The sequence below is a fragment of the Lissotriton helveticus genome, chromosome 1_2 (assembly GCF_964261635.1).
Source record: "Lissotriton helveticus chromosome 1_2, aLisHel1.1, whole genome shotgun sequence".
Lineage (NCBI taxonomy): Eukaryota > Metazoa > Chordata > Amphibia > Caudata > Salamandridae > Lissotriton > Lissotriton helveticus.
In genome coordinates, this window is record NC_136058.1 from 19,347,443 (window position 1) to 19,419,531 (window position 72,089).

Genomic DNA, 72,089 nt, shown 5'->3' on the forward strand with positions numbered 1-72,089 from the left:
TATTCATCCCACACGTTCAGCATATTCTCATATATGTTTCTGTCAGTACCTGTCATGAAAACCTTCTCCATATTGTGATACATTTTCCTTCCACCCTTACCTAAACTGTGGAGTATAATTTCCGCTTTTGCTTCCGGTGACAGAGATGCTACCTCTTCCTCCAGGACTGATAAATAGTTTTCAAAATACACTTTCCACTCCCTCCACTCTGCAATGTTTTTATTAACCTCCTCCATGAACGGCTCAGGCGGAGGGAGATTGTACATTCGGCCCCACTCCATGGTGTGCTGCAATACCGGAAGATGCCACCCCTCCACTAATACAGCACCACAGCTCTGCTAATCTATTTGCTACGTCTTGCCCTAGGGCCCTTATGGATATAAAGCACTTGCGTTAGAACAATATGAATGTCACGCCAAGACTCTGACTGGAACTACTGAAATGAGATGTCAGGTAAAAGGGCCACTAAAGACAGAAGGGTGATGATAGATGGTAATTACTGAGCTGTTGTGACTGAGTGCGTAATGAAAGAGGCTCGTGAAATGTAAGGTGACGTGCCTGAGATGCCCACTTCCTCGTGCTGGGATACGGGGTGTAGGGTACTTCTCACACTTACACGCTACAGACCCCAAGTTCCTTGGATGAGTCCCTTAGATTAACGGTGCACTTGACTTTCCGTAATCCCTAAAACTGCTTTGCTCACGTCGTAATTGGGTTTGGGACCCTTGAAAATCTTCATTCACTTTCACAAAGAGATACTTGTTCCTCTCACATCGAGCTGCTTCACAACTGTACTGATTCTGCCCCAAGATTTCCTTGCACAATCAGCCCCTCAAGGTTTCCCAAGCTGCCACACTTCTCTTCCACTCTTGAGGTTTTCTACTCGGAACCACGTGGGTTGCCACGCCCCATGTATTCCTCTGAAATCTCCTCAAACCGTTACCATGCGCTGTCAAAGTTCTGAAATTTTACTCACGCTGCTTCAACACGGGGCTGTGGTTAAGTTTACTTCCTAGAGCCCTGAGGTTTTGTTACACTCCTGAAGTCTCCACACACCCGTTAGAGATACTGCCTTGGTTTTTTAACTCTTCAACACTGCTGCAGTTATTTTACTTCACCGGGCCCTGATGTTTGCATCGTTCCCTCAGTTCCTTCAAAATCTCCTCACGCCACTAGCCAACGCTGCCTCATTTCTGAGATATCCTTGTGCCGCTTCTACATGCCGTTTAGAATAAGTTCACCACACAGAACCCTGTAGATTTGCCTCACTCCCTCTGTTCCTTTGAAATGACCTCACTCCAACTTCTACGCTCTGCCACTGATCCTTACTCAGGTGGCTGCAAAGGGGGGTGGGGTTGGGGGGAGGGGGAAAGAAAACTCCCCTCTCAGATCGTCTTCAGTAGTTTAGGTCGCTCACTATGCTGCGGCAGCTAAACTACCATTCACAGGAAACGTGGCTCGCTACACACACTGTTTCACTGGTTTTATTATTTTATTTTCCACTTTTTTTTTTTTCTTCACACTGCTGCCATGCACTGCCTCTATACAGTGTCATGAGGATTCGGCACCAAAGGTTACGCTCCACGCGTCTCTCAGTATTTCAGAGGCTCAACACAATAATGCAGTCCAGCCTGGGTCCCCCACGGTTAATCTCCTTCACCCAAATGAATGTGTGAATCCTACTGGATTCCCCGAGACTTTCCTTTACACACCTCCCTTATTTCTGGGAGTCAGGGGCAAGCATCTTCCCAACGCTGTCATTAACTCATGCCTCGAATAATTTTTTGCTCACCTCAAATCAATTCCTTTCGCGATGCTTCAAATGTGACTTTAATACACGCTCCGCTCCTTTCAATTGTCGCTCACCACAAAACAGTTCCTTTTGCGTTACTTCAAAATGCGACTTTTAATACACGCACCGCTCACTTCACTTCACGCAGCTTCAAGGTCTCACAACATAGACCTGCGCAGTTCTACGGCCAATGGAGAACTATGCCTTACTTCATTATCTCCTGCTACTTCGCACCACTGGCTCCGGTATCGCTGTGCGCAGAGCGCCGCCCGTCACTTTCTCTGAGGAGTGTCTGCCGAAGGTAGGTTCTACTCACTGACGCCGTCCTTGCCTTCACACTCCGCCTTTGCCCTCCTGTGCCCGGCGTGACACTCGGTTTGCACACTATCGAGGTGGGAGAGATAGTGCTTCTGAGTCCTACTTCTCACCCCCGATGGCAGAACCGGAACTTCCTGTCAACGACTCGACGGTTCCTCGGAGCAAGACTCTCCGTCTTGTCACACACTGAATTCCCTTCTACACAGACAGCATGGCAGCCTACCGCTCCACAGAGGGGACTTATTACGGTGCCAGGAGACGCCCCTTCAAAGCCAGAAACGGAACGCTTTCGCTACAAGTCGTCCGCTTTTTACAACATCGTCTGCTTCGTGCTCATTCTCCCTTTCATTACCAGCAAACTGCTGTGCCGACTCTTCAATCCCCTCCGGGTAAGTCTTCCTTTTCACGGGTTTTCTCCGCCCAAGCATAAATCTGTCCAGGGGAGAGACACCAGCTGACCCTGGCTCAGCTCCACGTCCTCGTCGCCAAAGAATGTAGTAATAATACACTACTCGACGTGGATTCCAAAGTAAGTTTATTGTAGTAAGATAATACAGGTGCTCCCGGCTTGGCAGTTTCATCAATCACCAACATTCTATCTCGCACTCCAGGGTGGAGCGCGGGTCATACCAATACAGCAGAGAGAGAGAGGGGGGAAGAGGGGTTGGGAAGAAAGGGAAGTTACAACAATACACTCATAACTAGCAAATTTACAATGGCACGATCAGCTAGGCATTTATTGCTGTTTATAAAGAAATCTGGGACTTGCAGGGTAATAAAGTATTCACAGTAGGCTAAATATCCAACATGGTATGACTTGCGTAGTCACATATTCCACAAAGAAAAATAGGTGTTACACAGAGCATGGATGTGGTTCTTTAATGTATTGCCTGTCACCACATTAGTGTCGTTTGTAGGAGGCAGCCCATGTACCAGGTGAGGGTGCGTTGCGGACATGACGTCCTTCTTTAGAGGTATGAGATGGAGAAGGGATCCAGTTGGTCCTCTAGGAAGAGCTCTAGTACCCTCTGCCGCAGTTACCTTCATTTTCACCATCGTCTCTCATTCTGCCACTTTTTCTGGTCTGGACTGCCTCTCCCAATGCATTAATCCCATCAGACAGCTGCTGTCATAAGGCTGCCTTCTGCGCCATAATGAGGTAGTATGGAGGAAGCAAACGTAACTTATTGTAGTTATGCACAATTAAGGAGACAATCAGTTCTGTCCCCTCTTCTGAAAAAGCAGGCTTCCTTCTCAGCACAGGCAGCATGGTTTTCAACGGGATCCCAAGGCAGCAGCTAGATCCTTGGAAAAGAAGAAGAGTGAAGAAACAGAGTTGTGGCCAGTTTTTATTTTGAGAAATTAATGAATGTCAGGTGAAAGTAATCTTTTGAAGGTACATCTAATATCTATTTACTTTGCCATGTGTAGGTCTCTGCTTTACTACTATGCGCCGTCCTTCACCTGATAGAAGAGTCTTTGCCCTAATGGCGCAGTCTCTGCCCCGATAGCAGACACTTTGAAGTGAGTCTCCGCAGTCGTAAAATTTCTAGTAGTTAAATTACACTCCTAGTTTATGAATATAAAAAAATAGTACATTTATTTTACAGTGTATGTTTACCTTTGTCAATCAGGGCCTGTGAGGTGAGAAATTGATTCAGACCCATTTGCCCCTCACGGATGTTTTGCTTTTTGAAAGAAAACTGTTTTTAGCCATAAGCTGTGGGTGAGTCTCACTCACTTCTAACTCTGGTAAAATGTATTGGGAGTTCTAATCGTCAGTGTCCACCTTTTTAGATAAGGTCAACAGCTGTGCAGCTGGGGTGAGAGGTTCTGGGCGTTTTACACATACACACAGCGCAGATTGAATAAGTGAAACAACCATCTAATTTGTACAGGTAGCTTGTCACAGAAGGGAGCCTTCACGGATTGGTGCTGATGTGTGCAGATCTTAAAAATATGAGTGAGTATTCATAATGTGAGTACGTGAATCTGAAGAAGTGTACTGGAAAGTGTGTGTATTTCTCTGTAGGTTTCCCTATGGGCAAGAGCTGTCCAAAGTACAGTGTTGCATTAGTTGGATCTAGAGAGGCACTTGTATATGAAAGTTCACATAGGCAAAGATCCAGATTGCAGATATGATATTAGTTTAAACATATCTTGACTCCTTCTGGCATTTCAAGTTTCATCATCTTTCTCTTGTTCAGCTCCTATTTAGAGACTGTGCCAGGTTAAGTACTGTTCTCGCACCTTATTATGTATAAGGCAGACTTTCCCTGTTTGTACCATGGCCCACCTTAAAACTGGTGCGCCAGGCACAAACAGGGAAAGAGCACCCTATTACATAGAATGCTCTGCCCTCAGGACAGCAGTGAACGTGCGCTGACCTTGGGGAAGCGCAGTCAGATGAAAAATGGAGCGACTTTGAAGCAGACACTCCATGCTTCATAGAGCAACAGGCAACCAACCAGCACTCTAAAAGGGGATTAGAGATCCTCTTACAGGTGGGTGAAGTGAGTGACTGCACCCACCTGCAATGGGACTTCTGGGGGTCCATAGGTCCGCCTCATCCTATTCCAGAGAGATGCTAACTGGGGCAGTGACAGTTTGCCATCTTTTAGGTGGCGCACTGTAAGTCTGCCTCCTGACAGCTTCATTGCCTATGCACCCACTACTATAATACGCCACTTTGGGCAGTATGGCCACTGGTCAGCAGGAGGATCACAGGCATCCCACACTATGTGGGCATGTGACAGTGATTAAGCGTGTCTCTGATAGAGGTGAAAGTAGAAACAGAATCTGCATGTGCTAACTACTTTTCACTCTGCACTTTGCCTGGGAAGGCTCATCCGCATAGAAACTAAGGAGGGTCGCAAAACATTTGGAGTCAGTCCGAGTCAGTCCTTATGGGACCTGATTTGGAAACCTAAGAGGCAGGCTACCAAATGTAAACCTCAGCACCCCAACCAATATGGTGTTGAAACTTTGGGATAAGTCTAACAACATGCTTCACTTAACTACATATCCATCTTCGTACACCCAAATACAACACGGTCCTTCAGTCACACTGGCCCTGCTTCCTGCCCCATTTGAAGCTTGACGTGGAAGTATTTGCCTCAAAGTGTATTCTAAGGCTGGTAACAACATTCCTTGATTGTGAAAAATACTTCTATTTAGATGAAAATGAGCAGCTCCCTAAGCTCAATTGAGATGCTGACAACCAACATCTAAAGATGCTGCGACAAGAGACCCCAATAGAGCTACTTTTTCAAATATCTCTCCAGCTCCAAAGGACTTATCCCCTTATTGTACCAGTTGCTTCTTGCAGAATTCCCCCCAACTACACATCCATATAAAGCCAAATGGCATGCAATTATGAGGAAACCTCTTGCAGAGCAGCAATGGACACAAGTATGCAACATTCAATAAAAATTCACATAGTGTTTTTGTTATATTCTCCCCTGTCCTCAGCATGCATCTCGTGCTGCGCTCGAGCTGCCCGTTTCCTTGACGTGGCCAGTGTTCCATGCTAACGGCCGTTATTGCCCGTTTGATCCCGGTCCAGTTGGTCGGGTCTTTCAGCGCTCTACCTGAATAAACTCCTTTACTAAATCGACACCCCGTGTGACTTCATCTTTACTATTTACAACATTTTTGGCGACGAGGGTGGGATCTGTCCCGTAGTACCCTTGCTGGCACGAACCTGTAGCCTCTTTTCCGACTCTTTACATGACTGACATTGCTCCACCCAACCCTTCACCTGTGCATCAACTCCTGGCCACCAGAAGTCAGCCTTAACACGTTTGCCCGTAAGGGTCTGTCCTAGGTGGCCCTCATGCGCCAAAGCAATGATACGGGGTCTAAGGGAAACAGGTGGTATGTATTTCTCACCCTGCACAAGGATGAACTCAGTCAGTAAAGAAATTTCATCCTGTAACTGCACGTAAGGTCTGAGGGCGGGTGAGACCGTACTTTGCCTAGATACACCCTCCTTGCACATCCTGATCTAACTCTCCATCACAAGATCCTTTTTCATTTCCTGCATCCATTCCGCCTTGGATATGGAAGAAGGTAAGTCACTCTCTAGATCATCTAAAAACGCGACCACACTCTCAGTCACCAACTCTCTAGGTAAAACTTTAGTGTCAGGCAACCTCGATAAGCAATCAGCAACACTGTTGCACCAACCAGGTAGATATTCCACATTGCACGTAAACTCTTGGACACTGACGGCTAACCTCTCTAATCGCCCTGAGCAATTCCTAATACCCCCAGGGGCCAAAACTTTCAAGAGTGGCTTGTGGTCCGTTCTGAGTGTGAATGTGATCCCCCACAGATACACACGGAAGTACCGAGTGGCCCACGCAGCCGCCAATGCTTCACGCTCTATGACCGAGTAGTTCCTTTCGGTCTCGGTCAAGGAACGCGAAGCAAACGCAACAGTGTTCTGCCTACCATCACCTTTTTGTGTAAGAACAGCCCCAATCCCAACCGAGCTGGCGTCTACAGTGAGAATGGTGTGAAATGACTGTACAAAACTTGAGAGAATGTTAGCATCCACAATATTTTGTTTGATCATTAAAAAAGCGTTCCTTTGGTCAGCTTCCCATGTAAAACCTTTTCCTTTTCTCATGATGGCACGCAAGGGTTCTACCTTTTCTGCAAATTTTTTAACAAACTTAGCATAGTACTCTACCATGCCCATGAAGGATCTTAGCTTGTCTTTGTCATCAGGTTCAGCCACATTGCATATTGCGCTTACTAGATCCTTCTTTGGTTGAATCCCCAGGCTAGACACATGATACCCCAAATAGTCTACCTCCCCAACAGCAAAAACACATTTCTCCTTGCGCAAGGTCATACCAGCCCTTGAAAGAGCAGTGAGAACTTTGTCAAGAATTGCATTATGGTCATCAACATCTAAACCATGAATCAGGATATCGTCCTGAAAAAATACCACTCTTTTAATGTTTTTCAGGACATCAGTGATGATTCTTTGAAATGCGCTAGCCGCAGAGCAAAGGCCGAAGGGAAGTCTTTTGAATTGGTATGTTCCTTCCGGGGTGATGAATGATGTGAACTGCTTTGAGTCCGGGTGAAGTTTCACCTGGTGGTATGCACTGCGAAGATCCAACTTCGAAAAAACTTTGCCTCCACCCAAACTTAGAACAATTTCATTTATATTGGGGAGTGGAAAATTGTCCATTATCACAGCCTTGTTAAGACTTCGCATGTCCACACAAAAACGCAAAGAATTGTCCGGTTTCTGTGTGATAACTACAGGACTTAACCATTGTGTGGCCTCCACAGGTTCTATTATGTTATCATCCAATAACTGTTTGATAATTTTTCTGACCTCGTCTCTGGCGGACAAAGGTATTTTCCTCGCAGTGTGTTTTACAGGTGCAACACACCTCTTTATTTTGATAATATGCTGATAGCCAACAGCTTCCCCCAATTTCTCACTGAAGATGTTCTCATGCCTTTTAAGAATAGCTTCTAAGTCCCCATGAACACTATTACACTTGTTGTCACTATCTATACACATCATGGGTGGGTCTGCTCTCGGGTTCACCCTTATGTTTAACTCGTACTGATGTAACCATCCCAATATAGCTGGGCCGTGTGGTGATACATAAACCTTCCCTTGAGTAATTCTTCCTTTAAACTTGATGGTGGCCTCAAAGAATCCAAGGACACCGATGCTCACCCCTTGATAACCTCTCAAGGTGATGTCGGATTTGACAAGAGTCGATTCTCTACAAGAGGAGTTAAACAAGCTCTTTGGAATAATTGTGTATAATGACCCAGTATCCACCATCAAATTTATTACACACCCATTTAATTCAAAGTCTGCTTTTGGGCGAGACAAAATAACACCTTCCATCAATTCCTGGCTCCCAGCAGAAATCATCATTACCTCCGCCTCATCATCAGTGGTTTCACTCTCCACTATGGCAATCTTTTTTGAACTATTTGTTCTACACATGCGTGCATAATGTCCTTTCTTCCCACACTTCAAACAATCTCTGGACAAAGCTGTACAATTCTTTGAGTCAGCCAAGTGAAAAGGGCTACCACACCTGTTGCATGAGCGTGTAACCTGTCTGAATTTGTTTGGCTGCCCACCCTTATTAAACGAGGTTGTAGCCTTCCCTCCTCTATTTGTCTGTCTCCCTTGTAGTAGGTTAATGCTCTCTGAACTATCTGTTAGCAGGACTGCAACGTCTTGCCCGCTGGCTTGCCCATGTTGTATTCTTTTAAGTTCTTTCATACATCTGTCGCTCTCTTCAGCAACCTTAGCAATTGTAATTGCCTCTGTGAGAGTGGGGTTCTTAGCTGCCCATAACTTTTCTTGTGTTTTTTTGCTAAGACACTGCACAATCAACTGATCACGGATCATCTCATCCTGAATATTGCCAAACTGGCACTTCACAGAAAGCTCCCTCAACCTGGACACGAATTCATCAATTGTCTCATTCTCTCTTTGGGGAGCAGTGTAAAAAGGTATGTGGAAAACAATGTGTTATAAGTAATATCTTCATTTTGTGTTCTGCTGTGTTTTTGCTTAATTTAATGTAAGGTGCTTTCCCTTTCCACTGTTTAAGGAAAGGAGATGTGTTATATTCTCCCCTGTCCTCAGCATGCATCTCGTGCTGCGCTCGAGCTGCCCGTTTCCTTGACGTGGCCAGTGTTCCATGCTATCGGCTGTTATTGCCCGTTTGATCCCGGTCCAGTTGGTCGGGTCTTTCAGCGCATTGCTTTTTGATTCGTACATGTACCCCACCAAGTTTTATTAAATGTTTCCTGTGGTTAGCCCACTTTGATGATGAGGCTGTAGAAATTGGTGAAAAATGCTTGGTGGTCATGTCCTAAGAAGACCCTTCTGGCGAAAGATTTTGAAAAATCTCAAAACAATATTGGTCTGTCCAGTGCCAAAAGACCCATCATTCATCATATTCCGGGTGTCACTGTGGAAATCTATGAGGACAACACAGACTGCAAACCATTACGTCCTTTCTTAATTGAAGGTCACCCGCTGAGATCTTACCTACAGAGATTGAGAGCCCTCAACCTCTTTGAAGCACCCCACTACTGGACAGTTCATTTACAGTGGCCACTAACAGTAGCTTCATATATATATTCCTTTGGCCAGCAGCTCTAGAAACTTGAAATACACATGTCGCTTACTGGTTGCAATAGATACCCTGCTTCATAAGCACCTGCATGGTCACATATTTCTGGGGAAGGAGGGGAGGGGTGGGAAGCCCTTTGAATATTTGAATGAATTTGTTCACTCTTTGCCTATTTTTTCCTTTTCAAATTATTACTTTGGGGCCAACAGCCATTCATTGCTATGATGCTTTAGACTCGCAAAATAAAACCCTGCTGTACTGTTGCCATATCTTTTAATTGTTGATTTTGCACTACTACTGCCTTGGAAAATACCGACCTTGGTTAAAAAAAATCATATCTTTCTTTGTGTTGCTATTAGACCTGGTATCCTTGGCGTGGTTTTTCCCTGTATTTTTGCTTCTGTCTCCTCTGTTGTGACTGTGTGCTGGACTCTGTTTCTGCTGGTCTAGTTGCTTTGGGCACTTTGCCACTGCTGATCAGTGCCAAGGTGTAAGTGCTCCCTCTGTAAATTGTGACTATGGATTGGTATTTCCATGATTGGCTTGTTTGACTTACTACTAAGTCCCTGGTACTGTGCATGGTGTGTGTCCAGGGCCTGTAAGTTGAATGCTGCTAGTGGGCCTGCAGCACTGATTGTGCCACCAACACAAGCAGCCTTGCAAAATGTTCTCATACCTGCCAGTGCAATTTTTGTCCACAGTGTGATATTGCCATGTCAACCTGGCAAGTGCTCCCACTTGCCAGGCCCTAACCATCCCTTTTCTGACATGTGAGTCACCCCTAAGGCAGGCCCCAGGTACCCCTGTGGGCAGGGTGTAGTATCTGTGAAAGGTAGGACATATTTCGAGGTGTGTAACATGTCCTGATAGTGAACTACAGGGAATTTCGTTTTTCACTATTGAAAGGCTATCTGTCCCACAGGATAGAATCAGGGTTTATTTATAACATCTTATAAATATATGGTTCTATTGGGACAAGATAGGGAGTTAAAGTTTAATATGCCTGAACCCAGAATATAAAGAGGCATGTTTTAGTAAGGATCATTTTTACATTCTGTGTTTGAAAATACCACTTTTATAAAGTGGCATTTTCATTTTCTTGCCTATCCATCCTGTGTGCCTCTGCTGGTTTGTGAATTGGCTGTATGGCTTTGAGGAGACAGGGTCTGGGGAAGTGCATTCACTGTAGACAGCCACTGGGTCGGTTGAGGTGTGTCTTGCCTTTCCTGGACGAGTCAGGACTGGGCTGAATAGACCTGGGCTACATTTAAAGTAGGGGAGGAGATTTCCTTTCACCTGAATGGGACTGGTCTGCCTTACACAATGCTGTCTCCACCTACTGCCGGGAAGCTGGACCAGAGAGGACAGGAATAGTTTTGACTGAGCACAGAGCCACTCTGCCACCAGAGAACAAAGAGAATTGCTGTATAAATATTGTGGCCCAGACCCTAGAATTTTAGATTACTTATGGAATTCAAGAGGAACCTCTGCCAAGGAGAAGAGTTGGGAAAACTGAAGGAGAAGTACTGCCTCTTTGCCGTGTGCTGTCTGGGGTGGTCTGAAGTGGTTGTTTTCGGCAAGGAGAGGGTAAAGACTTTGCTGTGTGCTATGTCTCCTGCTTGAGGAAGATCTCGAAGAGCTTGACATAGAGCTTGCCTCCTATTTTGAAGTCTCAGGAATATAAGTACTTCAACACCAGTTCCCCTGAACTCTCTTGCTGGGGGATCTGACCTGCCAAGAGGTGCCTGTTGCTGTGCTGTGCCTCTGGAAGTTGTTCCTGCTGTTGGGAGCTGGAAAAGAGACGCAACTTCAAGAAGCGTGACGCATCCGCACATATTTCCGCAGCAGTGCCATAGAAACTGATGCAGCACCTGCCCGCGGCTGGAGAAATCACAGCACGCCGAATCCTGTGCACTAATGTCCAAAGTCCAAGATCACAGCACTGATTCTGATGTAGGCTCTGCTGTGCAGCTGCAAGAACCAGCACATCGTGGGACTGTGGCCCGAGACCAATGCAGCACCGTTGCCACATCGAGAACCAACACATCCCAATCCTCACGCATCACACCGGGACACCAAGTCTATAAGAATGCTGTGGCCATAGTAAGAAACCGATGCATCATGTCCCCTCACAGTAAGAAATTGACGCATCACCTCCCCTCACAGTAAGACACGGACACATCCCCACCCCTGCATGGCAGCAAGGCACCAACGCATCGCCTCCGCTGGAGTAAGGAACTGATGCATCACCTTCCCTGGGCATAGGAAACCAAAACATCACATTCCCTGTGTCAGTTTTTGTTTATGATTGTGACACATCCAAGGTACTTTGTGTTAAAAGTGTTGCATCTGTAGTTTGCTATGGACAGACTGTTTCTAACTTTTAAAAATCATATTTTGATTATTGTATTGTGGATTTGTTTTGTTATAGTCTCGTTTGGTTTAGATAAAGATTACTTATTTTTCTAAACTGGTATGGTGTACATTTGTTGTGTTTTTTTACTGTTTTACTGTATATGTGCGCAAATGCTTTACACACTGCCTCTTAGATAAGCCTCTCTGCTCATGCAAATCTACAAAGGGTGTCAGCAAAGGTTATTTTAGAAGTGTATCCCCTTATCCTGACTTGGAAGAAGGGTCCCTACTTGGACAAATGTGCAAACCATTGCCAAATGGAGATCTCCATTTCAAACAGTTGTACTAAGGCGGGTCATGGGTTTCCCAACATGTTTTGGGGGTTTAACAAGAGGTGCAGCAGCTCCCCAGGAATACATTTTATATATTAACCCTAACTATGTCATGGGATTGAATTCCTAACCCTGGGACATATTGGCCTTTAGTGTAAGCACTCTTTGATCTAGAGCGTTTGCTGGACTGCTTTCATTCATGTGGTGACTCACTGACAAAGCCAGTAGGCCTGTCTTATTTATACTGGCATTCCCTTATATTGTGCTTTTATATTTGGCACAGATGGGAGGTATTGTTCTTATGGGGTCCAGGAACCACTAGGGGTAAAATGGAATATGTGGGTCTCACTAAATATTTTCACATTTACCTGAATGTATATACTTGTAACTTAATGTGTAGTATTTAGTGGCGTGTATAATAAAAGTACTTAAAAAAAAAAGTACTTTCACTTTTTTAAAAGTAAAAGCCCTAACTGGACAAATGATTAATTGAGTGTTGTTCTGCATACTAGCAAGCTTGGGTTACCACCCCTTGTCACCTCCTGAGCAGGCCTTGAACTTCTCTGCTTCACTAGTTTGAGAGAGTCAAGTGCTACAATGGGGTACTTGGTTCCAGTAAAAAGTCTATTGTGCATTTATTACTCATGAAGAAATCACATCCTTCACCACTAAGGGGCATATTAATGATGTGTGTGGGGCAGGGCCGTAAGTCACCTTGCTGTGCTGCCCTGCATGACAGGGAAAGGGTAGGAATGCACCATATTTATCAAATACGGCACATTCCAGTCCTTTTCCCTTGTGCTGGTGCCATTTTGGCAGTCTAGCGCCAACGCAGGAACCATGGTGCAAGGGTACCTGTTTTGTAGGCAGGGAAAGCAATCCTGCACAAAACAATCCTGAGATGTTTTTTCCTCTGTCTATGTGTGCTGCCGGATGCAGTATGCATAGAAAGAGGAAGTAACAAGGAGAAATAAATATAGTTAACTGTATTCCTCTCCTGGGGATGTATATCTTTTTGGTGAATTACCATGTTTGCAAGGTCTTGTAAATCTGCGAATGCATCAAACACTAAGAGAGTTGCGTGGGAACGCCCATGCAATGCCCATGGAATGCCTACCCAGGGCAAAGTAACAAAAAAGCAGCAATTTGCATTGCGTTGTACTCCAGATTTTTGGAGCCACTCACACAGCCACGCAAAATGGCTTGCTCAGCTTAAAAAATCTGACTTAAGGATTGCGTCACTCTCGCATCACATTGTATGGTGCAAGTGTGATGCAAGCAGGGTCATAAATATGTGTTAGACCTGGCATCCTTGGCGTGGTTTCACCTGACTTTTTTGCCACTACCTCCTACATTTTTGACACTGTGATGGATTTTATTTTGCTCTTTTAGATGCTTTGGGCACTTTGCCACTGCTGATCAGTGTCAGAGTGCAAGTGCTCCCTGGTTAAAATATTATAGTGATTAGTTATCCATGATTGGCATATTTTACTATTAGGCCCCTAGTAAATTGCACTGAATGTGCCAGGCTGGTGATTCGAATGCTACTAGTAGGTGTGCAGCACTGATTGTGCCACCCACATGAGGAGCCTAAAATGGTGTCTCAGGCCTGCCACTGCAGTGCCTGTGTGCTGTATGTGAACTGACATGTTGCCCTGGCCAGTGTACATACTGGACAGGCCTGCCCCTTCCCTTTTCTTATACATTGGACACCCCTAAGGTTGGCCCAAGGTATCCCCCTGTTCAGGGTGTAGTGTATGTGAAAGGTAGGACATGTACTAATGTGGGTTACATGTCCTAATAGTGAAATGCTGCCAATTTAGTTTTTCACTATTGAAAGGCTAGCTTGCCCATAGGTTAGATTAGGGAATGATGTGTATCATATTTACCTGCATATCTTCCAATAGCGGCAAGATAGACATATGGAATCTGGTATCCCTGAACTCAGAATTTAATACCACATCTTTTAGTGAAGATGTTTTTTAAATTATTCGGTCTGGAAATAGCACTTTTAGAAAGTGACTATTTTCTTGTTCAGCCTTTCTGTGTGCCTCTGCCTGTCTGTAGATTGACTGTCTGGTTTCTGAGTGAGAGGGGCTGGGGGTGGCTCCAGTAGACTGGGTGAGCCAGCACTAGGCTGAATAGACCCATCTGCATGTAGAGTGATGGGGAGGAGTAGCAGCTGGGTCTGAATAGGGCTGTGCCTGCCTTCCACAATGCTGGCTCCACCTCCTGCAGTACATCTGATGGTCCTGAACCACACTTACAAAGGAAGAAGATGTGCACTGGCAGAGTGCACCCAGAACTGGTTTGGACTGGGTCCAGGACCCCTCACACACAAAGAACAAAGACTTTTGGGATATAAAAGTAGAGCTGAGACCCCAGTAAAATTAGATTAGGAAACACTTTGTGATCAAGAAGGAATCCCTGCCAAAGAAGAACAGCAAGGAAGACTGAGGAAACGTGCTGCCATTGCTGAGTGTCTGGGAGCTGACCTGCAGTTGCTGTAATTGCTGAGGAAGAGGACCAAGGGACTGTCTGCTGTGTGATGTGTCCCCCTTGCTTGAAGAGGAGCTGTGCTGTGTGCTTTATTCCTCTGAAGTATACCTGTCTCCAAGGGCCTGAGGAGAGCTGGCCTCCTATTTGCAACTCAGGGATGTAAAAGTTTGCCATGGACTTCTGTAATCTACCCTACATCGTGTTCGGCTGGGTCCTGGGGCTAATTGCGGGTCCCCAGGACGTTATCAATGCTGCCCGGCCTTTGAACGCGCTTGGCTGCTCTCCACCAGTACAGAGAGTGCCACGTCAGTCACCGCCGCCAACCAACGAGCAGAACAAAACAGTGAAGAATCTTTCCTGATTGCCGTAGATTATTGCCCCCTTTACTTTAGAATCATCGCCGCACCTCGAGCTGTGTGCCCGAGGGTGGATCAGCCGAGGAGAAGAGCCGTGGAAGTCCCTTGCCGGCATTCACCGCCGCTGGCCTAGGGATACATAGCATCATCCTCAAGGCCGCTTTGGGATTGGTTCCCGTGGTGCAAGTCTCCAAGTGACTAAGAGGCTCGGTCTTGCGGCGCCGCGATGTGGACGAAGAAAGAGCGAGGCGTCTCTAAGCAACCGGGGCAAAGCTGTGTCCAAGTCTGGGCGCTTTGCAGGAAGAATCACCTGCTGGAGAATTGCCGCACAGACTGCCCAGTCCTGTCCTGCCTCAAGGTAACTCCGTTCTGATCAACAACCAGAGCCTGCACCCAAAGCCATACTGTTGAACTCGTTACCGACAGACCGGGTCCCGGACCCTAACCACGAAACTTGACTGCCGCGCACTCGCGCATTTAAAAGAGGGCGATCTCCTGATTAAAATGGGACCAACCAGGGTAACACATTCCGTGCTACAACAGGTAAATATTCTTTTTATCACTAAGGGCACCCATTTTGCAACATACAAGTTTTTGTTGACAATGAGAACCTACAAGAACATTTCTTTGAAAAGAGTAACTTTATTTATTGGTATTTGCATCTTTCTTTTGATCTGACCTAAGCTATATAAAGATATTGATATTTTTATAACAACCGTTGTGGTGTACATTTGTGGTGTTTCACTGGGTTACTGTGAGTGTTGGTGCAAATATTTACACATTGCCTTGGGGATAAGCCTGTCTGCTCACGCCAAGCTACCAAGGGGGTTGGCAGGGGTTACCAAAAGTGTGTTTCCCCTTACCCTGACTAGAGGCAAGGGTCCCTATTTGGACAAAGGTACTTTCCTCTGTTAACTAGAGAACCCCAAGATCTACCAATATGACCCTAAGCTTTTTCTGAGTTCTGCAGTATCGGAAATACTATGAGCAAAACTGCAGGTGTATTTATTGCATGTAGATTTACCAGCTGGTAACTCTGCATGCAGAGTTACTGTAGGGAAATAAGGTTTATGAACAACATACAACAGTCGAGTAGGAACTGACCTCTAAAAACGGGAAATAAATAATTTCCTTCAGTCTTCTGCATTGTCAGTGCATTGGTGAAGCTGTTTCCTTCAAACTGCTATATCTACTAACATCTACTACAGCAGAAGGGACACAACTGAGAAGAATGTACCTCTTGACAGAGAACAAGCAGCCATTTTCAACTTTACAATCCATTTCAATCCTTCATTTGGCATGCCGGCTGGACTTAATTTAAATCAATATCTGACTCTACCCATTTAAGCAGAACAAAATTTATTAAAAGGGAACTCAAGGTTATTGCTGAGGAGGTAATGCAGGAGGCAGTACAGGAGGCGGCAAGCCTTAAATGCCACCTCCAACATAAAACGGGTGGCAATAATGGCCCAACTCTGGCAGGACATTGCAATTAAGGCAAATAGGGCTTCTTCTTAACGACATTTACTCAAAGGCTGTATAAGACATTCAAGGTCAACCATACTATGTCAGAAAGCTTATAATGAAGCCTCAGCAACATTCACACGCAACCCCATTGAAGGGCGGTTTGAGACTGTAGGAAACTAAGGACAGTGTGAGTCATATATACATTTAAAATCTCTAAATTTCTCATATGATGAACTATGTAAAAAAGTAGATAAAATATAGAGCACTATCTTTTTATTCGCCATATTGCATATTACCAGGACAGTGCTACAAGGTGGCTGAGTGTGCTCAAAATATATCAATGGATTTGATTTATAAGGTACATCATATATCCCTGCCTTCCATATACCACACTTTTAAGGTTTATATTTTATCATAAGGCCATATACAAAAAGTTAATAGGTTTACAATTCAATTCAATATGTCTTTATTTCGATAAGAAATCATGAAAGACGTTGACATTTAAAACAATTAGGGGCCATATGTATCAAGAACACAATTTGCGATTCTGAAATTGCGAATTTTACCGAATCGCAAAATCAGAATCGCAAATCGGCATGTATCAACACAATCGCAAATATTTAGCGATTCGCCCATAATCGCTAAATATTTGCGCGATGGACAATAGCGATTCCCTAACCTGTAAAATATCGCAAAATTGCGAGATCGCAGCGTGTAATTCGCAAAACAGCGAGATCGCAGCGTGAAAATCACAAAATTGCTATGTTCCATCGGGAAAAATCGCTAATTTGCGATTTTCTGGAAACTTCCAATCGCAATCCTGATGCTTTTTGATGACATCACCATCTAGGAAGTGAGTGATTTCCCATGGTGCTTCAGTATTGATTGGGAGAGAGTGTGAGAGTGTTGTTTGCTACTCAGGAGCCATGGCAGAAGGTGGAAATAAGGATGTTCCAGCAACCCAGCAGGAGCAGCAAGAAGGGGAAGCAGCCAGGAAGAGAAAGCTGAAGTTCTCTGAGGCAGAACTTGAAACCCTCATCACAGAGATGGTGCCAAACCATGACATTCTATTTGGGAGGAGCTCACACAAGGTGCCTGAAACCAGGAAGAGACGGATCTGGGAAGGCATTCAAGCCAAAGTAAATGCCCTTGGAGTGACACACCGGACTGTAGAAGTGTTGTGCAAGCGCTGGTACGACCTGCGCCAACGCTCAAAGGAGAAATTGGCTGCCAGGCTGGAGCAGTCCCAGCTTACCGGTCGGGGAACCTCCAATGTCACAGACTCAACGCCACTGGAGGAACTGGTAGAGGGTACACTGCCTCCACAGAGTGTTGCGGGCGTGTCCGTGCTAGACAGCTCAGCCCAACCAGCTGCAAGACCAGGTAAGAAGCATGGCTTCCCACCCTAAACCACCCCCAGCAACCCCCTGCAGCAACCTAGGGATAAGGGGAACCACATGTCAGCCTAGAGCAAGTACACAGGCAGTCACAGCAATGCATTATGGGAGATGTAGTCACTATAGTCAGTAATGTTGGAAGTAGCATCCCTCTAATGCAATTTTCACATGTGCAGGTCAGGAAAGGTGAATGACACAAGTAAAGTTAGGGAACACTGTGAACATTTTTATTTGAACATCATATGACAGGCAAAAAAAATTAACGTGTGCTGTTCTATCCACAGCACCTGCAAGTGGAAAGGCAACAGCCAGTGCAAGTGACACAGGACCCCAAGCCTCTGGAGAAGCTAGCCAGGGCCAGGATACAGATGGGAGGGGGACAGTCCTTTCATCCCACCACAGGGACACAGAAGGAGGATGGTGAGGCCATTGAGAATCATGGAAGAAGAGGATGAGGACAACAATGAGATAGTGCAGTCTGAAGCACCAGTTTCCCAGCAGCAGGAGTCAAGACCACAGGGCACAGGCAGGCGTAGACCCCGCATGGGCTTCAGCTCCAGTGAGCATCAGGATGAATCAGTTTTTACTGGGCTCGAACTGCACATGCTTCAGGTACACGGCCTACAAGCAAAACATATGAAGGCAATTCAGCGAGAGATTAGGGCAGGGAACAGGGGAATTTGCCAAGAAATCAGGGGGGCTGTGCAGGAGCTAACTGCCGAGTTGCATGCAGAACGCTCAGCCAGGCGCAAACAGATGGCCCGCATTGACCACTACACTCGCGCAATTAACCGGCTGGCCTCCTCTACCAATATGCTGGCAAGGCGTACCATAGAGACCCAGCGTGAGTTCTCTCACGGAGTTCAGGACATCGCCACTGTGGGAGTGCAGTCAACTGCTGCCCTGGATGAACTGCGTGCCCTGCGTACTGCTGGTCCAGGGGTGCTGACCCCCAGTGAGGAGGACTCCCAGTCAGTGCGGAGCTCCAACACCCCACCACCCACTGTTGAGAGGCACCGTAGTGGCAGGAGCAACAGGCCTGCCACACACCAATAGAAACTGCTGCCAAATGACAATTACTCACAGGGGAGAAATAGGGCCAGCAGCATCACGCCTCTGTCGCCCAGCTGCAGCAACAGCTACGCCAGCTTCCATGTGTACAGGTCAAGGTCCCTCCACGTCGGAGGATTCTGAGTCACTCAACTCCATTGGTGTCCCTTTCCTGGTTGCAATGTTGTGCAGCATGACACAAGTTACTACAATTTTGCAGCACGTTTCAGGGCTGTATTGGAGGGCTCCTCCACTTTTATGAATGCATCTGAATCTGCTCTTCAATATGCCAAATGTTCTCTCGATGGTTCCTCTTGTTGAAATGTGTGCCCGGTTGTAGCGCCGCTCCCCAGCAGTGGCCGGATTTAGGTAGGGTGTCAGGATGAAATCCCGGACTGCATAGGCACTGTCCCCTGTGGGTGGAAATGTTTAAAGGTCAGTCACTGTAATGCACATGCTAGTCATTAGAAATGTGGCCTGACATTGTGTGGTTTTACCTAGTAGGTATCCCTCTCCAAATTCACCTCTTGACAGTCTACGGTATAGCCCACTGTGACGGAATATAAAGGCGTCATGTGTGCTTCCAGGATACTTTGCCACTATGTCGGTGATTATGTTTTTGGCATCACACACCATCTGTATGTTAAGTGAGTGGTAGCATTTCCTGTTCCGGAATACATACTCTATGTTTGAGGGGGGTGAAATGGCAACATGTGTCCCATCTATACATCCTATGACGTGGGGGAATTGGGCAATGTTGTAAAAGTCCTGCTTGGTCTGTGCTAGTTCCTGTGGGGTGCTGGGGAAGTGGATGTGGTGTTGCATCCTATGTGTCATGTGTCGAGGAACGCATGAAAGAAGCGCGACAGGGCACTTTGTGACAGCCCTCCTGCTGAGGCTATGACCCCCTGAAAACTACCTGAGGCCAGCAGGTGTAGTGAACACAGGACCTGGATGTGTGTGGGTATGGCTTGTGTCCTGCGGGTGGGGTGTTCTAGGTGGGGCCTGAGTTCCTCAATTAAATCAAGTATGCTCTCTTCCTCCAGTCTGTAATGGTTGTAGATGTCCTCTTCAGTGCGCTGGAAGATGGTGGTGCGCAAACAGAATATCCTCTCCTGCCGTCTCCTCCTCTGCGCCACAGCTCTCAGTCTTCGCCTCCTCACTATCATGTAGAGCCCAGACGTTGTGGAAAAGAGTGTGTTGCATTCTGGGCTTCATTTTATACTTTGCACCTGGTTAATACCTGCTCCCACTTGATGGTAAGTGCGATTCCTTAATTTGCGATTTTCCTTAAATCGCTATTTGCGAATGGTCCATACATACCATTGCGAATTCTTAATTGCGATTTCCAGATTAGCAATTTTCGCTAACCGGTTTCAGCGCAAATTTGGAAATCGCTATGGGATTCGCTATTTAAAACTTTCGCAAGGTTTGGAACTCGCTAAATAGCGATTCCCCGACATTGCTCTTTCCCCATGCACTTTCACATTTTTTATATAATTTTTTTCACTTTCACGTCCCTAGGTAAGGGTGAGCCTTAGAGTGCTCATACCGCCAGGGTTTAGCACAATTAATGGTCCTGATGAATGCCTGGTAATATAACACCGTTTCAGAGGCAGAAACATGTTGACTGATTGTATTAGTAAATGGAATTAACCATACAATTAATCTTGGATTAAATTCCTGACACATAAACTAATGTTTAACCCTGTGCTAGAGGTCTACAAATAAAGTTTTTTTGATACACGTGCACACTTTTATCTTTATTTTCACTGAAAGCCTTTACACAAAACCTGCTCCACAGTAATTCTGGCGTCGCAGCACACTAAAGAGGCACTCGGCCTCTTTAGTGGGGCCCGATGATGAAGCATGTCACCGACCAGGTCGGTGAGTGAGGGCTTTCTTAACTAACCTAAGTCAGGTCAGTTTCAACTTGCTCCTTGATGTGGTTTACTCCTATTCCACAGATCCTTGTGGTATGCCGCAGATGACTTAGGTGGCCTCTGATCTGAACAGGGGGGGGCGGACTCTCTGGGTTCTTCAGGCGAGAAACGAGATGATCCATTCCAGTGCCTTCCCCTGGATTCCGGTGTTGCTGAGGCGCTGCACTAGGGTGCGGTGGCAGATGGTGTCGAATGCTGCGGAGAGGTCCAGGAGGATGAGGGCTGCCGTTTCCCCGTTGTCGAGCAGGGATCTGATGTCGTCTGTGGCTGCGATGAGGGCGGTCTCGGTGCTGTGGTTGGCTCGGAAGTCGGACTGTGACTGGTCGAGGGATCCATTCATCTTGAGGAAGGCGGCGAGCTGTCTGTTGACGGTCTTCTCAATGACCTTGGCCGGAAACGGGAGGAGCGAGATTGGGCGGAAGTTCTTGAGGTCGGAGGGGTCAGCTGTTGGTTTTTTCAGGAGGGCGCTGATCTCGGCGTGCTTCCAGCTCTCCGGGAAGGTGGCGGTGTTGAAGGAGGTGTTGATGATGTCCCGGAGTTTGGGTGCGATGGTGGAGTCGGCCTTGTTGAAAACGTGGTGGGGGCAGGGGTCGGTAGGGGATCCGGAGTGGATGGTGTTCATCGTGCTGATGGTGTCTTCGGTGCTGACCGTGGTCCAGGCGCGGAGGGTGCTGGTGGGGGGCGTTGGTTTGGTGCTGGGGTGCGTGGTTGGTGCGCCGAAGCTGTTGTGTATTTCGGCGATCTTGCGGTGGAAGAATGAGGCGAGCGAGTCGCAGAGGTCTTGCGAGGGAGCGGTGTCGTTGTTTCCAGCGCAGGGGTTGGAGAGCTCTTTGACGATGCTGAAGAGTTCCTTGCTGTTGTGGGCATTGTTGTCCAGTTGTTCTTTGAGTGCTGACTTCTTGGTGGTGCGGATCAGCTGGTGGTGATTGCGGGTGGCGTTCTTGAGGGCAGTCATGTTGTCTGTGGTCTGGTCGATGCACCAGGCCTTCTCGAGGGTGCGGCAGTTCTTCTTGGAGTTCTTGAGTTCGTCGGTGAACCATGAGGCTTTCTTGCTGCCAGGTCTGCTGGGAGGGGTCTTTAGTGGTGCGAGTTCATCTGCGCAGTCGGTGATCCACTGTGTGAGGTTGTTGGCTGCTTCGTTGGGGTCTGTGTGCTGGCGGGGGAGTTCCGGCTGAGGGAGGTGGTGAGCTGGTCAGCGGTGATCTTGCTCCAGTTTCTGCGAGGGACCTGTTTGGGGTGGTAGTGGGTCGTGGTTCTTCTGAAGCTGAAGTGGACGCAGCTGTGGTCAGTCCAATGGAGTCCGGTGGTGTGGCTGAAGGAGACGTGTTTGCTGGAGGAGAAGACTGGGTCAAGCGTGTGGCCGGCGTAGTGGGTGGGGGTGTTCACCAGTTGCTTGAGTCCGAGGTTGGCAAGGTTGTCCAGCAGGGCAGCGGTGTTGCAGTCCTTGTTGTTATCCAGGTGGAAGTTGAGGTCCCCTAGGAGGATGTAGTCGGTGGATGGGAGGACGTGTGGGCTGAATTGTGTACGGGGTCCCGGGGGGTCTGTAGATGAGGGTGCCTCTGAGTGTGGTCTTGGGGTCGGTGTGTATCTTGAAGTGGAGGTGTTCAGCGGTGGTCAGGGTGTCGTCGGAGTTGGTTGTGATACGGATGGTGTTCTTGTGAATGATGGCGATTCCTCCTCCCGTCTGGTTGAGGCGGTCCCTCCGGGTGATCTTGTATCCGTCCGGGATGGCGGTGGCGACGTCGGGCGCTGAGGAGGCGTTCATCCAGGTTTCCGTGAGGAAGGCGAGGTCGTGTCGAGCAGGTTCCAGAGTTCGATGGCGTGTCTGTGGACGGAGCGGGTGTTGAGCAGGATGCACTTGAGGTGGTTGCTGCTGGTGCTTGGCTCTGCAAGTGCGGTGCAGGTCCGGAGGCAGGTGTATTTGCAGGCTTGGCAGGTGAATGGTCCTTGGGTGAGTCTCGGGGTGGCTCGGTAGCAGGCGGGTGTTCGCCCGGTGTTGAGTGCGTAGAGGCTTGCAGCGTCGTAAGTTCTTCGGGCGCGTTGGCATCGTTGTGATCCAGGGTTTGTGGCGCTGGGCGAGGTCCAGGCGCGGACGGGCGCAGACAGACTTGCCTTTGGCGCGCCCGCTGCGCGTGAACGCTGCGCGTACGTGCGGACTCTGCCATAAATGGAGAGTGAGGGGCGGAGCGAGGGAGGAGCAGCTGGGAGGCGGAAGCCGGGTGGCGAATGGGGAGGGGAGCGGTGCGGTGAAGCTGAAGTTGAAGGAAACGGGGGTGGGGCCGCGGGGGAGCAGCGGCAGGGAGCGGGGTGGAACAGCGGGCAAAAAACGGCGATAGAGCACAAAAAACAATCAGGGGCACAACAGTGGACGAGAAATACAGATTACTGGCACAACAGTGGAAGAAACGATATCAGGGGCACAACAGTGGACGCGCAATACAAATACAGGCACAACAGTGGAAGAAACGAAATCAGGGGCACAACAGTGGACGCGTAATACAAATAGTGAGGCAGATACAATTACTGGCAGTGGCGGCGGCAAACGGGGACCAGGCACACGCAGGATGGGCCACGCAGCGGGTGGAGCGACCGGCTCTGACCAGGGCAGGTCAGGTCACATTATATAGGACAGTGTCCTTTGTGTGACAAGTTTTTACAAAATTAAAATGTAACAGAAATAAGATAATTGTCTTCAAGAAACTGTCTTTGTGCCTAATATCTATGGCCAAATAATATTGATGCAGAGTACCCAGACTTTTTTTTGCAGTTGTCACCAGTGAGCAGCTCTTAAGTAGCAATCCACTTCCACCTACAAGAAAGGCAAGAAGAGGGAGAAGCACAACATATACATTACATGCAATAAGTGGTACCTCTGAAGCTCCTGTATCCAGCATTGGACTTACCAGCTTGTGTAGCAGGATCTACAACACATAGGGGCTAGATGTAGGTAATCCGAAAATACCGATTCTAAAATACCGAATTTTACCGATTCGGTACTTCAAAATCGGTATTTGGGTTGTAGATAATAATTTGGTAAAAAATACCGAATCGGTAAGATTTGGTATTTGCCGAATCTGTAATTACCGATTCGGTATTTGCCATTCATTCCTATGGGCCTGGACGCCCATAGGAATGAATGTCAATTACCGAATCGGTAAATACCGATTCGGTAAATACCGAAAAAGTCAAGGGTGGCAGGGTGTCACTTTGACACCCTGTTGCACCCCTGATTAGTGCTTGTGTGCCACGTGGCACACATCCATGCCCTAAGGGCATGTATGTCTGTCACATGGCACAGGTGTAAATGCAAATATTTGTATTTACATAGGAATTCGTTATTTACCACCAACTAATAGTTGGTGGTAAATAACGAATCCTTAAAGCCCTGTAGCACTGTTTACAGTGCTACCTACATTTCAAAATACAGATTCTGTAAATTTACCGATTCGGTAAATTTACCGATTCGGTAAAATTACCGATTCGGTAAAATTACCGAATCTGTATTTTTTTAATGCCCTACATCTCAGTATCCAAATACCGGTCGGTAACGGCCGAAAATCGGTATTTTTGGCCGTTACCGACCGGTATTTGGATACCTACATCTGGCCAATAGCTTCTAAAAACTACAAACACCACTGCAAGCAATACTACAAGTGACACTGGAGCTCGCAGGATACAGTCCTCAATGTCTGTGCCACCATCCAGATCTTCTCAGTCGGAGCCAATAATATCTGGGCAAAGAAGAATGGGACAATGAAGAAAGGACAGGTTGCTAAAGGCCAGGAATATTAGGAAACCATGGACCTACACGCTAACAACATTATGGCCTGGACCTCAGATGATGTAGAGGACAAATAGACACCAGCAATGGCTCCAGCACAGCCCATCCATCTATTAGAAATAACAAGTCGTTGTTCGAAATTATTAGGAGAGTTATTGCAACTAAGAATGTGCGTCCACACGTGCAGACGCTGGGAGAAGCACTACTTGTTTGATTAAGGCTGAAATGTGCACTCAGGTAACACTGTGCTAGATGGGACTTGGATTACATTGTTTATGATCAGTTGGGAATCCGACAAGAATTGTTCCCTTTCCTTTTGTCTATTGAGTGAACTCTATAGTCTATACTTTTTTGGGGACTTTGTGTTAAGTTTGTCTAAAATAAGACATTTGATTGGCATGAGGTACGAAAATCAATGATGGTTCTTTTATTTAAATATCTGGGTCAAAAAGGCATATCTAGTTTCAGTTTCACCCGATATATGTTCGTTTATGTACCTCTAAATATTTTCCTTATAAATATACTAATAAATATTTTCGTCAGCCATACTTAATCGAAGTCATACTTTGAACTAAACTGCTGGGCTGATTAATTACTCGGCATGCCAGCTGGCTGTCTAAATTTCCCCCTGGAAGAGTGAGAAGCTCATGGATGAAATCCATAGAAGGCAATTAGCTGTATCTCCTTGACTAACACTGACAGGATGTTCCCAGGTGGGGCAAAGCGTAGACAGGCAGATCTCTGTCTCTAGCCACAAAAAGGGCGTTTCTTTGAATTTTGAAGGGAAGAAACCAGAGTTGCCAGGGTGGAGCTAGGCACAGAGAACCAATTCCAGCTTTCTTTCAAGCAACCACTTTAATTCTTCGTCTGGGGTGTAGTGTTGGTTGTGGATACTCTAGGAGTGGGTGTCAAAGTTTCTGACAAAAATACACAATTCAAGTAACTTAAAGTCTAGGGTGCTTAAGATTACAGACAAGGACAGTAGTCTATTATAGAAACTGGTGGGTGCTCCTGCTATAAAGCAGTTGGATGCTGCTGTGCCTCTGGGCATCTGAGGCAGGATTGCTCAGTGCGTTCATTACTATCTGTTACAAAAAGTCATGAAATCAAATCCTGGCAAGCCATACTTCTGAAATCAGTAAACTGAGTAGCAAATATGGGTAACAGGAAAATATGTCATTTACAGTGCTTGAAAACAGCAGAAGCACTGTATGAAACTGATCATGTAAATCATATTGGGCCTGATTCACAAGGGTAAATTACAATTTTGGGTAATTTACAACTTTGAGCAAGTTTACAACTTTTTGCTCATTCATAAACTCTGAGTGTAAGTTACTACTTTAAAAAAAAGCAATATTAAGTCCAGCACAACACACAACACATGGCTAATAATTCGTATTTCAACACCCTTCGACCGAAAATAATGGAGGTAGGGAATTCAAATAAAAAGCCATAGAAAATAATGGCAAATTAAATTAAATTACTTCAAATAGTTAAAAATTTAAATCAAATACCGTAATGTCAAAAATATATAAAAATAGTACATATTTATTATTTATTATACAGTGTTTTAATACCCTATTTTAAATGCAAAAAGTGATGTAACAATCATTTGTATTAAAACATAACTCGATTCGTTTTAATTTTTTTATGTCAGGCTGACTTTAGCTGCCTCTTTTTGTATGCCTTTTCTTATATATCTTATAGTAGGCTGTCTCAATCCCTGGTACCTCTGTCTCAAATATGGGACTTTGACCACCTCCTATGTACTTCTAATCACTTTCCGTGTATCTTCACCTCCTCTCAGTTGTGTCTCTATGCTCCTTCCTCTTTATGACTCTAATCTGCTTCCCTTATGACACTGAGACTTTTCTTCATGTGTTGTTAATTCCTCTCTTCAGGCATCCCCTGATTTCCATTCTCACCCATGCCTTCAATATTTACCCCAGGTGTGTCTCTGCCCCTCTTTACAGCTGAGCTTTGCTTACTATCTTGTCTGCTCTATGATATCCCTCACTCGAAATAAGCCACAAAATATATGGTCCCAATGGGGAATTCTCTCTTCCTCTTTGGTATGCCAGTAAGAATTAAAGGAATTGGGGAGGGGGGGGGGGTCCTTGATCCAAATCCATCCCTTTACATCCGTTGCCCCATATATATTCTGATTTCTCGTTAATGTGACAGCATACTTCAGAGAACTGTTCATATTGACTGGGTGTCTTAATTCATGCTCCACCATCTAAACCACATCCCAGTAGGCAATGCAAAGGGCAGGTCGGAAGAACAGAAAGTAAAACTACAGGGGCCAGTCACTGAAATTTTTATATACTTTTGCTCCTATAGCTTGAATTTTTAACTGAGGTGGGAGGGAACAGTGGGTGGGCTCATTAATGCCTCAGCCAATTATCCTTGGACTCCCTCTTTGACAACCACCACAAGCCTATGGCACAACAGCATATTAAAAGGCAGCTTAAAAGTGAGTATGTTGCCACAGCATTTTATTGATATTCTTACATTATATTTCTATAGCAAATTGCTGCTACGTTTGTAACTTCATAATATGTATTGGTACTAATAAACACATGGATTGGTGTCACTACAACGCATGCTTTTACATCGCATGCCTTTACAACGCGGTTTTTACATCGCATACCATTACAACGCATAATGCTTTTAGGCGCTGGATAGTGAATTATTTAATTTACTATTCCAACTCCAGTCCCCGTGGATAGCAGGGAAGGTGTTGGATAGTATATTAAATACATTCCCTATCCTAGAGCGCCCCCCAGCGCATTGCGTTGTAATGGTTTGCGTTGTAATGGTTGCGATGTAATGGTAGTGCGTTGTAAAAAATTCGTTGTAAGTGATGTTCCCCAAACACATTGGTCACTGGAGAACTGTTGTAAAAAACAAACACTAAAGGCCTGCAGCCTGAATTAGAGTTTGGAAGACAGGATACCCTTACTTACATACCAATAGGCACTCCTTCAGCCAAACTCTGGGTATGCTGCCTCAATTAGAGATGGGTCGAATATAAACTTTCTGTAGGTCGACCCCCTCTGTTGGCATCAATGATGGAAAACGTACTTTGACAGCACAACAGACTAATGCATGCAAGAGTAAAGCCCTCATACCAGTTGCGCTATGTAAAGCAGACTGGTGGATTCATTTTCTGTCCACCACCACAAGGAGAAACCTGGATGAGAGGGACAAAAAACATTAATAACTCTCACTCCTAGAGAGAAACTTCCAGTGGCATAGGGTCATTAGTTGATTTTTTTTCAGAAACAAACTCCCAATTTGGGAGTTTATTTCTGAAAAAAAATATATAATAAAAGATTGGTTGACTGCACGCTGCATAGCTAGGTGAGTGGGGGATCAGTCTGCCTGGGTGGCAGTGTTTTTGGGAGTGGTGGGAGCAGTGCCTATTTGTTGGCTGTTACCATTCCCCCGCCAGGGAACATGTCATCCATTGGCCACCCCTCCCCCCCCCCCATAGCAAATCAGCCTTCAGCTGTCGCCCCCGCTCTTACCTGACCCGGGTGGCAGGATGTCTAGCTATGCCACTGACAGCAGTCAGAACTGACAGCCACCCTCAATCAGAATTTTTGTTTCTTGATTCAAAACACTGTGATGGCAGTTCCTTGTATAGTACAGAGATGTCTGCTGGGCTGATGATGATCTGTGAATTTTGACAGATGGAGTACTGTGAGGATGGAGCTCTTAAAGTCCTCTGCCATTCTGACAGACGCTACCCCGTACATCAAAGAAAGAGCCAGGCCATAATATTGCACAGATTGGGAGATAGCTTTTTTAATATAAGGCACCAGTCCACCAGTCAGAATATACAACGGGTTAAGTGTACCTTTTGGGATGACAGGATTTCTTGTAAGGAAATAAGACCTACGATTTCTTAATAAGAAAACAATGAACATTATCATTCAGGGCTCCTTCACTATTTCACAAAAGTGGGGGGGGGGTAAACATTTACAGTAAGCTAGTCATTATTTTATGGATTAGAAATCCATAAATTAAGTTTAGGAATTACTTTCCACAATTCAAAGGTGCAGACCAATGCATTGAATGCATCTTGGTGTGCAAAAATTCCATGAGCAATCAACATTTTTCAGCTTTCAATCAGTACTTGTGGGATTCATTCTTGTTTTGTGGACAAATGTGTCTGTGTTTTAACTACGCAAAAAGTTACTGAGTCACTGACCAAGCCTTTGAGAAGTAACCAGGACACTGAAAAGCAAAACCTAGTTTTTTGGATAAAGGGCCTTCTACAGCTACAATTAAAAGAAGATTTGCCACTGCAAACTGACAAGTGCGTGACAGAGACCAGCCTATGAAACCCAACATTCCTTTTGTTATTGTCTTTGTTGTGCTGTGTAATGCCTACGAACTATGCTGATGCTGCAGGTAGTATTTTTAGTGCAGTTTTAATTATGCCTTTATAAACAATAATTTTAATATTGAGAGCAAACTTTCATAGCACTATATAGATTAAAATTTTATAAGGGAACATCCGTAGTATGCCAAATTAAAACATAGTTGCTCCCAGACTCGAAGCAAGATTCTTTCCTTCAACACTTTGTTGATTAGGTGTTGCCTCAGCATGGCTCTAAACATCATTTTGGAGCATAGGTACATCAGCATAATCGATAATGGGAGCTGTAGCTTGTGCTTGCAAGGCACACAATGCATGTAGAGTGAGGTTCTAGCTCACTATTTACTTGTGGCTCAACACAATGTATTCTATCAACTTAGCGAGCGCCACCTTGGATACTGTGCGAATACTGTTTAAATACTGCCTGCAAAATTATCCCAATTGAAAGACCTTTGTTTGAAAGATCCATCTTTAAGAGAAGACATACATACAGCTCTGATCTGAGGCGCAAATGACCTGCTTCTACCTTCAGTAGTGGGTTACTTCAACAGTTTCTCCTGATGTTGCGGCCGGCAAATATAAACATAATATTATAAAACTATATATGTGTATAATATATATGTATGTGTGCGTATATGTGTATTACATAATGGTGTTTGACACTGTGCAGTTATAGTTAAGACCAGATTTCTGAAGAAAATAGATTTTTGGTTTCCTAATTACTTTGGCATTGTTTCATGAATCTTCATGAAATGTTCCAAAAAAGTTCGTTCACCTCAGCTCCTTCCTGGGAAGCTTTGGGGTGATCTGTAAAGTGGGGTGTGTGAGAAAAAACGGTGTTGTAAAATGCATTTTCCCCATGGAATTTCCTACAGGTACTTTAGTCAGATCCACATCTAAACTGACTTAACAGAATTACTACAATGTTAGTCGAAAGATAGATCTTACTTTTTGTGATTTGGTGTAAATCTACTCGGTAGAAAAATTAAGGTAAATCATGTATGGATATCTAGTGATGCAGTAATACTGCGAGCTCAAAATAAACAATCTGAATGGGTGGCCACATAATGAAGTGAGAGATTTATGACTCGATCCCCTTGTCATCAAAAACAAATTAAAATAAGTAAGAAGGGGGAAAGTAGGGGGTACCCTGACACTCTGGCCCAAGTGGGGGTGTACTAGAACAATGTCCCATGGGTTTAAATTCAAAAGATTTTGCGGCAGTATCATGGCCCTATTGCCATGCTCCACAAAGCCCCATGTGTAATGTCAATGTAGTAGTGTCGTACCACGGTGGTGCGAAAATAAATATGAATGGGGTCATGGGTAGGGATGGACGGAGTTGCACTATATGGAATTCCATGGAGTTGCACAAAACTCTGTTTAATTCCATGGAGTTCTGCTCCGCTGAAGCTCACAGCCACCTTTGCCTCCTCTCCCGTCCTCTCTTCTCCCCAACGCCATAACCATTACCCTCTGCATTGGGCTCACATACTGCTAGCCAAGTACTAATGCAGCCAGGGCAAGAAAGGCACTAATTGCCAAGAAGAGCGTTAAGGAAGGCAATGCCCTGATGTTTGATGAATACCTGTGCTGCGTGGAAGCAGGCCAAGGCAATGTTTGGCCCATTCAGGCACCCACAAGCCCAAGTGCAACCTTGGCCTGAAGAAGGACAGCCAGCTTGTGACATGACACCCTCCTGATGTCCCTCGCGAAGACTCGTGTTTGCACTAGGCCCTGCAGTGCTAGCACCCCTGCTATGCTTGGCCACCTCCTGCGGGCCGAGCCCTAATGATCGCCTTTGTTGAAATGTGGGTTGGGCTCCAGTCTGTCCACTGACACTGGCAATTAGAAACGTAGCTGAAAGGAGAAGTGTCAGGTAGTGTTTATATTACTGTGTCAAAGGCAAAGATGGGCTGGTTGGGCGGTGGGGCCAGAGACCCAGGAGAAGAGCCGTTCTCTAGCTGGCCACTGAAATGGCTAGGATTAGGCATGATTTCAAACACGATGCTCACAACTGCACAACCAAATTACATATGCAAAGCAATCGCACATTACATGGCCAGAAAATAAATGAATGAGCTTCAGCGGAATACCGTCCTGGGGGTTGAACTAAATTAAACAATGTGTGCTTCCACTCTGCCTTCTGATATGACAGAAAATCAGAAATGTTGAATTTCATCAAATTAAATCAAAAGTGAAGTGTAAGTACAGCAACACTGAGGGGCCTATTCTCAAGAACATGTGATACCTAATGCAAAATTAGCTTAACGTAACTCTTCACATCACAGTCTATCGCGAGAAAATAACTCTGTGTTAACGTGGTAATCTCAACACGGTGATACCGTGCGATAGGCTCATGATAATGCGTCAAATGACCACATTAAAATCAATGTGCCACCGCCAAAATGCGAAAGACAAATGTGAAAAAAGTAGGGATGAGGCCAATCGCAATACAAAAATCATCAACAACCAGCGACAGGTCTGCAATTCCCACGCGTCATGCTGGAAAATGCACTATAAAAGCAGAACAAGAAATACTTAACAAAAACAAAATAAACTGTGTAGCACCATGGATGCACCCAGACAGAGTTTCCAGGTCAACGCGAACCCCACAAGCTTACAGACCACCAGCAAGGAACCTCAGGTCGGGGAAGGCCAAGGAGAAGAGGAAGACGGGGTACAGTCTGCATGACAACCGGATCATCGTCAGGGAGGTGACAGAACACTAACAACAACTATCTGTCACCTCCTCCGTGTCATTGGCAACACAGACGGAAAAATGGCATTGCATCGCGAATGCTGTTGGAGTGTCGAGGAGGTCAAGATACGCTGGCATGATGCGAAAAGTCAAACCAAGCAGAAACCCGCTGCCAACAGGAGGGCAGCAACGGCGACTGGAGGTGGGAGTCCTGCACCACAGGAAGTGCTGGAGCAAATGGTGGCCATAGTTATCAGTGTGGAGACGGTGCAAGTAGTCGGGAGTCCCGACACAGCTCAACATTACCTGATACAGCATCAACAGGGTGAGTAACGACCAGGGACTGGGGGGATGGACACAATGGCACACATGCACAATAATGTGTAGCACACCGCACAACCACAATGACCCTGGATCATGTCCCTGATCCCCGTGGCACACTGCAGCACACATACAAACATCAAGTAGGCCCCCGTCCACCCTGTGCCCAAAGGGGTCCCACCCCACACATCACGAATTCCACCACACACACATGCACCTGTGTGAAACACAGCAAAGATGCATATTTGAAAGCCACACTGACAATGCAAGTGACACTAAATGACGATCAGCATGGCTGGAATACAATCACCATGACATTGTGCACGCCACAAGACTGAGGTGGCTGAGTGTGGACCACATCCATAAAGGAGCAGGTCACACTCTGACACATCCACGTGCACAAACAACCACCGACGTCAACAATACATCTGCAAACAAACATTGCACAATAGTACAAAAACCGTCCAAGAGCACAAATGACCCAAATCGCCAACTTCACAGCACCTTAAAAGCACAAATGTCAAAGGCAATCTGCCTCCATGGGATAAGGGGCAGCAAAATCACAGCTGCAGGGGTGACTCTCTCACAGTGCAGCACACACACATTGCAATAACAGCACACCCACATTGATGACAATGTGGTACACAGCTCAATACTTACACTGCAGAACAGGGGACACAACTGGGTCTGCTTGTGCATAGGAACTGGCCAATCACATCTGACATATCAGGAAACTGAGAGATAAAAATGTACGTGTACAACCTCACCTACGTCATGTAGTCCAATTTTCCACTGTCCCACATCAAATTGTCTGCTCCTCCAAAACAGTCACAATGTACATTGTCATGCAGTCTGTTCGTAAACGTGAACAATGTGACAACATACATGTCAACAGAATGTAAAAATGCATCTACCCTTCACATTGCAGAGGGACAAACAACACCTGCAGCAGGGCAGACCAGACAACTCATCAGTGATGCTGAAGAGGACCTCCTCACCTTCGACACCAACGCCCTATAGCAGTTCATGGACATCTTAGGGAAAGCACCTCCAGGAGCAGGACAGCCCAGCTGCATCGAGGAGACACCGCCCCCTGCAAAGATCACACAGCTGGAATCACCCACCACCACGGCAGGCTCCCAGCACCCCACCGAAGCACATATCGCATTTCAAGGCCAGGTGTCAGACTAACAGAAGAAGGTGGTTGAACAGCTTCGGTGGGGTCCAACCTCATGGAAACCAAACGGGATCACATACGTGGGTGTCTAAGTCACATCAGGGTCCACTTATACACCCCAACGTAGACCCACACTGTGACAGAGACACACGCATCAGCACATTTCCTGTACTGAATCATGCCAAGAGCCCCAGGATAATATTCACACCTCCACCCTGTACTTACGTACGCCACCCCAGTCCACTCCTCTTACGTACTGAGTTTGGGACGACAAAGCTTCATGTCCAAGGTCTTACCCACTGCCTGCGGTGATATGCTTGCGTCCGCTGTACACAGCACAATGTAACGTTGTAGGCCCCAGGGCCCTCATGCACACATTATGACCACTTGGAAACACTGAGATAGTCTGTAGAACTGGCTTCAAGCACGTGTGTCCGGCACCTTTATTGCCAGGGTCACATGTCCAGTGATGTCTGTGCTGGATGTGTGTGGGATGAGTGTAAGCCAGCCCGCATGGAGTGATAGGTGCTGGCAACAACTTGAACAGTGATCACACTTGAATCAGAAACAAAAAACACCAGCATACCAGAAACAACTGAGAAGCATCATGGTGGTAGCAGGAGTTGCACTGCACTGAATTAGTGGCACCTGAAGAGATGAGTAGGGTATCAAGCTGATGATGGCATCCACAACAGATCTGAGGAACTTGGATAGGGCTGGCTGTGAGACTCCTCTGACTCTGGCAGTTGTTGGTTGGAAGGTCCCAGAGGCCAACAGGTGCAGCACAGTCAGCAGATTTGTCTGAGGTGGGATGTTGGTTGTCCACTGTGTTGGTACCGTCAGCCTGTGGGCAACGATGTTCAGCATGTAGAGGATGGTTGTCATTTTGAGTCTGCAGTGGGCAATGACATTCTCTAGTATTAAGTCTGTGAGGCTGGTGCGTATCCTGAAGGTTCGCTGTCTTTGGCTGCGCTGCCTCTGTGGTGGTCGGGGGCGGGCCTGGGGGTGGTGGCGGTGGGTGGTTTGGCCCTGTTGGGGCTCTGAGCTGCATGATCAGTCGCTCCATGACATCTGTTGTTCTTCATGTGTGGCTGTGGGATGGGCTCCCTTTTCTGGTGCAGGTTGTCATCTGACTTTGCACCAGGTCAAAGCAGGTGTTAATTTCCTGCAGCTAATGCACCTTATCGCCTGTTTCGTGGTCTTATCGCGGATCTGGCTGGTCGTTGAGAATGTTGAGGAGTGGTGTCGTCGTGGCTTTTTGCTCAGGAACGCCTACTCTGCATCTCATTAGCGATAGTTGCCCGGTTCATCTGTGGCAATGTTTTTTGCAGATGCTATCGCAGGTAAGTTTGTGAATGGGGCAATACACATATTGCAACTTAGGCTGCGATTAAGTGCCGATAACTCTGTGATAGGTCCTTGAGAATGTGCCCCTGAAATTCTACAGTGTGTGTTGCATAATGGCGCAAATGACAGTGACCGGTAGCATGTTGTGCTTTGCACAGGTAAGAGCGGTGGGGGCAGGGAGGGGGGGAGTCGACACACGACAGGATGGGTAAAATAAATTTAAAAATTAATAAAATGACTTAACTTGTTCTCTCTGCATCACTGAGTTGCAAAATGTTTATCTCTGTATTTAGTGACACAGTGAGCAAACAAGCAATTCGTTGAAATTCAGGCCGATTTCAACAACAGTGCCAAAAATCAATTTAAGATTTTCATCCAGTGTTTTACTGTTTTCTTTAACCCTTTTAAGTGTGAAAGGTATGTCCAGACATGGCCACATGCTTGAGGTGCCATAGGGAACAAGCAGGGGCATAACACAGGCCTCGGATGCTACAGTGGCGGGGGGTGGGGGGAGAGGGTGGGGGGTTGCGAGCTGCAGGAGGCCCCCTGTACACAATACTCAGGCCTGAGAGCTCCGGATTAAATCCGGAGCGTGGGCCCCTCATTGTACCTTGCAGGGTAGCCCCCTCAACTTTCGTTACGCCACTGTGTTCCGGTGATTTTATCGTTCTTGTTGAGAGGGCACATACCTTTTGCTGGCGGGAGAGAGGAGACGCCGTGAGAGGGAGTGCTGAGCACAGGAGCAACACCATCACTGCTGCCACTGCCATCAGTCGCGTCCGCCGCTCCGGGACTTCATATCCCGGCAGCCTTTGCGGCGGCGCGATCCCTGACGCGGTAAACGCGCCAGGAGGGGCGATTTAAACACCAAGCCCTCGGTGGAGCGAGGGGTCCACATACCTTTTGCTGGCGGGAGAGAGGAGACGCCGTGAGAGGGAGCGCTGAGCACAAGAGCAACACCATCACTGCTGCCGCTGCCATCAGTCGCGTCCGCCGCTCCGGGACTTCATATCCCGGCAGCCTTTGCGGCGGCGCGATCCCTGACGCGGTAAACGCGCCAGGAGGGGCGATTTAAACACCAAGCCCTCAGCGTCGCGGGACACAAGCGGGACACCCGGGGCTAAGCCCGGGCAAAGGGCGGGCCCTCTGTGGCCCTCAGAGGCCTGAGGAGCCTGGCCTGGGCCATAAACCCTGGACGGATTCCCCTAGATCCTTCTGCGAGCTCTGCAAGATAACACTGGCCACTGCAGGAGCCAAAAAACGTACTGGCACATTGGATGACTTTATTATCCGTACAAACGCACTTATTGATGAAGGAATTATACTAATGGATAGGAGAGTTTCCCAAGACTTGGCAACGGCCAAGCGATCCTCTCTGGGCCTCATCGCCCAGGCTCAGACACCAAACACCGATTCCCGTATGAACGCCCAGGCTTTAGTACACAATATCAGGATGACTGGGGCTCCGGATGTTACAGACACCCTCCAGGACCTGGAGGCCTCTCCAAATCTTAACCTCCTAACAGAGAGCGGAGTTCATCAAAGTGAGCTCAACTCACCCAATACGGGAACCGCTATTAATGAAAGGGGCCGGCTAGAAGGGGCAATCCCTAAACATAAACGAGATGTTAACAAACCATCCATTCTTAAAGGGAAGAAGGTTCAAATTGCCCCTAACGATCAAATGGTCGCCACCGACCCTCCTACCATGGACAAGCCACTAGCAGAGCTATCTGTTCCTATGAGGGAACCGCATTCCACCAAGAATGGCCTACCCTTGAGCCTCCCAGACGATACTATCATCGATCGTAGCCTAGAGGAAATCCTGGAGTTGAGTGGGGAAGTTGGTAATCCAGTAAGTTCATCACAGGAGGGGAACGGTGTAAGTACAGATTACATTATTATTGTCAATATGTTAAAAGCACTGCTTGAACCCATAGAGATGAGGCTACGCTGCCTGGAGACTATCCTAAAGAATATACATAAGGATATTAGTGTTCCTAGTTTCACCATGAACAATAAACCAGCCCAGGTCATCAACCCACCCAAAACGGGCAACAAGCCGTCCGTGGTGGTTAACAGAGCCCTGGAGACCAAAAGTGCTGACCACGTGAAATCAAATAACACTTTAAAACAAGACGGCACTAAAAATAAGACTCCTGTAACAATTGCAACCCACAAAAACGATCAAACCCAGAATATAACAAAAACTAACCCAACCCCTCAGGTGTCACTGAGTAATTGTACACCACAGCCCTCAAAATCTGATGTATTCACCAGAGCCAAGGGCACGGCTCGCAGAAACATCCATCTTCCCCCGGATGCTTCTCCCTATGTGGTTATTCTTACTGGCGTTACTGAAATTTCTCCAACAGAAGTGGAGTCGTACCAGGCTCTAAAAAACAAAGTATGACATTGGCTATCTAAAAACTACCCTCTCCCCCCAAACATACCAAGCAACATCCTAATGGTAGAGAGATCCCCGTGGGTGGGAAGCAATAGGAAGAACTTGCAAGGGGACTGCGTAGTGGTCACCTTCGAGACTATGGAGGCCGTGGACTTCATATTCAACGGTGGACCTCCGAGACATCTAGAAAACACTGTGACTGCTAGACCCCTTTGCTATTTCTATCTATTAGAAAATCAAGCTGATAACCGATGGAGCTGGCTAAAGGGAGCACACGACTTTAATCCTAGACAGAGATTTACCCCCCCCCCGTGGGAATTACATCACCAGGGATGGGAAGAGGGGGGGGACGGGGGCTGGAATATGGTAAGGAGAAGAAGAGGTAGACCACATCAAGGCGTCCCCTTTGTTGGGTCGTATCATACCCAGCCTCAGAATCACCATTACTCCGTAAACAGGCTAAATAACCCTCTCTACTTTCCAATGGCAAATCGTTTTGATTGTCTGTCAACCACAGACTGGGTTGACTGACAAATACAGGACTCTCCAATAGGACAGTGTCACCAGAGCACCCTTACTCAACCACGCACGGCCACCACTATGAGGGATTTGAAAAAATCAAACTCATCTACAATGCCTGACAAGACCCTTCTTGCTGGCGAGATTCGGGGGTCGCCTACGATGCCTAACCATTATCCATTATACTGTAAAATTCTTACCTGGAACGTGGCGGGCTTAAACGCAAAGGCGCTAGACCCTATATGGCAAGGGTTCGTTAGTCAGTATGATATTTTGGCACTCCAAGAAACATGGGATACTACAACAAGTTTCTCAATGGATGGCTATTCCAGCTTTTTCACTCCTGCAGTGTCGGGCTTAAGAGGGAGAGCCAAAGGTGGCCTACTTACATTGTGCTCCCTGAACTTGGCGGGGGTCTTTAAAAAACTAGACTCCGCACCCACGAATTCGCTAGTTGTGGAGTGGACTCTGTCAGACTCACATACTCTTCTGCTTATTAACTTTTATAATTCCAAAGAGGTCTCCTGTGAGAATGAGCATTTGATTTCTTTGCTAGACTTTTTGTCAGTCTATAGACAAGATTGCATTTCCGTCCCAGAGATGGTAATTCTGGGTGATTTTAATATTCACCCCTGTGAGGGGGATTGTCACAATGACAGATATGGAGGATTACCGACCGAGGGCATCCCCCATTTTGAACACACGAAGGAGGGTGAGGGCCTTGAAACTTTCCTTGCGAACTTAAACTTATTCGAACCAGACCAGGGTAAAATTGAGCCTAGAGCACCAACCTTTATCGGGAGAGACGCCAACACCGTTATAGACTACATCTTTGTTTCAACCGGGGCTCTGGCTAAGGCATACGAGTATAGGGTGGTAACTGCTAGCTTCAGTGATCACCATCCTGTCCTCTTAAAGCTGGACCTAGATTGCTTCCGGACTGGGAGTACAACTGGTGTGGCGGGCCCAAGAGACCTGACGACTAAGGATCAGGGAAGGCGACTAAAATGGGAGAAGATTGTTCCTGAGCAATTCTTTCAAACATTAGCCCAAGAGACTGAGGATAATATGGCTGTTTGTTTAGATTCAACTGCCTCGGGCTCTGATGTAGTGGCCGCCTATGTGGAGATATGTGCGAGTATCACCAAGAATTTGGAGTTAAGTTCGGGCTCGCAAGGCAGAAAGAAAATCCATAAATGGTTCAATAAAGAATGCTCGCTAAAGCACTCTACCCTGTTGAAGGCATTAAAACACAAACCTAGAGACAGGTCTCTAGTGGCAAACTTAAGGAAAGAATATAAGTCTGCAGTTGTTAAACGCAAGAACCAAATTAAGGAGGAAGCCTGGGACAGCTTATCAGACATTGATGTACTGAGAGACAGCAAAAAGTTTTGGGCCATTGTGAATCAGCCTTTTTTCTCCGAGGATGGGAAGACTGCCATGGAATGCGTGATTGAAGATGATAGATGGCTTTGCCACTTCAAAAAGATTTACGACTCCACGGTACCAACTTCACTGGTCAGCGCCCATGGTCCACCCAATTTGGTTATGGAATTTAATACAACGGAGGTTGAAAGGGCGATTAAAAATACTAGTAAACACGAGGCCCCTGGACCTGACGGGGTCCCTGCAGATCTCTACATCCAGTATCCGCAATTTTGGTCAAAAATATTAACTAATGTCTTTAATGCGATACCTGCAGCTGGCTTCCCATCTTCCTGGTCCACCTCTATCATTGTTCCCATATTTAAAAAGGGGAACAGGGGGGATCCTGGCTGCTACAGGCCAATCTCCCTGTTGGACTCTGCTGTCAAGATTCTGGGCAGAGTCATTCTGCAAAGACTCGGGGATTGGCTTGAGGAGAGCGGGATCCTCTCTGATTTGCAGTATGGTTTTAGAGCACATAGGGGGACTATGGATCAATGTTTAAACCTTCACCTTATTATCAGCAAATACACCGTGGTGAAGGGGGGGCATCTTTATTTGGGTTTCATGGATTTATCTTCTGCTTTCGACCTGGTTAACCGTTATAAGTTGTGGTTTATTTTACGAGATTTGGGTTTCGACTCCACCTTGGTTAATTTCTTGCACGATCTTCACCAAAATTTGTTTGCCTCTGTCAGGGTAACAAGGGAGGGAAGATGCAAGGAGAAGTTTAGATCAGGGAGAGGGGTCAGACAAGGCTGCATACTTGCCCCTCTCCTTTTTACTTTGTACATCAATTCCCTGGGGAAATCCCTGAATTCAGCAACCTTGGACATGCCGCGTATGGGGGGGTCACCTATCCCGGTCCTCCTATACGCGGATGATGCCATCCTTATAGCCCGAACAGGTGTGGGCCTGCAAAGACTATTGGATCACTTTGGTGGTTTTATGGAAGCGCTGGACCTAAAGATTAATACAGCTAAATCTCATGTTATGGTTACGGAAGAAAAACACGAAGCTCAGGTCCTTTAGCTGTAATAACTCCCCAATCTCGAGGGTACCCTTTTTTTTGTTATTTAGGCGTCACCTTTGACGAAAAAGGAACTTGGGGTGCCCAACTGAAACTAAAAGAGAACGGAGTTAGTAGATCCACTGCAGCACTCATGCATTTCTCCAAAAGGCTTGGATCAAGACCCATGGAGGCGATGACTCGCATCTATAGATCCAAATGCTTGGCAATCGCATCTTACGGGGCAGATATATGGGGTTATGTTTCAGCCCCAGGTATACAAGCTGTAGAAAATAAATGTATACGTACCTTGCTGTCACTCCCGAATTCATCTCCTACATATTCAATCCATAACGAAATAGGCTTGGGATATGTTACTGATCTCTTAAAAATGTCTCCACTGTTATGCTGCATTAAAACTTGGACAAATGAGGAGATCACTTTGAACCATTGCATTCTAAAAGACTGTATGGCCTTGGATAAAGCAGCGAGCATACCCTGGCTGGCGTATGTTAGAGCGGCATGCGCAAGGCTAGGGCGCCCGGACATGTATTCTTTACCACAGAAAGGTCATTATACCAACTCTCGTCGTCCATGGCTATGGAACCTTATCTGAAATATGTAACCAAACCATACCACCATTTTTTACTAATAAGGTTCAGGTTTAACCAGATACATCTTGTGCTTGGCTCATATACAAAATGGGGTACTCCAGAAATACCCCACCCTGTTCCTGTGATTCCTTTTCCACGCAGGATACTCTCCATCTAGTTATGCTTTGCAATCACTACAGGGCGGCCCGTAAAAAATTCCTCCTTCCAATTCTGAAAGATCTGAACTTGGTCCAGGTACGGCCGGCCCTCCTATACCTACAGATGTTGAACTCGGTGCAGGTCACTTATAGTGTAGCTTGTTTCTTGGTAGCAGCTGGCAGACAAAACAAAACTAAACTCCCTCCGATAAACAATCTCCAAACCTGATACTTTTTTGTACATTTGGTACGCAGTGAATTTGCAAAACATACTGGAAAGTGTATTCTCCTTATCTAAATTTTTGTGAACTTGCTTTTATCTAATAACTTTCTCTCTTTTAATGTATTTTTTCTATGGATTCTTTCTTAGGATTTGCAATCATCTTTGTAACTTTAAATTGTACATTTAATTGTTTTTTAATTGTATTTTATTGCTTACGAACTCTGCACTGCTTTTATGGTTTTAATTAACCGAATAAAGTTATTTGACTGACTGACTGACTGAGAGGGCATGTGGACTAGCACTTTGAGCTGGAGCTTTTTCTTGAACCAATGTTCTAGGATAATTTGCGCCCTTTAAATATGACCATGCTGAAGTTGTCTTTTTGGTGGATCACATGTGCTCATTACGTTTGTCATGGCACATATTCCAGAAGTAAAGACACTGAACTTATCTTCATCTAAGTAACGTTTACAGTAAGACAAGGACAACTACGGGCATTGCTTATTAGTCAGGCGCAACTTGTCTAATACGGCATATTTTCAGAACTCAGAATAGTTAATGTTTCCTTGCATTTGTTCTTCAGAAGCCAAACAGCTGAAAAAAATTATGACTTAGCCATGTGAGCCTTGCAAATAAAGAATGTCCCACTGATAAAAATAGAAGAAAGTTGTCTTTGTGTGTATTCTTTCCAAAACAAGTATCAGGGATACGATACATTTACTGCACCGCCCATACCCCATCAATATCAAATGTAACAATACCTTTAGGAGCCCTGAAATTGTATTTCTCAACCTAATAACTAGGAGATGATGATATATCTAATACGTACGCAAAATACAACGGATTGGAAAAACAAACGGCATGCCTGCAGACTCATATTACTCGAATCCAATGTATGTTATACTTGAATAAAAAACCAATGCCTTTCCCGCAACTTGCACAGCCGCCAGCCCACACGCCAAAAAAAGTGTAAAAACACATTGATTTGCAAGTGTAATGTGAATTCATGCTAAACATTTAACCTATGATTTTTTTACACAGTCTTGCCACTGAAAGCTCAGAAGGTGAGAGAAAATTAAAGCTAGTATAAACGAAGAAATGTTCTAATAATACAAGCTCATGAGGTGAAGCACTGTAAATGATCTCACTTACACAACTTCATGTCCTAGCACTTTTACTTCGAGCTGTTAATTGTTGTCACATTCTAACAGGCGACGGCACATTGCATTGCAGCGGATTATGCATTCGAAACTTCTCCCTGGCAGGGACGTGTTGCAGATTGATTACAAAGATATTGAACACGCTGAATCATATACGTCGTGAATGTATCCGATCACAATCAAATAATTGTATTCAAGTGCAATCACTTTGGTGATCTTTTATGTACCATCAGAACTTCCCATCATATAGCCATGTATTCTGAAGCTATCCAGGCCTTGGTGTGTGTGAAAGCTGCTGGTCGCAGCACAAATTTGACATTGTTCGGTGACCAGCCTCTCACTTTGCATTGTGAGGCAGGCGCGCAAAGCCCATAGGGCTCAAAGGGCTTCAGCCCCCCCTGTTGTGTGTGTCAGCCTGGGCTGAGGCACCTTCCCCACACACACATACAGACAGTTCTTGAGCTGCTGTGGGCAGGCTGATCTGGTGTCTTATCCCAGCCGCACCTGAGTATTTCACAGGTCTTTAAAAGACCATTTGATTGAGAATGAGGCTTTGTTGTTTTTTCACCCATTCCCAGAGCCCCTTCATCTCCACTCGGCCTAGTCCTTAGAGCTGAAAATTACTTTTGCTGCCACAGTGTTATTTTACGGAGCCTGCTTTCCAGTCCACCGCAGCCTGTGCTGATTGTGTGGAGAAAGCATTCCGGCCCCATTTCCAGCTAGGCGGTTGGTTAGAGTCCTAGGGCCCGATGTAGGTGGCAAATACCGGTCGGAAACGGCCGAATTCGGCCGTTTCCGACCGGTATTTGGCATCTTGAGATGTAGGGGGTCAGATTTTACAGATTCTGTAAATTTACCGAATCGGTAAATTTACAGAATCTGTAAAATACCGAATCGGTATTTTTACCGATTCGGTAATTCCCAGATGTAGGTGGGACTCTTCTGAGTCCCAAAGGCCCTACACATTCGGTATTTTACCACCCAATCCAATTGGGTGTTAAAATACCGAATTCAGGTGTTCATGCACATGTGTGCATGCGCACCTAGCCATGTGACAGACAGACATGCCCTTAGGGCATGTCTGTGTGCCACATGGCGCACATGCCTATTTTTGGGGTGCCAGAGGGTGTCAAAGTGACACCCCCTGCACCCTTGCAAAATTCGGTATTTACCGATTCTGTAATTACAGAATCGGTATTGCCCATTGATTCCTATGGGCTTTAAGGCCCACAGGAATCAATGGGCAATACCGATTCGGTATTTACAGATTCGGTAAATACCGAATCTTAATGATTCGGTATTTACAGAATCTGTAATACCTACATCTCCTCCTTCATATTTACCGACTCTTAAATACCGAATCGGTAAAATTCGGTTTTAAGAGTCGGTAAATATGAATTACCTACATCTGGCCCCTAGTGTTTTCATCACATGCAGCCATAAGAACGATGCTTGGATCGACTGGCAGCCCGTGGCCTGTTATAATTGTTATTTCCAAAGCAACAATGACTTAGGGAACTGCATGAGGAAGGATCCCTACCCCACCACAACCGAGTATGAGCTAAAAAGTTTCCTCTGCAACATAAGGTCGCTACCTAAGCATGCAACTGAAATATGGGACCCAATTACTTTAAGGTCTCCCGATATCTGTTTTTTAACCGAACCATGGTTAAACCCCATCCAATCTCTAGCTATCTCAGATAGTTATAAACTTATTAAACTTGATTGAGGCTTAAAAATGGGTGTCGGTATCTATCGCCATCGTTTTTAAAAACACAATCATTGTGACATGGATTTCAACCTTTCTCTTCAACTCCATGGAGTTAGGTATTTTTTAAATAAAAGACTCCACAACTGATAGCTTGAATGGAACTCTGATCTACCACACCCCTGGGTCTAAGACTAACTTTAGTCAACAGCTGATAGAAAAGATAGCCATGTATGTCCTAGCTTCAAAGACATTTTTCCTTCTAGATGACTTTTATTTCCATGGGGAGGACCTCACCAACCCAGAAGTAATGAAGCTATTAACAGGCCTAGAGACACTAGTAATCTCCCAAAGAATTATAAATCCCACACATATAGCTGCCCACTCACTTGATTTATTATTCTCCAACATTAACTATTTGGATTGTAAGACACCACTATCTCTCATGTGGACTGATTATCATCGAATCCGTTTTGATGTTCAGTCCCCTCACCCTCTGTCTAAAACTAGGAACAGTAGACTGTCAGGTGATACCTATAGACCATGGCATAAACTCAGGGTTAAAGCCTTCCAGGAAAATTTCCACCTGAGCTTGCCACCAAGTAATCCAAAGTTCTCTGAGCTATTGCAGTCTTTTAACTCTGCTCTAACTGTAGCATTGAACGGAACCATTCCCCATAAAAATTACTGCTCTACCCATCACCAACCTTCGGCATCCTGGTTCTCACCAGAGTTCAATATAGAAAAATCAAAATGCAAGAATTTAGAGAGGCGCTGGTGTAAAAGCAAAGAACATCAAGATAAGGATTTGTATAAAAAAGCTTTGTCTTGCTACCACCGCAACATCAAAACAACCAGGCGTAGCTTTACTATCAATCAATTAAATCGACCATGCAGGTAACTCCTTCAAAGCTCTTTTTAATACAGTCCATGAATTAATTACTACTCAAGCGTGCACTCAGTCACTTTCCGAATCCCAGAATCTCTGCGATTCTTTGGCCAATTTTTTTCAGGATAACATTTCCCACAATAATTCAAAATTTCACATTGTCTCCCATCAAGATTCAGAGATCCCTGCCTCCAAGGATAAGCAGTCATTGACTACTTCCCTTACTCTAGATAGTTTTGAGCCTTTCACTATGGAAGAACTTCATAATTATTTTGTATCAGCAAAGTCAGCCTTCTCCTTGGATACCTCTCCACCCAACATAATGTCTCTGCTGGTCACTCTCTATGCCCCAGGGATTTTAGAGATATTTAACTGTTCAATCAAAACAGGCACTATCCCGCCATAGTGAAAGACGGCTTGCGTACGTCCCATTCTAAAGAAACCCACGTTGGATCAAAAATCGCTAAGCAACTTTCGCCCTATATCTCTGTCACCTCTTTTGGGCAAACAGGTTAAAGATCTTATTGATAAACAACTAAGCTCCGATCTCAAACTCAATCATATCCTTGATCCGTCCCAATTTGGCTTTTGTCCAGGCCATAGCACAGAGACAGTGCTCTTGGCAGTGACTGATTCTCTGCGCCTGGAGGTGGATGGAGGAAACATACTGATACTTGTATTATTAGATCTCTCCTCAGCCTTTGAGACCATTTTCCATATGAGGCTGATGGAAAGGCTACAAAAAATTGGCATCCATGGCCTGACACTAAAAAGGCTCCTCCATTTTTTGACAGACAGACATCAAACTGTCACCTTGGGTCCCTACTCTTCACGTAAGATAATCTTAGACATGGGTGTGCCGCAGGGCTCTATCTGAACCCAACCTTGTTTAATATCTACATGGCCCCTTTGGCTGGGTTTGCAGAGCGCTTTGGCTTTGATATAATCCCATACTCGGATGACACCCAGCTGATGTTTACACCGGGCCATGATCTGGCGGCAGAAAAAGAATGTTTCTTCTCAAGTATGTTAGCCATCTCAGACTGGATGAATGAGAACTATCTCCAGCTGCATGCAGATAAGACTATGATCATGCTGTGTGGCAAAGCCTCTTCTATCTGGGCAGATGACTAGTGGCCTCATCAACTGGGTGCACTCCCATACCCAAACAAGCAGTAAAGAATCTGGAGATAAAACTGTACCAAGCTTTAAGAGAGAGCATATTTTGGCCACTACTAGCTCATGTCACCACAACCTACACCTATTGCGCAGAATTTTCCCTTACCTCCCTACTTCCACCTGTAGTACTCTGGTTCAGGCAATTATAATAAGCAGACTAGACTGTCAATGCCCAGACTGGACTGGCAATGCCCTGCTGGCAGATGTCAGCGAAATGCTTACCTCTAAACTTCAGGTCATTCAAAATATGGCAGCCAGGCATGTCCTTAACTGCCCTTATGGCACCTCCTCAGCGCCTCTGATGAAAGAACTTCACCGGTTGCCCGCGAAGAAACGCTCTTATGTTAAAATCTGCTGTCCCGCATATAATGCCTTAAAGGGTAAAGGTCCGCTTTATCTTCAGAAAAGAATAAAAGTGTATGCTCCCTGTCGTAGTCTAAGATCTTGCTCAAAATCCCTACTGTGGGTACCCCGCTTTCGTTTAACGTGTATCGGTGGAAAAGCTTTTTCCCATCTCGCCCCTGTGTACTGGAACAAGCTTCCTTTTCACATCTGTTCCTGTCCAAATTACTGTAAATTTAGGGAACAACTCGAAGTCCACTTATTTTAATCACCCTCTTCGTCTCTTGATGTTGTTTCCGCAACAGCGTTGAGATGCCCTAGGGTGATTTCTGCGCTATATTAGGTCATATTAACAATAACAATACCAATAACAGTGTGGGAATCAGTTGTTCGAAGTGGGGGACAAAAAGTACGGGAACTGTCGGTGGAAAATTAGAGGGCGGAGTCAGAGGTGTGGCTAGAATGAGCAAAACATTCCTATATCTAGTTTATGTTTGCCATTTCACTGACCAGTTACAGCTTACTATGTTATATAATTCAACCAATGGATACACATGATTATTTGTGGTTCAATATGAGGTATTGACATTAAAATACATTCACAAAGTGGGATATGTTTCCATATAACGCCCAGCATACTCTTAAAAGTAGAATCAAAAGCCATTTGTCTCCAAGTCATGGAGTTTCTGTCATCAGCACTTCTCCCTTTTTCCACAAGAGCATTGAAACATTAATGGCAAATAATGATACATCAGATGGCTGCCAATTGTGTGCTCTCCAAGTTTGCAGTTCTACCTTGTGTAAGAACCTCTTGAAATCCATATCAGACTAAAAAAACCGAAATTTAAGCTGCTTAGACAACAGCCGATTAAATTAGGAAGTTCCTCCACTATTTACATGGCTACTGGCCATGCTGCGATTACTGTCTACTATTTAGACCCCCACCAGGTGAATAATGAAGTTTCATTTCAAGTTATCTGCTATTAAGCCAGCTGCCAGATATTTATTGAACTTCTTTGCTTCTTGCTAGGCTACTGGTCAAAAAATATATAATCTCTGATATTCAACCAGCAGCTACACAAACACGTGCACTATTTGCATGTCTGCTGGACTAATTGTACATGTTTGTTGCTTTGCCAGCAGCTGCATAATGGCCACATTTTCTTTGTTACCTTTAATGCTGGCCATATAGTACAAAACGTCTGCTATTTAGGCAGTGGTCCGGGAAATAGTATAGTTTCCTTGTTATTTGAATGGCTGCGGCCCAAACAGTGCACAATCTACTATTTAGCCAGCTGGCAGTTAAACAGAGAAGCATGTCTGCTATTTGCCTTTATTCTGACAAAACTGTGCAGAATCTCTACTATTTAGCCTGAGACCGGATAGATTGTGAAATTTTTCAGATCTTTGCACATCTGTCATTCGTACCATATAGAAGCTCAACTATTTAGCCAGTGTTTTCTGCTATTTGTATGGCAACCAGCCAGATAAGGCAAAATCTATACTATTTAGCCAGAGGTCAGGTAAATGGCAAAGGCGTTTTGCTATTTGCACGGCCGCTTGTCAGAATCTATATTAATTTACCAACGATCGGGTAAATAGTGAATTTTCTTCACTATTTAAAGGCCACCAGCCAAATAGTAAATCATGCTGTTGAGTTAAATTGATATAAAACTGGAGTACACAAGGACATTTATATTACCTAAAGTGTCAAGAAAATTAGCTATTGACCCGTAACTTAAAGGGCGTACCAAAACCAGTTCACATCACACTTTAAGATCACTACCAAACACAGTGTAACAAATATCAACTTACTTCTAAGCAATGACAAAAGATTGATCCTTCCATTAACAAAAAAGAAAGTAATCAACGGGTGCAAACAGGAGCACATTACAAAGGTGAGTTTGCAGTGTCCATTAGTTAGAGGCTGATTTTGAAGCAATTTCATTTCAGAATAAAGATCAATTTTAACTTTTTTTGTGGCAACAATTAACATATACAACACACCAAATGGGTTACGTTGATATATAGCTTCCCCTAACTTTACGAACTCGATAAGTGCAACATCTGTGGACAGTGTTCCTTCTGCATGACGATTTGTCAACGCCTTGTCGCTGTGTGAGAATATGAGCGTACACAAGGCCAGGGCCTTATGTTGATGCCAAGTGACAGAGAGTAGCCTTTTTACATTAATCTCTTAGCGAAAACTTCTGCTTCCAAATCACAGCAGTGTTTCTTAATGACTAAGTGACTGGTAAAATGTCAGAAAAGTTCACAGACGTGGTTCTGAAGGCAGAAGCAGTCAGATGGCAATTAGGGCCATTAGACATCACAGTTGTCACCGTGGATTTCTTTCCCATTTTTGGAAGACAGTATTTGTCATATCGAATCTTGCCAGAGTTCTAGTACTTACTTCTTAAAAGTAATGTGCAGAGAAAGATTTTGCAAGCAATGACTAATTATGTGTATTTGTTGCTTTCCAAGTTAGAATGATGACGCTAATAGCAAGAGTTAATATTGACGATTTTTAACATTGCATCTTGTGTCTAGTGAAAGTTAACTTGAAATAATGTGGAAGTGAGAGATTCCAAAAGTAAAGTTTATTCTTTTGAAACATTATTTTGCGCATATATCCTGCATCCATATTTACGTCAAAATTACATTTTAAACGTATATTTGGAAAAAGCTCAAGTCGCTCAATAGCTATATCCTAATGGAATGAGATACGAGGATTTTTTGTCCCCCGCTTCAGTCTGTTTTACATGTCATCGTCGGAAATTCCTCAAATTTGATGGTGTGGGGATTTAGCCATTTGTTTTCTGAACAACATTAACTAAGATCTATTTATTGAATTCTATTTCTGAATGTCAAATTGTACTGAGTGCACAATGCACCAAGCTAACCTTCTGTTATGTTAATGTTCTGTTTTTCTGTATTGCTGCTTGTATATCTAAGACTGGACTCCGATTTCTAATTCAAATGCTGATGTTAATGATCTGCCCTCTTATGAATCAGTGATATTTTGGTCCCTCTTGTCCTCGTCCAGGTCTGCAGTTAAATTGTCAGGTAAGGTGTATTTGTATTGTTGTTTTTCGGTGACATCAATTAAGGCTAGATTCCTAATGTAATGGAAGCTATCCTGCAGTTTGTCCGGGGGCGAGGTTGAGATATATTTGGGCACCTCTTTGGCAACAGGAGGCTGGTTCACAAACGCTTTTATGAGTTAGTTAAGTAGTACTACAAGAGTACCCTTTTACATTCTCTTCCATGCCCTTGTGAATCGGCCCTGAAATGGTCAATCAGTAAACGTGTAAAGACAGCGCAGCCCTTTCTGATTCTACTAACAGTGCACAACTATTCTCTGAATGGTCCAATTTTATTCCCATTTTAGAGTTTTGAAGTCAATTTGCAAAGGCAGTTAAGAGTATGTAAAATTGTATTATAGTAGTACTCATTTGTGTACTCCAAAATGCAGTAGCAGCTCCTGGAGGGAGTGCTGCCGGGTGGTGACGCAGGGCAAGGGAGGGGCAGGTTGGGGGGTAGTAAACTCCGGATTATGGCTGAACAGACGAAAGTATACAAATTAATAAATAAAACTAATTTCGTTGCACATGCTGCAATCCGTTTTATTTATTTATTTGTATACTTACCTCCGATCATGCCATAATCTGGAGTTTACTACCCCCCACCCTGCCCCTCAACCCGCCCTGCGTCACCGCCCGGCAGCACTCCTTACAGAGCCGCTACTGCCAAAATGTCTTTGTGATAAGAAGACTGGTGCAGATTTAGAATCCCCTTGCGCCACTTTTGCTTCACTTTTCCCATGTTAAAAGTGATGCAAAAGTGGCGCATGGGGCTTTTAAACCTGCCCCTATACGTCTGAAAGAATGAAGGCTGATAGCCAGAAACCGGTTCTTGGATGCTTGATTCCAGTCTGGGAAAGACATGGCTTGGTAGTTCGGACTGAACTGTTCCCATGAGGCACAGCGTCAGAGCTGATTTGCATATAGCCAGTGTCTAACCCAGGGTGGTGTGGAGTGCAAAAAAACGATGGATTTAGGCCCAGATCCTTGTACTGGGGTGAATGTATGACATTGTTCTACATTCTGTCCATCAACTGTGTTTTTTGCAATTTTCACCCCGAGTGGGCTGGGTATGCTCAGACGTGAGTCCCAGGCTCTCCACACCACTGGAGGCAAGCTATCCAGGCTGAATGAAGGCTGATAGCCAGAAACCGGTCCTTGGATGCTTGATTCCGGTCTGGGAAAGACATGGCTTGGTAGTTCGGAATGGACTGTTCCCATGAGGCACAGGGTCAGAGCTGATTTGCATATAGCCAGTGTCTAACCCAGGGTGGTGTGGAGTGCAAAAAAACGATGGATTTAGGCCCAGATCCTTGTACAGAGGTGAATGTATGACATTGTTCTACATTCTGTCCATCAACTGTGTTTTTTTCCTATATGTCTTGAAGTCGCACATTTTCGTGGGGTTGGAATTTTAAGTGTGGGAGCTGAGCAAAGTTGGGATGTAAAAATATCGGTTCTAGAAACATAAATTTATAGCAAGGTGTGGTACTTCGGAAACCTACATTCTATCTGTAACTAGCATATAATATATATTTTAGATATACGTATTTTTATGTGTCCAATATGTCACATAGGTGGAAGAATCCTCACTTCACAGCATAGCCAGCTTCATCATAGTTTACCCTTCATACACTGAGGCACATCCTGTGTTTTTTTAATCCAACCATAATAGTCATCTTCCTGTGGTATTTCCTGGAGTACTTTATGTTCAGTTAGTAGTTTGTCTTGCCTAATGCTCATCTTGAAAGCTGAGTGGAAACATTCTATTATCCCTAGGTCCCTCCTGTCCTCGTCCCATTCATGCACAAAGTGAAATAACCTATCTCGCTGACAGAAAAAAAGAACAAAGGAAGGCTGGCCCTACCCCTCCACCCTCCATCTGTGAGTATATAAGCATACCCCTCCGAGCATTCCTCCTGTTCTATTTTCTGTTTCTACTGATAGTAGAAGTACGATGCAGGAGCTCTGACGCTCCTGGTATGTTGGACTTATGTTTTGCTGCTGGGCAGTGACTCTGTGCCTGCTCAGTTTCCTCTCCCTCTCTGCTGGACTTGTGGAGAGTGGTAGCGGCTCCTCTGCCTGTTGGCTGCTGGTGTCCTATTTCCACCCCTCTCAGTTGCAGGGCTCGTCAGGAGGCGCAGCGTGTCTCTCCTGCGGGAGTGTTTCATTTCCCTAATCGTTTCCGGGTCGCGTTGCCTGACTTCCGGGTGGCAGGGGGGCCAGAAGTCAGGTGCTGCTAAGCCTGGCTCCTTTGAAGTGAGCATTTAGGAGCCGGTTTGGGTAAGAACTGAATAGCGGTCTTTTTCGCTGCACATTGGATGTTTTGCAGCATTTGGTATTCCGTCTCCTGTTTCCTGCGAGCGGCGGACTGGTTTGCTGCATCCTCTTGTTTCTTCATGAATCTTTGACTTTGTTCCACTGTACTTTCTGTTCCTGTTGTGGATTGACTGTGTTACGCCCGGAAGGGCTTCTCTGGGGCCTGTTTTGCTGTAGTTTCTGGTCCTGGTGTTTTTTTGGGTTGTCTGTCATGGGCAAACATACCCCCAAAAGTCATCGTAGGGAGTTCTCCTCCTCCTCCTTCTCTGAGTCCTATTCCTTGTGAAGACTAAGCGTCTCATCAAGGAGACTCTCTGTGAGGTGGGGATGGTGGGGCTCATCCTAAGGGCCCTGTGCTGGTACATTCATTGAATTCCTCGGATGGGGACCTGGAGCACAAGGGAAAATACATTGACAAAGGTATATTGCCTGAATTACTAAAACATGCCAAATCTAACATGTGGTTTCTGGATGAGGTGGCTCCTTGCACATCGGGTGATCCCTTGTTGCACCAGTTTCAGAGCGCTGCTGCTGTCAACGCCCCTGTCCATCCTTAGATGTGGGAGGTCCGGAAGAGGGAATAGAAGGAATCCGATCACATCATGCTATCGCGTTTTATGTTGAAACTTTACCCCCTACTGCAGAGCTTTCCAAACTGTGTGTCCCAACACAGTACTGTGTCGCCTGCCAGTGGTGGGTGTGTCGCAGGATGACAGGGCACTTAGCACATAACTGCTGCTAAAATTAAGAGGCATTCCTTTTAAAGAGTGTCTCGGAGTTTGCCGCAGCATCGCGGACTCTGAGACATTCTGCTCTATGGGGTCCGGGCGATTCACAGCAAAGCCCCATTTGTACAAGAAGAACGTTTGATTTATCTGTGTGGCGTTTTATAAGATGCTGCAGTTGCCGTGTGTAGCATTTGATGTGTTCAACCAGCTGTAGTCTAAATACTCCTGCAGTAACGCATGCCAATAGCAAGAATTGGTAATTGTGACACAGCTGAGATTTCTGCCAGATGGAGTGATATTGTCGGTGGGGCGGTTATAGCCATATGGTAAAGGTGAAGTAGAGTAAAGGAGGGGACGTGGTCTCAGCAGCCTGCCGAGAAAGATGGCCTTTATGCCTGATCTGCATTTCATAATAAAGCCATTTTTTCGTAAAACCTGGAGAATTTTCTTTTTTTGGGATGATGCTTTTAATTGATGCGAGTCAGAATAGGACCAAACATATGCCCAGGCACCCCGCAGAAAAGTAGCCCGAATTAGTTGCTCACCACCTTTTGCTAATCATTGCTTGGTTAGTAGTGAGGGCTAATTTGTCTATAAATATGTGTCAAATTAATAGTTCTTTCTCCAGCCCTTCTTCCGCCTTCTCTTTAGTCCTTCTCACTCCGTCACCATGTGTATACTTTTTACCCCCCCATTTTCTTGTCCTTTCCTTCCCTTCTATTCTTCATACTTCTCTTCTCATCCCTTCTGTTTTCTCTACTCGCCTTGTCTTTTTTACCTCCGGTTCCTCCTATTCAGCCTACTTTACTCTTTTCCTCTCCCCTGCCCTTTTTCTACTCTTTCCTCATCCCTTTTCCTGCACTCATGCCCTCCACTTTATTTTTTTTCCTCCCATGTTTTTCGTATATTCTTTGCTGTGCTAAGTGGTCTTTTTCCTCCACTCTTGCCTTCACCTTTTATTTTTTACTCCCAGCTCTTCCCCTCTATATTCTCCTCTTATCTCGCTCCCGTTTTTCATATCCTCTGTGTTTTTTGTTTTACTCCCTCTGATTTTATCCCTTCTTTCCCCCTTTATTCTGGTCCTCTTGTTTTCCCTTAACTCTTCTCTCTTCCCCGTCCTGTTTTTCCCTGCAGCCCTTCATTTTCCTCATTTCAGTTCCTACAACCACTTTCCTGACCGACCTTCACTGTCCATGTTGTCCTCTCAGTCCTTCGCTTGGCTTTCTTTCATTAGCAGTTCTTTGACCCGTCTGCTTTTCGGAGGCAAAGTTGTATGTACTCTGTTTCCCTCAAACGCTCGTTGTGTATTCTTGCTTTCCTCTGCCCTCTTAGCCTGTTTCCCAGTGACCTCCAGTCCCGCCCAGTGGGCTGTAAAGCCAGGACTGAGACGACTAACCAAAACCAGTTATTCCTCCAGCACCTTGCGCCCGGGCTATTTGCACCACGAGAACAATTGGAAACAAAAACAAATCCTTATTTTCACGTTTATTATATTTTTGCTTTTTTGTATTTTTATTGGTTTGTTTCACTGAAGGGCAGTTTTCAATATTCAAGTATTATGTAGAAAACCAACTTCTAATCAGACATGCATTTAAAAAGGCCTATCCACGTATCGCAAATTTGTTCCTATGTAGCCAAAATCCCCTCTATGAAGACATTTACACCAGTATGGTGGCGTTTATGTTGGCCCTGGGTCAAACATACTACCAAAGAGACTCAACATGCGTGTGCTAGAAACCTGTTACTACAGCATGGCCACTATAGACTTGGACCAGCAACCCATCCCCACCCACCCCTTGATTGGTGTGCTGTTCTTAGTTCTTGAAATGATCTTGTTCAGTATCCTATATCTATGTTTCGACCTCTCTGCCAGACTGATCTGAAACCAGAACTCTCTGCATGGGTAATACATTTTAATACTGTTGCATGAAATGCACGAGTTACAGTAATTAACAAATAAAACCGTAAAAGGCGCTATTAAGGTCTCCAGTAGAATGGGGGTTGAAGACTTGAAAGGTTGAATGAGAAATTGAAAACAAAAATCTAGTGATCAATTAATTTGTATTAAGAGGAATTCCTGTGAAAGAGTGTCTCGGAGTCTGCCACAGCAGCGCGGACTCTGAGACACTCTGCTCTATGGGGTCCGGGCGATTCACAACAAAGTCCCATTAACAAGTAAATGGTCTTTTAAAGACCTGCGAAGTACCTGGGTACGGCTGTGTGTGTGCCCTGTAAGCTGGGGTGAGGTGACAGAGGGTGACAGGCAGAGTGAGGGAGACCGAGGGAGGGAGACAGAGAGAGGGAGACAGACAGAGAGAGGGAGACAGACAGAGGAAGGGAGACAGACAGAGGAAGGGAGACAGACAGAGGAAGGGAGACAGACAGAGGAAGGGAGACAGACAGAGGGGGAAGGGCGACAGAGGGATGGAGACAGAGGGATGGAGACAGAGGGATGGAGACAGAGGGAGACAGATAGAGGGAGACAGACAAGAGGGAGAGAGAGGGAGGGAGGCAGAGAGAGAGGAATAGGAACAGAGAGAGATAGGGAGACAGACAGAGTGAGTGAGACAGAGGGAGGGAGAGGGAGCTAGATAGAAGGAGGGAGACAGCAAGAGAGGGAGGGAGATAGAGAGAGGGGGGAGACAGAGACAGACAGAGACAGCGACAGACAGAGACAAATAGAGGCAGATCCAGGGACAGGGACCGGGGCAGACAGGCAGATAGAGGCAGAGACAGGGACAGGGATGGGGACAGGCAGAGACTGAGACAGACAGAGAGGGAGAGGGAGATGGAGAGGGAGACAGAGGGAGAGAGAGAGACAGAGGGTGACAGAGGGAGAGGGAGGGAGACAGAGAGAGAGGGAGACAGAGAGGGAGGGGGACAGACAGAGGGAGGGAGACAGACAGAGGGAGGGAGGGCGACAGAGGGAGAAGGGTGACAGAGGGATGGAGACAGATAGATGGAGACAGATAGACAGAGACAGACAAGGGGGCGACAGACAAGAGGGAGACAGACAAGAGGGAGACAGACAGAGGGAGGAAGACAGAGGGAGAAAGAGGGAGGAGAGAGAGAGAGAGGGAGAGAGGAAGGGAGACAGAGAGAGGTAGACAGAGAGAGGGAGACAGAGTGAGTGAGACGGAGGGAGGGAGAGAGAGGGAGATAGATAGAGGGAGGGAGACAACGAGAGAGGGAGGGAGACAGAGAGAGGGAGGGAGGCAGAGACAGACAGAGATAGAGACAGACAGAGACAGGGACAGACAGAGACAAATAGAGGCAGGGACAGGGGCAGACAGGTAGGGGCAGGCAGAGACGGAGAAGGAGACAGAGAGAGGGACACAGGAACAGACAGAGACAGGGACAGACAGACAGATAGATAGAGGCAGAGACAGATACAGGGTTAGGGGCAGGCAGAGACTGAGACAGACAGAGAGGGAGAGGGAGACAGAGGGAGAGAGAGAGAGAGATGGAGACAGAGAGAGAGAGACAGATAGAGGGAGGGAGACAGTCAGGGGGAGACAGGGGGAAGGAGAGGGAGACAGACAGAGGGAAGGAGACAGAGAGAGAGGGAGACAGACAGAGGGAGACAGCAAGAGGGAGGGAGGCAGAGGGAGAGAGAGAGAGAGAAGGAGGGAGAGGAAGGTAGACAGACAAAGGGGGAGACAGAGGAACAGAGACAGAGGGGGGGAGACAGAGGGACGGAAACAGAGGGAGACAGAGAGAGGGAGACACACAGCGGCCGACAGAGGGTGACAGACTGAGGGAGACAGACAGAGGGAGGAGGGGGACAAAGGGAGCGAGACAGACAGAGCGAGACAGAGGGAGGTAGACAGAAGGAGACAGACAGAGAGAGACAGAGGGAGGTAGACAGAAGGAGACAGACGGAGACAGACAGATGGAGACAGACAGAGGGAGACAGAGGGAGGGAGACAAAGGGAGGGAAACAGAGGGAGGGAAACAGAGGAAGGCAGACAGAGGGAGGGAGGGAGAGAGAGGGAGACAGAGAGAGAGAGAGGGAGACAGATAGAGTGAGTGAGAACTCCCGAACTCCCCTTAGGCGTTTCGGGACGATCGCTCGCTACACTGCCCTACTGTGTCCCAAAAGGATGCATCTCCAAAAAGTATGTCCCCAACATGTAAAGTTTGGAAAGATGTGCCCTACTGGATATGGCTAAGGACTTACCGGATTCTATTCCTACTAATTTCTTTGTGGCCAGTATTGTGGGTCGAGGAGCTGTGCTTAAGGACCAGGGGCCATATGTAGGTAATCTACATTTACCAATTCTAAAATACCAAATTTTACCGATTCGTATTTCAGAATCGGTAAATGGTATGTAGGAAACACATTGGTAAATATTACCGAATCGGTACAATTCGGTATTTAAGAATCGGTATTTACCGATTCGGTAATTCCCATTCATTCCTATGGGCCTGGAAGCCCATATGAATGAATGGGAAGCCATTCACTATTACCGATTCGGTATTTACTGAATCGGTAATAGCGGGCACATATTCAAGGGTGGCAGGGTGTGACATTGGCACCCTGCTGCACCCCTGAATCGTGCATGTGTGGAAAATGCGTGATACGCTGGTTCCGGACCTCACGGTAAGCGATTTACCCCCGTCTCTCCCAGCACGAAGCCCATGTTTGCCCCAATAGTGATTAATTATAACGCATTTCCACCTGCAGACGGACCCGCCCTGGACGATTCCTCGCTGGCCCCAGCTGACCACGCGCAGCCTCCGGTAAGCGTGATCTCTCGATTCGCTGGACTCCTTACTCTCCTCACTCCCCTTGACCTCACCGCCCCCCCACCACTTCCACTCCTGCAACGCAGTACGCATAGGTCCTTCTGGCTGGCGCTCGCATCGGGCCCCAGCTCCCGACGCACAATTTATCACTTTAGTGCCCCTCGTTGTTATACGCACTTCCCTTACGTCTCCCTAGCCTCTAGTTCCCTCCGGCCTTAGCTTGCACTTACCTTCCTAGGCACTGCAGTCAGTCCACATGGCCTACCAACCACGGAATATACTCCTATTGTAGTCTCGTTGCCACATGCCTTCCTAGCCTGTAGTTCCCTCCGGCCTCGATTTACACTTAGCTTCCCAGGCACTGCAGTCAGTCCACATGGCCTACCAACCCTGGGATATACTCCTACTGTAGTCTACAAGTTCTACATGCTTACGCTACGCGCACTTCCTTAACGCCTTTCTGTACCCCCTTGTGCAGCACTGTTTTCCATCCCAACCCAGTCCTGATGATGATCCCAAATGACGCGGATCGAAACGTCGTCGACACACCAGCGCAGCCATAGGCGCGTCAAACGGAATGGTTCATGAACAATAAATACATTCAACTACAAACTAAAACTCCTGAAGTTAACCAGAACCATACTGTACCAATTATTCACTGTATATATTGTTGCACTAATTTCTTCGCGCCGGCCACGCTGTTCACATTGTCACTTGAGTTGCTACTCCGGTTCTTCACTCACATACCACGAGCACCACGTACAATTTGGGTTGTCACAAATCGCTATTAATTATGTTACTACAGTGCTGCTACAACTGTAAATGACTTAATGTACATCCCCTTCTTGATCTCTAAGGATAAATGTTGCCATGAGCACATGCTACAAATAACAAGAGTCTCCTTGTTTCTGTGTGGATAATAGTGTATACATATCCTGATTAACTGCCTACAAATTATACCAGTTGGGATACTTCTTGTTTTTACCACATTTTACCCCAATCCCAACACGGTTGATGGGTTTATGCTCCTGTTTTTTGATACAATACCTTTGTGAGGCATTATTGGCTCCACAATTTTCTGGGGGGAATTATGCTAATTTTGGTTTGGGGATACTGCATGATGTGCGCTCCTGAATTTCTTGTTATGTTCAATAATTCACTAGGTTTTGCTGTGCTTGTTGTCCTGGTGGTTTCTTGTGGATTAATGTGGGTGATTGCTTGGGTATTCGCACTGGGGTAATTTTCTAGTGGTGTGCTATTTGCAAGAGGTGCTGTAATTTCTTTGGGAGGGTTTTGAGAAATGTTTGGCAGTTTCCACTTTGCTAGCTCAGTGAGCTGGTGTTCGGGCTTTCCGTTCCCCTTGGGGGAATTTGTTGGATGTGGAAGATTTGGTGTCTCTTCTGCTATGCAGTTTTTCCTTTTCGTGTTCTGTCGTGCGGCCTTCCTTTCCACTGTGGGAACTGCCTTTAGTTCTGCGGGCTTTGGTGGCTCCTCTGTTTGAGAGTCTGGCGGAGGTGGACATCAAGTTTGTTACGTTTAAAGTGTATTTTCTTGTGGACATTACCTCCATTCGCCGTCTGGAGGAATTGGTGGCATTGATAGCACAGGAGCCATTTTTGTACTTTTCTGATGATGGTGTGGTCCTTTGGTTGGATTATGCTTTTGTTCTGAAGGTTTCATCTCAATTTCATCATTCCCAGGAGTTGGTGTTGCCTGATTTGGGGTCTGATATTTTCTCCTGATGACCTTCCTTGGTCTCTGTTGCATGTTTGCAGGGCTTTGTGTGCCTATTTAGATCGCACTAGCTCTTTTTGGAAATCTGACTCCCTTTTTATTTCTTTTGGGGTTTCCCCTCATGATGGGAGGGCTTCTTCTGCTTACAGTGGTCGTTGGCTTAAGCAGGTTATTGGGTTTGCTTACTCTCTTTCTGGGTCTCCTCCTCTAGCAGGGATGCATGGGCGGTCTACCCAGGGGGTAGTGGCTTACTGGGCTTAGGTTCTGGGGGTTCCCCTGTCTGAGATCTGTAGGCAGCCACTTGGGGTCCTCCAATACCTCTGTGAGGCAGTATTGGCTCCACAATTTTCTGGGGGTAATGATGCTAAATTTTGGTTATGTGGTACTGCATGCTGTGTGCTCCTGGATTTCTCGTTCTGTTCAATAAATCACTAGGTTTTGCTGTGCTTGTTGGCCTGGTGGTTTGTTGTGGATTAATGTGGGTGATTACTTGGGTATTCTCACTGGGGTAATGCTCTATTACTTACCGGTAATCTTCATTACTCCTGGTCCTGTTGTCTTCGTTCCATTCATTATTTCCCTCCCTCCCTCCCCTTGTAGCCAGCCTTCTTCTGAGCTTGGTATTTCAGGAGGAATGCTGGGAGGGGTATGCTTATATACTCCCAGAGGGAGGGGGAGGGGTATGGGCAGCATTCATTTGTTTGTTTTTTTGTCAACGAGATAGGTTATCTCACTTTGTACATGAATGGGATGAGGATAACGGGACCAGGAGTAATGAAGAGTACTGGCAAGTAATAGGGCATCCTCTTTTGTTCCACCAAAAAGCACAGAATGGCAATTATGCATTTTGTTCAGCTCAATAACTTTTTCTGGGCTTCATGTCACGCAACTAAACACATGATGATGTCACATTAATCCTTCCTGCCTGGATTTTCAACATGTTTCTGTGCTCCCACTCAATTTATACAAGGACTCAGATGCATTCATAAGATCCTGTTCCTGAAGAGGCCATGGGATGTGATATGTCGGAAAGAAAACAATGAACAATGTGCCCCTCTCTGTCACGACAATATTTTTCTTCTTTTGCTGGAGTTGCCTGAGTCATGACTGTTTGGATGCAGGTTTGAACTTGGCTAATGTGTTATCTCATACCTGACACAGTTCCTGTTCAGTAAACCCCAGCTTTTGTGCAGCCTCCAGCAGTATTTCGCCCCAGCTTTGAGGCTTCTGGTAACCTCTAAAGTTGACTATAATTAGGGTGACCTCTCCAATCAGGTCAGCATGGACACCTTCTCCATTTTCACTTACAAATCATTGTTTTCGGGCATGCAATGGTAGGTCCATCAAGGACAAACAAGGTGTGCCTTCTTTTAGGAGCGGCTCAGATAGATTTAAAATGGACTATTTGTCAATCTAGATTTCTATGTGGGATAAAATGGATGATTTTAGATTACATGATAGGGAGGACAGTGATCATTACCCATTACATCTTAAACTCTCAGGAATCATGATTAATAAGTGCCACACCCCAATATCACCATCTACAGTACCAACACTGGCAAATGATCATAGATCCTCAACATGGCCATTGGTCTTGGGGAAAGCAGAGATCCTAACTGAGATTTACAATTTATTTGTGATAGCTCTGTTCTCCTTTAGTCATCTCTTGCCTTCTGAGATCCCAATAGTTGTACTCATATCAAACTAGCTGACACCTTAAAAATGATTCTGACCAAGTACGCCATGAGGAAATTGCCTGCATCTAGAGCACCTGGTACTGACACCAACCCTTGGCACAAGGGACTGTGGTAAGGCTAAGAAAGTCCTTGTGAATGCACTGACACCAAAACTCAGCTAAGGTTCGCGTAGCTAGGGCTCAGTACAAGAAAACACTAATGCTAGCACAGAGTAACTGGGAGGACTCTAGCTGGAGCAACTTAGTTGTTGCAGCAAGGTCTGGCGATAATAGGTTGTTTTGGAAAATTATTGCCAATGGGAGCGGACACTTTAAATCGCAGATTGAATACTACCTGAACCGGGAGCCGGGATGAACCATTTTACAGAATTATACACTAAATGAGCATTATCCTCTCTCACTTCCGGCTAGAATCTGTCCTGTCATATGCTTATTTTTCCTTTGAGGAGACTAAGGCAGCTATAGTTGCAGTCAAATTGGGCAAGGCCCCTGGACCAGGCAAAATTCCAGGAGAATTATTCTGCCACGATCCATCTGTATGGGTCCCATATGTTAATAGATTAAGTAATGCCATTGCTTCAGGTGCTCCAATCCCTGACACCTGGAAAGGGTTAGAGATAATTCCCATATACAAAATGGGAGACTGTACTAACCCAGGCAACTATGGACCAATAAACCTCTTGGATACCCTATAGACAGTCTAGCAAGACATATACTAAATAAATGTAATAATTGGATTATTGACACAGAAATTATTACTCCTTTTCAAGCTGAGTTCAGATCCAAAGTAAGCACCATAGACCAAGTCATGAGACTTCTCCTTATTATTTGAAAGTAGCCTTTGATCTTGTACCCAGTGTTTTGCTGTGGGAAACATTTAAGACTATGGGGCTCCCTGAAGGTCTCCTAAGCCAGTTAAAACAGTTACACCAGGATCATTATACCCAAGTCCAATGGGGATGACAGGGACAATTGATAGATCATATCCCTATACAGAGAGGGGTGAGACAAGGGTGCATGTTGGCCCCAACTCCTTTTTCCCTTCACATAAATAAGCGTTATTGGGGCCCTTCTAGAAGGCAATACACATGCTCCCAAATTCAAAGGGGTCTGTGTCCCTGCTCTTCTATGTTCAGACAAAACTCTTCAAATCTCTTAGTCCCCTATGGGTCTGCAGCAAATACTCAATAAATTTAACACTTTTTTTAATCCAAAGGTTTGGAGATCAATGTTGCAAACACAAAATTCATGGTGATTAGGCCCCAGACATCTCTTAGAAATGCTCTATCCTTGGACTGAGGGAAATGTGATTCTGTTAATATATTTGAGTACTTGGGCTTCATGTTGGATAGCAGGGTGTTGTGGTCTCTACACATTCAAAAGAAGGGTTGTCCTCCAGCACCAAGCCTCAGCATTTTACAAAGAACAGTAGGGAACATCGACAAGAGCCCTACTCCCTGCTATGGATTCGTACACATTTTTGTTGTTGTTTTTTTTAAAATTTGTTTATTAGGCAACTTATTACAGGTATTTGCAAGCCCTAAACAGGGACTCAACAATCAATTGAGACATATAGGCGTTATAGGCGTTTTACATTTATAGAACCAAAACCACAATCAAGTAACAAACCCCCCACCCCTACCTCCCCCTGACACTGGCATTTAGCATTTCCGTTGAACCCGATATTATACACTATTATTGACAGTAAGCAGGCCTCAATATAACTCACAGTCCCATTGCCTATAACATTTAGGTCCATATGTCACTTGTCTACTGCAAATCGGGATAGCTCAGTAGATACCCTGTTAATGGGGCCCGGAAATCCTTAGGCTGTGAGGCTGCAGGCAGATCCTTTGTGTAAGTTCCCAACTGATCCCTACAATACAACAGGTCACGGATCCATCCTTTCACCGTTGGGTGAGTTTTAGCCCCCCAACAACGGCCCTCTTGGCAAATAAAGTAGAGATAGCTTCCATTCTGTGATTACATGGGTTGAGGTTTTTGACCCATCCAAGAAGACAGACACCAGGTGCACACCTCACATCTTCCAGCACCACTTCCGCAAGCACCTTCGTGACTTTAACCCAGAAGGTCTGTATACCAGCACAGCCCTATGCAAGAAGCAAAAGGTTTGCATCATCCTGTCCACACCGCACACAACAAGCGTTCTCTCACAAACCAAGTCAATACTATTGTGCCGCTTTGTAATAGAGTTGATGCAGGGATTTGAAATGAATGATGCATAGGTTGCAGTTCACTGTCAAGTGGCCTGTTAGCACACAGCAAACTTTCCGAGCCTCTGCGAACAAGGCGGCCCCAAGTGTCATATTCCATTGATTGTAGGAAGGGCTGTCAATGGGGTCCCGCTTCCTCAAGAAAGTGTTATATAGTTATTTTATCAGTCCTTCATGTGAGTCGTTTGTCAATACTGCCTGCAGTACCCTGAGCATTCTCGGTTCGGATGGGTAGCCGGGATATAGTGCACATACAGCTTGCCTCACCTGCACTTATGTGAATCCCTGTATCAGATCCTGCCCCTGCCCTTTCTGCACATCTGAAAGTGGTTGGAACTAACCTTACTGGTAAAGGTCACCCTGTTTTGTAATCCCCACTTTTTTCAGTGTGTGCAGGGCAGCCTTTTCTCATGCAGCAGAGATAGCCGGATGTGCAGCAATTGGTAGAGCCAGGGCTTCGATATAATCTAGTTGAGTTCTACGTGCCATGGCCCTCCATGCACACGCAGTGCAATGCACTGGATTGATTTCAGCCCACGGTCCACTATGCCCACCCAGCAGTGCGGCCCCATCTAGGGACAGAGGTAGTACCAAGCCTGCCTCAAAGGCAGTATGTGGTTGGAATCTTTGCGGGTGATACCAAAAATGCGCAAACTGCACCTGGGCACATACATAGTAGAGCCTGATGTCAGAGGCCTTAAAGCCTTCATGCTCATACGGCTGCACCAGTACCTCCCAGCTACAACGGGATTTCCTACCACCCCAGACAAAGGCAAGTAAAGCTGATTGCAGCGTATGAAATAGTGCAAGATTCAGATGAATTGGGATGTTAATAAATAAATATAGTAGCTTAGGGAGGATCGTCATTTTAAGTACTGCTATTCAGTCGGCTAAAGAAAGCGGCAGTTTAGCCCATCGTGTCGTCTGATCTGTGATTTTAGCAATAAGGAGGCCATAATTTGTGGAGATCACCACCTCGGGGTCTCTGTGTAGCCACACCCCTAAGTACCGAACTGGGTCTGTGGCCCACGTAAGTGGAAAGTCTAGTTCCACCTCGCGGGTGCAGGCCGTCAGGGAAAACACAGTAGGTTTCGTCCAATTGATACTCAGGCCAGAGTACCCTTCAAACTTCACATATTCACAGAGTACTTTCAATTAAGCATGGGCGGATTTTGTGGATTCGCAATCTGCGAATTTGCGGATTTGCGAATTTGCGGATTGCAAAAATACGCAAAATCCGCGAATTCTCGCGGATTTTGCAGATTTTTTTTGGGGTGTGTGTTCGCACGGGTTTCTGCAAGTTCGCGAGGGTTTTGTACAATTTCGCAAATTGCGAACTTACTTGTCGGGTCGCCAGTTTTGCGAACTTGATGTTTCTACGTGCCCAGCCTGTTTGCAAGGCTTTCTTCATCACTGCCACCCTCTGTCACCACTGGCACTCTCTTTGTTCACCCATGCCACCCTCTGGCTCACCCATGTCACCCTCTGTGTCATCACAGCACCCTCTGGTTCACCAGTGTACATTATTGGGGCAAAGCAAAGCACTGCCATCCTCTGTCAACACTGGCACTCTGGTTCACCTATGCCACCCTCTGGCTGGCACACCCATGCCACCCTCGGTGTCATCACAGCACCCTCTGATTGACAAGTGAGTGTACATTATTGTGGCAAAGCAAAGCACAACTGCTAAGTGCTTTAAGTTTTGCAAACAACAACACCTGCCCTACCCCAACTGACATTAATGAAGGCTGGCACCTGCTTGTCTGCTCCCTTTCCTTTTTGTTGCAATGTAATTTTTTTTTTAACAGGATGCAATGGCATACTTGTAACTATTCTGTGACTGTCAGAGCAGGGTCACACAATAGTTGCAAGTAGGCAACCGGATTCTGGAGGGCCCCTTCAGGAAGCACTACAGGGAAATGGTTACAAATGATGAGCTCGAACTTTTGCACCTGCTCGTTGGTTTTGCTTTTGCAAAAATCGTTTTTCGGTAATTTCGCCCTATTCGCGAGGCGCGGCGTCGTGCGAACTCGACCGTGGAAGACGCGAACTCGTGCGAGTTACCCCAAGGTTGAGTACGGGCGCCGCCATTTTGCTTGCGTGACGTATTTCCGTTTCCGCCCGCCATGTGTAATCTCGCGGAATGAGCGCCTAGCGAATGCAAGTTCGCAGGAGTTCGCGAGAGAAATCGCGTGCGAACTTACTTACGCGCACGTGATCGGGCCGCCATCTTGTTTTTCATTCATTCCTATGTGTCTGGGCATGGTGTTTCTATCCTCTTTATATCTCTGCCATCCTTTGCTTGTTTTAATATTTTTTTTTATCTATTTAACTTATTTTCTATCCCTCTAGTTTTCTAGGTCTATATTTTTGTGTTTTAGGCTACTTTTGTTTACTTTTCAACTACTTTTTTAAACTTTTATTTTCTTCTTCCCTAATCTTATTCTTTTTCATTTTGTCTCCTTGCTGCTAACACCTGCCCAGACCATGGTGAAGACAGCTGTGAAGCTGCCCAAGACGGCCCCCGCAGCCCGTGCCCGGCTCCCGTGTGGCCGTTTGAGGGCGGAAATGGTGGTGCCCAGGGAGATCTTCAGCCCTGAGGAGGTGGGCGCACTCGTTTTTTATGTACAGCACCGCCTCCCCAGGACCATCGCGGCAGGCGGCAGGATCACTGGTGGCTACACCAACCGCCAGGAGCGACGGAAGTGGTGGGAGCAGGTGTGCCGGGCCCTGTTTCACATCTCGGGGGTCCAGCGCACCTACAACCAGGTGACCCACCGCTGGACCGATATCCTGGACCGGGAGCGCGACCTGCTCGACCTGCTGGGAGTGGAGGTCCCCGGGCTTGGTGAGTAGTATTAGCAATTTTTTCATCACTCACTACTCTGTTTTTTCTCCTGCTCTGTGTGTTATATTGCAAATGTTTGCTTTAACTTTTTTACAAAGAGCAATAATGCTGCCGATTACATTGATAGGAGAGGTAAATTAATATTTCAAAATCTTCTGTGCATTTCAGGTGAACTGCTCTCCTTCTCTGTGGCGGTGCCACTGCTTATTTGTTTTCTATTTTGTGTTCATTTAATTGGGCTGAGTAATGTATGAGTGTACTTTACAGAACTGCGTAATGCTAGACACAAAGGGGCAGATTTACAAGCCCCTTGCGCAACGTTTACGCTGCCTTACGTGGCGCATCCCTGCGAGTCATTTACAACGTGATGCATCTAAGGAGATGCGCCACGTTAAAGCCTGTGCCTGCGCCACAATGGGTGCGTTCCCACGCAGGGGGGTGGGGGGGTGGGTGGCGGTCAGGCAGCAGTGCGCCTCGCAAAAGTGCCTGAGTGAAATCTACAAGATTTAACGCAGGCACTTCCGTGACGCTGCTACGTCAATTCTTTATGCCTGCTTGCTTGAAGCAGGCGTAAGGACTGATGCGGTATGTTGAGTATTGGGCAGCCCTGAGCATTGCTAGAGTTGCATCGCGCCTGCGACGCAACTCTAGAGATGCGCCCCTCTTTCGTCACGAGATGCATCACGCATCTGCCTACCCTTGCGCCAGGGTTTGCCGCATTGTAATGGCAGCGCATCTGCCGTGACGCAAGGTTAGTTTTGCGTTACGCATTTGTTCTGGTGCACCTCTGAGTAGAGGCTCAGGTGCAGTTCTTCCTTTGTAGCCCTCTTTTTGGCTGAAATAGTTGGTTCTTGTTCTTTCTAAATGTTTGATTTGGTTGACAAGGACATCGACAAGCAGCAATCATCAATGTTTTCTGTTCTTTTTTTCATGTTGTACGTCAGGTCCGCCCAGGGGCAAGCGGACGGAAAAAGAGGATGCTGTGGCTCCAAAGGAGGAGGATGCAGGCCAGGGCGGCGAGTGCTCCTTTGCTGGCCCCAGTAAGTTTTCATTTAAATATAGAGGACCTATTGTTGTCCAAGCGTTCCTAATTAAATTTTTTTGAAATAGTGTTTAGATAGGAGCAAAATCCATAATACTACTGTTGCAGGGACAATTCTCCATAAACCGAACTATGGACACCAAAAACCAGTGTAATAATATTTCAGAGTGGCGTGTTTGGCACACTGTATAAACCTGGTAGCGTCAGCGGCACGGACTCCTCCTTGCGAAAATTGCAAAACCTTTCGCTCAGTCACTCGAGTCTGGAGGACCAAAAACCACAGAGTCTATTCAAGTTTAAAAGCTTTATTAAAAGTAAAAGTAAACACATATATTAAAATAAAGTTAGCTGGAAATGGAAAAGTGCTTGGTGCTGAGTTGATGAGTAATGGAACACATTTCTTGTGGTCGAGCCGAGCTTTCACCTGGTTTGAAGTTGATGTTGCTCTTGTCCTTAGAAGTCCAGCTTCTGTCTGTTCAGAGAAAAATGGTGTGTGTTAAAATTAAGCAAGCATTCATCAATTGTGACAAAAAAGTGCAGCAAGACAACAGCCTTCCCTGGAAGGAGGGACATTTTTACTTTAGACTAGAGTAGACAGTCAATTGCTTTTTATGTTGTTTTCACATTCTTCATTCCTAGACCAAATACTAGTGAGTGGTGTAATCTAACATTCTTAAATCTACTTTGTAGGTGGAACATCTGGTGGCGGGGCCAGCTCGGATGTGGTAATAGTGATCGACTCCGAGTCCGAGGACCACTCTGGGGAGGAGGCGGCGCAAGAGGACCAAGAAGTTCAGACTGTGAGGAAGCAGACAGTGGTGGTGGCGGGTACAGGTAAGCTGGATCATGGTACTATCTGACTCTTAGATAGCATATGATGTGTATCTACAGAGAGTAGACGGTCACTGGATGAACTTACGAACATACTATGAAATGTTTCCAGGGGGGGGGGGGTGCAACATCATCACCATCTCCTGAGTCCTACTCCTGACATGATTGATAGTGTGGTTTGTGGCCAAGGGCCGCACCGAAGGGGGCAGGGTCAGTGGGGGAGGGGGGTGGATCTAGAGCAACAAAAAAAAATATGACCATGAAATTGAACTCATGCCCCTGCAGCGGATGCCTTCGTCCACTGAGCCACCAGACCTGGCATACACATTACACACATCTTTCTTTCTCTCTCCCCCTCCCTCTCTCTCTGTCTCCCTCCCTCATCCTCCCTCTGTCACCCTCTGGCTCCCACCCTCTCTCTCTCTCTCCTTCTGTCTTCCTCTCTCTCTGTCTCTGCCTCTATCTGTCTGTCGGTCCTAGCCTGCTGTAATTACCATATTGTAATTTGTCACTGGGCCAGCACTGGATGGACCTGCGATCCAGGGGGGGGGCAATCGCACCCTCTCTTGCCCATCCCTGCGGACGCCCATGATATTGGCCTGAATAGTTTCTTTTGTACTGCGCTGGCTAGTTGCTAGTTGTACTGTGACACAACTTCCTGCTGAATCATTTTGTGTTAATCATATTCTTAAAGAGCATTGGTTACAGATTATGTCTTTCTTTCTTCATATAGTTGGTCATACTAAAACAAAACCAACAAGGAGTATGCAGGCTGTACTGGCCCGGCAACGGAGGCTGGATGCAACTCTTGCCCAATATCGGCGGCTGGTGGAACTGGAGGGGGACGACACGCAGTCCAGTACTTCGAATGTGACATCTGCATCCTCCTCCGTGACCCCACGTTCTGCCGGTCAGCGCAGTGCTCCAGCCAAACGGAGCCGTGCTGGCAGATGCCACCGCCAAGCAGCAAAGGCTCCACCTCACAGTACTGTAAAGGCTCGCTTGCGCCGTGCAATCCGCAGAGTGTCGGACCTGGAGGCGGAGGTCCGGAAATGGAAAGAATACCAGAATTTGTTGGAGGGCCTCCGTTTAGATCACGCCACCCTCCGGGAGCAGTATGATGCCCTGGCCCTAAGGCATGATGCCCTGGAGGCCAAAGTTAACAACACCATGCATCCCTAGAGTGTCCCTTGCCCCTTTTTTAGAGACTTTTGGGGGGTGGGAATTGGGAGTTGGGTTTTTTGGGGACTTTTGAGGGACTATTTATTTGTTGGGGTTAGGGAGGGTCTTGCGGGAGATTATTTTGTTAGGGATATAAAATATATTTTTTCAAACTTTATCTGAGCATATCTTATTTTTTACTACTTTTGAGCCTGGTGGGTGGTGGTTTTGCAGTAAGTTCGTTTTACTGAACACTGTCATCGTGTTGGTTCACGTGTAATTGGCCAAATGTTTTCCAAAGTAAATGCCTGTCACAGAGTTTGTTAATTGAAGAGTCCTAGGACTTTACTACTAGTGCCACTGTCACTCTCTCGCCTCTCCTAATACTCCATTATACTACCTCCCATCCAAACGCTTATCTTACCTGTAATTTGTGTTTGAGGGCTGGCTACACCTGGAATTCACAGTGTCCTAAAGCGTTCTGCAGCAGGGCCCCAACTGGAGTTTCCCGGCGTGGATTTTCTGCAAAACAAAAGCAATCAACATTAGAAATAATATGGCAGCGGTGCTCACAGACCCCAAAATCCTAGAAGCCCCACAGACAGCACCCCTAAGACAGGCAAGCGAGCAATAATAACGCCTAAACGTTCACGTGTAATAGGCCAAATGTTTTCCAAAGTAAATGCCTAACCAATTTCATCCCTTAATAGACCTTGCCAGCAATGGCCCAGCCAAGACCCGTAAACCCAAACGCAAAAAAGTCACACTTAGCAAAATGTATTTAAATGAGGACTCACTACTTCCAGACAGTCCCTCTTTAGGGGACTCGTCAACGTAAGTTTCTTCATTGTGCAGAATCCAGGCATCAGCATTACGGGAAATGGATAGGGTGAGTCTGGAGGAGGAGGATAGACGACCAGGACTGAGTTCTTGTCAACTAACTGTTGTGAACCTGAGGAATGCTGCGGCATCAAAATCAAGACAGTTCTGTTGATGGGCTTGTTGTTTGATTGGGTGATTACAGTTTTGTTGTGAATGTGATGAAGCACTTGCTAAAAAAAGAAAGACAGACACACAGGAATAAAAGTGAATAAGGACTAATATTAAAGTTAATGAATCATTGACTCATTTTCAGAACTCGCTGTCAGGGAAGCAGAGCTCGTCCTCAAACTCTGCAAATTGAGTCGGTAGTACTTCTGGTAACTGAGGAGAACTTTCCTCAGGTAGGTCGGTGTCCTCGTCTTCTTCCTGCGTGCATTCTCGTACTTTGTAATCTGGTGGTATGAAGTGCTGGTTCATCTTTATCATGGTGAGCCGCTCCACATTTGCGGGCAAGAGGCGGGACCTTTTGCAAGTCACAATGCCACCAGCAGAACTAAAAACACGTTCTGAAGACACGCTTGCGAGTGGGCAAGACAAGTAATTGATAGCCAGGTTGGTGAGCTCTCGCCATATGTTTCTTTTCCCATGCCAATACGCCAATGGGTCCTCAGTAATATTGATCGCTGTTGAGTCATCCAGATAGGCCTGCACCATTGAAAGAATGTCCTCCCGGAATCCTGTACTTTGCACTTCTGTGTCCTTTCTGGGACAAGGAAACCCTAGCTCACTTAGCCAATCCGCTTCAGACATATCGCCTGGGCCTGGTGCAGATGATACGGTTGCTGGTGTGGTTAACGGCTCAGAGGAAAAGTCACTCACTTCTGCCACAGGCACAGATGCAGAAGTGTTTTTTTGGGACGCCTGATGGCCTGCTGATTCACTAGTAGTACTGTCTTCTCCTACAGTTTCCTTCCGCTCTCTTTCAAAACGAATGGCTGACTTAGCTAGAGAACCTTTGTACTCTGTAACATCTGATGTTTCAAAAGGAATTATTACTTTGCCAAACAATGGCTTTTTGTAACGTGGATCCAGAATAGTAGCACAAATGTAGTGCTGTTGTTTCTTGATATTTACAAGCCGTTTATTGCTAACTAGGCGTTGTAATAATCTCTGCGCCAACTCATATGCTTCATTCTTTCCAGCATCTTTTAATTCTGAAGACACCACCTTGACTTGGTGCTCGAGCTTCAGCAACAATGGGATAGCTTTGCTCAAAGAACAGTCCTCCCTGCTGACGTCACGCGTGAAGACCTCAAAAGGACGAAGCATGTCTGTCAGGCTTTTAACTAGCTGCCATTGCTCCACCGCTAGCATCATTTCTGTCGTATCACCACCCAGGTTGTAGAAATACTCATTGACTACTGGAAACAGCTCATGCAGACGCTCAAGCATGTAGAAGGTTGAGTTCCAACGTGTTGCCACCTCCTGGATAAGTGCTTTCACTGGCATTCTACGTACATTTTGCTGGCGCCTCAGCTCCTTCCGGGCCTTAAAAGAATGGTTGAAATGTGTGCATATTCTTCTGCAGATGGTCAGTATTTTGCAAGTTCTTTTTTCAATAACTTTTGCACGACAAGGTTCATACAGTGCGCCAAACACGGCACTCTGAAATAGTAACCGTTCTCCATGGCCTTAACTACATTGCTGCCATTATCAGTAGAAACATAACCAACCTTGCAATTTCTTGGGGGCAGCCATTGCGAGACCTTTTTGTTAAAGTCATCCAAAATGTTGGCTGCAGTATGACTTTTCTCCATGCCAAACATGGCTAATGTTGCATGTTTACGAGCACCCTTAAAAATCTCGACCAAGTCACCACCTGCATTTATCTGTTTTGCAACCCCTGAAAAAGAGACCCAGTGTGCAGTGATGCACATGTAATCAAGGGCTTGGCAACTGGTCCACATGTCTGTTGTCAGGTGTATAGTGTGAACAGCACTCTTCTGCAAAGCTGCCCCAACCAACTCAAGCACCTCTTTATGTAGTGGTGGAACAGCAACCCTGGCAAAATAGAACCGGCTAGGAACCTTCCATTTAGGGGCCAGTGTTGCCACGAGTTCAAGAAAACCCACACCTTCGACAAACGAAAAAGGGAGAAGGTCCACCGCTAGCATTTTAGCCAGCTTAGTGTTATACCTGCGTACAATTGGGTGGTTGCGTTGAAATTGCGCATCTGAGGAGAACATGGCTGAAATGGTGCGCTGGACAAATTTACTGGATGATGCTGATGCCTTCTTCGACCCACTTCTGCTCAGTGTTGACATTTTCCGCATTGGTGTGTCTCCCAGACTCTCAGTGTGCCTCCTATGTGTTCCGGAGGGTGTGGTGCTGCCAGGGGTACTGGGTGCAACCGGACAAATGTCTGACGCTTCTTCTACCTCCCCGTCATCTTCAGATGAAACACCTAGTATGGGTATATTTTGGCCACTTGCCCTTTGGGATTGCTTTCCCTTGATGTTTGCTAGGTGCGCAAACCATACGACAGCGTGCCTTCTTTGAAGATGACCTATCTGGCCTCCGGTTCCATAGTTGGTACCAGTCTTACCACGGCTAACTCTAGTCTTACAAATGCAACAAACGGCTATGTTATCATACTTTGCATGGACACTAAAAAAGTTCCAAACTGGGGACAGGAAACTTCTGGTTTTGCCGCACGAGATGATACTGCCAATGCCAGATGAAGCAGTGGTGGATGAGCCTTGCAGACATCTACTGGGTTGTGCAATTATTGCAGCAACCCTACTTGAGGGAGTCGAGCTGGATGGAGTCCCCCTTTGGGGAGAAAATATGGGAGCTGTAGGTTTTGTT